The following is a 51,511-nucleotide window of genomic DNA, read 5'->3' on the forward strand; positions in this document are numbered from 1 at the left end:
AAACTTATAAGCAGGAGTACCCAGTGTTCAGTACTCCAGGAGTACTAGAAATTTTTCCGATTCAACGAGCAAAGATAAGACTGAGCTGAAGCTTGAAATATTCAATCATTTGCTTGGTTGTGACTAGAGTAAAACAATGCATAGGGTGGAATGCTAAGATATGTTTATTGTACCTTAGCACTAAAAGTTAGAGAACAAATTCTTGTTCACTTAAATCAGGACAATAACATCTTTAGTTATTTATTTATTTTTTGGTGAATGAAAAAACGAATCATTGTCCAAAGAAACAAGTGTCTTTGTTACTGAGTATTCCAGGACAACAATATCTTTAGTTGGGGAAAAATATACTAGTATATTCCAGGCATATATAGTTCGAACTTTGAATTTTATCCCCAAAAAAAAAAAAAAAAAAAAAAAAAATGAAAAAAAGAAAAAAAAAAGTTCGAACTTTGAAGATGATCAAATATTTGAGCTAATCTTTGGTTTTCATGAAAATATTTAATTTTGATAATTTCCTCGCGACTCTCAGCTTAGAAAGTTGTTAGTTTTGATTGATTTACCAAAAAGTTGTAGCTTTAGTTGCTTATGGGAGCTTTGATGAGAACATAATCTGTGTGGAATGCTCCGAAGACGTGCTGGAATAAGTCTGTCAAATTGGCTTTTTCTTGCAAACTGCAATATAGTTCAGGACCTTGTGTGCCCTTTTTTTTTTTTTTTTTTCAAAATTTTTCAATCAAGATTAAAATATGGCTGTTGCTACTGCAATAAACCACATATAGGCAAATTTTTTATTTAGTTATTTATTTATTTTAAGAGAGGGAACAAAATTAATTCGTTAAACATTTGTTTGTTTGTTTTTTTTTTGAACATTAAAAAAGAGATTTACCAAACATTTTAAAGTTTTTTATTTTCAATTTTCAAACTATTATTTTAAAAATAAAAAATAAAAAAATTATTTTTTATTTATTTCATGAAAATAAAAGATGTTTAATTAATGGTGTTTGAAAGTAGTTTTTAAACTAAAAACAGAAAATAACAAATATTGTTTTAATGTTTTTTAAATTTTATTTTTTAATTTATTTTTTAAAATTATTTTTGAAAATTGATGGTTAAATTATTTTATTTTTATTTTGAAAATAGTTTTCTATTTTATACAATAAAAAACTGTTCTAATATTAATTGACTAAGCATGCATAATTCTTTATTAATATAATATATAATTTTAGATTAGATTGAGTTTATATTTTCAATTCAATAATTAATTCAATAAATTTTGATATGTTAAATCCAATATAAATAATATATAAAATTCAATCCAAATTATTAAAAATCATTTGGATCGGTCGGTTTAAGTTGGATTTTTCCCATCCCATTTCTCAAACAAAGATGGGCCTAATGAAAGTACAAATATCTTCTCTCCAAAAACCTCCCACCCCATTCTCAAACAAAGTTGGGCCGAATGATAGGACAGGTATCCTCTCTCCAAAAACCCTAACCCTAACCCACAGCACTACTAAACTCCTCATCTACCACTGCTTTCTCATTCTAGCTGACATTGCTACTGTGCTTGTCATTGTTTTCTTACTCTAGCTGACCCCGTCGCTCTCACTGGTTTCTCACACTCCATTACGGTCCGTTTGAAAAATATCAAAATTGAGAAGTAAAATGATTTTTGAAATTTAATTTTTTAGGATTTAATTTCCTCATAATTAATTTTTCTCTTGGTTTATTTAGTAAGTAATAGAAAATTGGGATTTACAAATAATTAAATTTAAGATTATATAATAAATTAAGAGTAAATATATATTTTAAAAAAATTTCAAAACTAATTTATCTGGAATCTCAAAATGACACCTATATATGTGGAAACAACTTTCTCACATATTTTTCTACATTGGTGGAAATCTAATTTTTTGGTCCCATATTTTTTCACCTTGCAATAAACATCCAAACAAAAGAAAGTTATCGCTTTTTTAAGAAAATTAGATTTTCACTAACTTTACCTCTATTCAAACATGCCGTAAGAGCTTCATTTTTTTTATTATTCTCTCATTTTCCTTATCTTTTTTCCCTTAAATTTTCCTCATTTTCTTTTGTGTTTTAGCATTATATACATATCTTCTGAATTCTCGTATTTCTTTCTATTTTGTTATTTTGCCATTTTGCCCTAAGAACGCAACCACTCCCCCGACAGGTTCGAAGCCCGAAGAATCATCAGGTCAGAACAATTATGTTATCTTACTGACTATTTTGTTCTTTTCATACTTTATTTATTTCCGTTATTTACGTAATTTTGATTGATTGTCTTGTTTTTGAAACAAAATCAAAACAATACTTAGAAATTTAGAAATTTGCGATATAACGAAGTTAAATTATTTCAATTAGGATGAACAAAGTTTTGACTCTCTCTCTTTTTTATTTTTTATTTTGTTTAGCATAGTGGAAACTCCTTGTTTTGTTAAATGTTTATATGAAAACCTTATTAAAGCTGTCGTATATATTGCGGTATTTTCCTTCCATTCTCCATGCTTAGAATGCTAAATATTTAGACCAGGAAAGTTTTAAAGTGTTTTCCTTCTATTCTCCATACTTAGAATGCTAAATATTTAGGCCACGACAGTTTTGAAAATGTAATAGAAAGCAATGACACTCAAACTATGGCTTCTATTACAATTTAAAATTTTAAAGTATTCAGCCTTCTAATATATTTTGCCATGCATACTCCTTTTGACTGCAAGCAACACTGTATATTATACTAGATTTTTTCCTATGCATGACTTTTTTAGCTGTCGGAGTTCAAACTACAAGATGATATCAAGCTGCTCTTGATTTCTAAGTTAACTTTTTGATGCGTAACTATACTTCTGTTATCACTGTGCAAGCCTTATTGTCCTTAAATTTATGCAGCAGTATGATCAATTTTGGGTACATGGAAAAAATGCTGACCTGGTCTGTGCTTGGCTTATTTATATATGAGAATTGATCTAACTGACATAAGTTTGAAGTAATAATAGCCTTAAACTTAGGTCCTCAAAAAGCAAAACCAGCTAGGAGTATGGAGAGAGAAAGAGAGAGAGAGAGAGATTTGTTCTAAAGAGCAACTAATTGAAGAAGCAATGTTAATCATTTGTTTTCAAATGAAAGTTGAGTTTTTAAATACTTGCATAACAACAAATTGTAGATCAAAATTTTTTGTTTTCCTTTCGGGGCTTTATTGATGGATTTTTAGACATGACATTGATTTTTCGAATATTGAATTAATTTTCGGGCTTTCTTTTTATTTTATTTATTTATTTATTTTTTTGGTTTTCTGTTTTGTTTTATTTTCTTCATAAATTAGATTTTGGATGTTCTTCTTATAACATGCAATAATGGGATGCCTCTAAGTTTTGGGACAGGGACAGGACAATTGTTTGTTTAATTTGGTATTTAGATTTAATAATCATGTTTAGAATGTCTTATGAGTATTATTATAGTGTGAGGTTTGATTTATCAGGAACATACAACAGTGAACCTATACAAGAATAAATGGAAGGACAATTGCCTGAACCAGAAAATGTAAGTAAAAATGGTTTCATTCCCTGTCTGCTATTTCTTCCTTTAATTCCGTATCCCCCTTTCCCTTTTTCTAGTACTTGGAATTCTTAGTGTTTGATGTTCCCTAGGTTTTTTTGGTCTTTGTTGTTTTTTTATTTATTATTATTATTTTTTCCTCTGAATACATTTTAGGTCTGTATACAATTGTGAATTGTCATGTTGGTAGATCAACTTTTTTCTGAGTCTAGCACCTTTGGCATGTAAATATGGTTCATTAGGTCTATCCTTGCGCATTATGCAAGAGATTTGTCTGGCAAAGGGGTATGTGACTTGCAATTTCTGTAAATCATTGTGTTGGTAGATAAATTTTTTTCTCTAGCACCTTTGGCATGTAAATATTTCTCATTGGATCTATCATTGTGCAGTGTGCATGAGATACGTCAGGAAAAAAGTGGTGTGTTAATTGCAATTTGTGTGAAGAGTGACGTAGTCACCCGTAATTTTATGCAGCTATATAAATATGTATAAATATGTATGTATTCTTTTTTTCCTTCTATAATATGCATTCGAGTGATATTTTCAGAAAATGCTTATCTACCAGCAGTGCAAGTTAAAAGAAGTAGCACTGTGATGAATGTTGATCAGTACTCACGTTTTTAGCTAGCCTAGAGGAGGAAGTGGACAAGACTGAGCAAGTCTGAAGGTGCGGAGTCAAGAATGCAGCTTCAACGCTTTATAATGTTGTTCAAAAATTGTCTAAGGTTACAGTAAAAATGGTTGAGATGGGATTTTCAGAGGTAGAAAATGAGATATTGCTGTTAAATGTTATGAAGATGTTAAAAGGATTTAGGATTTGACAATATGGATAACTCCTACAATTCAAATGAAAGAGAAGAAAGATAGGAGAAAAAAGTACAGTAGCTAGGTTTTAGAGGAGATAAAATGAGTATTTATTTCTTTTTAGTTAATAGACGTCGTGTGTTGGCTAGCCAATGTGCAAAATTGGCCTCAGTCTATTAAAGAAAGAAAGAAACATTCAAAATCTCTCCTCTAAAGTCTAGCTACTGCGCTTTTTCTTCCTATCTTCTTTCTCTTTCATTTTGCCTCCAGAGGAAATTGTAAAAGCTGTCCATGTTGTCAAATCTTGAATCCTCCAATACCTTCATAACATTTAATAGATCAATATTTATGTGCTCATTTTCTACTTTTTGAAAATCCTAGCTCAATCATTTTTATTGTAAGCTTAGAAGACTCTGAAGCTGCTTTTGACTCCCTCCTTCAGATGTGCTGCAGCCTTGGCCACCCCTCCTTCAGGCTAGCTACGACCAGTGTTGAAGCTGCCTTCTTGACTCCCTCATTCAGATGTGCTGCTGCCTTGCCCACCACCTCTTTCAGGCTAGCTACAACCTTGTCCACTCCCTCATTTTGCATCCAAAAGGGTTCTAAGAAATATGGATCCCACTGCGATTATAGCCCAAAAAGAAAAAGTTTATTCAAACACAATATTCTTTTTGATATAATAAGAAATTAATGATATTGGATTAATTTGTAAAATAATTTTAATACCTTTTGATAATTTTACCATCCACATTAAAAATATATATATATATATATGCCTCATAATGATGGGGACTACCATATAAGCTGAATAGACTTGCTGTATATATATATATTGTCCTTGTGAATGAAATAAGTTCAAGCTCACAATTATATTTCCACCTAATCCAAATAAATAAAATAAATAAAAACATATGCTTATGGTCTCGTGCATGGGAAGAAATAGTAGTATAATACTTTTTCTTTTTCCTAAACAGTAGTATAGTACCAGATAGAGAGAAAAACCTAAATTCAATCTTTGTTCTTTTTTATAATTTAGGTACACATTAAAGTTGCAGCCGCTAAAAAAAAGGGTTATTTTATTTGCAGAGGTTCAATTTAATTTAAAATTAATTCACAAGGTTTTAAGAAATAAGAAATTCATCTGCAGTTTTCATCAGAATTAATGGTTTGTCATTCTCTCTTATATAACTATTTCAATTAATATCCTTCATAATTGGTTTTGGTAAAAAACTGTTAATTATTATACTATTTATTTATCTATTTATTTTAAGTAAAATTTTATTTGCATTTTACTCATCCTATTCATTCTCCAAAAGCAAAACACATTATTTTAGAAAAAAATAAAAATAGAATAAAAAACATACATTTTGATTAATAAATTGTTCAGATAGTAAAAACTAATAGGCAAATGCAACAAAAAACAAGTTAGAATAATAATAATAACAATAATAAAGCTCAAAATAGATAAATGAAGAGGATAGTTTCAATGGTTGAACATCCGTATCTACATCTATGCTATAAAAGCATGAGTTCGAATAATAGGGATAACAGATAAAGTATGCAAGTATCTTTCATTAAAATTTTTAAAAACAAGTATCCTAGATAGTTTAATCATTCATGATATATATTTCGTCTTTCATTTTCCTTTAATTTGTCGATTATTCGCCTATGGAGATGTATGAATCTGTGGGTTTACATATCTTTATAGATCCTATTAATGGATTAATGAAAATGTGCATCTTGCTCTTGGTTTTAACCCTAATTAGATAAACCGATAACGTAACAGTACCGAATAATTATCCAATTCCATAGCTTCTTGCAATCATGCAAACAAAAGACAAAATTTTAAAAAATTAATTATGAATGAACATCCTCAAATACAATTCAATAGTATGAACAAAAGAATTAACCCAATCTAAATGGGCATTAATTTAAAATATTGATACAAAGAAAAAAAAATACTTGTATTGCTTATCAAAATGAGAGTAACTATTTGCAAATTGGATAATTTAAGACTCAGACCTTAATCCTCAAACACATAATTTCATTTTGGGCTTTATTTACATAACGAAAAAGTTAGTGGCAATTTAATTTTTTTGAAAAAAGGATGATTTTCTTTTATTTGAATATATATTTTTAGATGAGAAAGATTCTCTTCTATTTGGATATCTATTTTGAGCTGGAAAGAATGACCTTAAGGAATTAGATTTCTGCCTATTTGGAAAAATATGTGGGAGAAGTTATTCCCATCTATTAATATGTCATTTTATGAATAGCATAAAAAATAGTTTTAGAATCTTTTTAATTTAGAAATTTGTCCTTAATTTGTTTTATAACATTAAATTTAATTACTTTTGAGTCTCAACTTTTCTATTTCTCACTTAACATAATAAGAAAAAATTGATTTTCATGAACTAATTTCTAGAAAACTAATTACCAGAAAATTAAATCTCAAAAATTAGTCTTCTTCTAAACTTTAATAATTACCAAACGGGCCTTGATGTTTTTAAGGGCATATTACAAAACAGTTATTCATTTTGCAAATTGGAAAGTAACTAAAAATGCATTCAATACCTTTATTTGAAATTCAAGATTTGAGAAAAAAAAAAGTTGAAAACAATCTCTAAAATATGATAAATTTAGAAAAGGTCCAAAAGGCATTTTACATGAATTTGAATTTGAAAATTTTTGAAAACAAATGTATAAAAGTGTATAGATAATATTTATTATTTTAAATATAAAAATATTTATTTTATAACGATAGTATACCATATTTGACATACGTTAGATATAAATATAGATAATGATTACCAGTTTCAAAAATAAATATTTTCATTACCATATAAATAGATATATTATTTACATTTACCAAACATAATTTTTTATCATTTTCATTCTCATAATTTTTTTGAATATATTACCAAATATGTTTTTAAATTCTAAAAATAAAAAAATTGAATTTACCATTTTTATTTTGCAAGATTGATTCATAAAAATTGTTTTCCTAAAAAAGTTTTCAAAAACAAAAAAGATTGGTACACATTTTATTTTCTTCAAGATCTAATGAGTTTTTTCAAGATCCAAACAACATAAAACTAAAAAAAAGGTCGATGAACATGAGTTAAAAAAAAAGAAAAAAAGAAAAACATTGGAAGGAAGGAGGCCCAAGGAGAAGAGAATGACTAAAAGAGAAAGGCAACAAGATGGACAAAAGGAGTTTCTTTGCTATCTTCAATGGTAAAATCTTGTTTCTGCAATTCCTGTATAAAAAAAAAAGAAAAATAAGCCAAAGCAAAATTAAGTTAAACTTAATTAGATGAAGTTAAATTGTCTTTTGAAAGAGGTCAAATTGAATGTTCTATGTTAACAAGCTGTTTGTTATTTTTGGAGTAGAGATTGTAAGAACAAGTGAACAGAAAAAAGAAAGGGAAAAGAAAAAAAAAAAAAAAAAAGAGTTTGCAAGGTTTATAGGGAAGAAAAAGGGAAATGGAAAAACAAAAGAGAAATTATTCAGTATAACGGATCTACATCAACTGTGGACTCGTCTAACAATAAAACATGATTTTATTATATTTGACATATCATTTTTGAATTTTAATATAATTAAAATCCAAAATAATTAGTCAGTTTGTCAATAAATCGATCCCCTTGATATAAGCTTATTATTATATTTAGACTTTGCTTGATATTGCTATAGCTTCTAAAATTAAAAAAATCTACTTCAGCTGTGCTGCAGAAAGTCAGCTGCAGAAATATTTGATAAATTGTTATATTACAAAATATTTAACACAATTTTTTTCATCATAATTGCAGTAAATGTTGATAAAAAATATAGTAAATGAAAATAAAATAAAATAAAAAATGTTGATCATAGCATTATCCAGTAGAACATGAATAAATCTAGGATAAAAAATTATATTAATTAACTTTTTAATAAGGAATAAAATTGATATTTTAATTATGAATAGTTAGAGAAGCTAAAATAAGAATATAAAAAGCTAGTCTTTTGTTGCTTCTCAAAAATAACTACAAAAGAATATAGATATTTACAAACCCGAAATTTTTTAATTTTACGAAACACTTAAGATAGTTTTAGATTATTTGATAATAAATTTTTGTGCTCTAAAATCAATCCCAGAGGGAGCTTTAGTTTCCTTCTGAAAAATAATTATGCTATTTATTTATTTCTTCTTTTTTGAAAGAATTATTTATTTATTTCTTAATCAATCTTATACAAAACAATTACAAATATTATTTTCTATTAATTTTTTAGAGGCCAAAATATAAAAACATATTATAATAAAAAAAATCATCATTACAAATATGAATATCATTACAAAAGGTATAACCTCTGTATTGATGATAAATTTTGTAACTTATGTAGCATCCCATTTATTTTTATTTATTTTTTGATATTAACTATTTTTAACCTCTTTATTGGTATAAGCATATAAACATGACTATTGTTGTAAGAGAAATATAAACAAGAATTGAGACTATTATTTGCTTTCTTGAATTCTTCTTACTAATATTCTAGTGTTCTTATTTTATAATTTTATTCTTAAATTTGCAATACGTTATTAGCAAAAAGTTCTACCAATTACAAGTTATGGCAAAAAACACAAAGCTTAAGTTTACTGCACTTCACATTAGGAGGATGAATATAAATGGGTTTTCATAAGAAAACGAAATTCGAGGAATGAAATTGTGAGATGTAACACCCCGTATCAAGGTATATAAGGAAAATTTTACGTTTTGACCAAGTTTAATTAGAGTTGATAGGGGTTGACCAAATGGATTCTATAGTTTACTTTTTGTTGCGAGGGGAATTTCACTTTGACCGAGGCACCTTGGCGAATACATATTGATCGGAGTTTGTAGACTATTATTATACCATAATTGGAGCTGAGATAAAAAAAGTTATGATCATAACAAAGTACTGTCCAGACTGATTAAGTGATCTCGAGTTTAACTTTTTATTTGTATGGATTTTAGCTTTGGCATTTATAGTACGCATCTATATGAGTCTGTGGACTAGTGTCATACTTAATTTGAACTTATGGTCAAAAAGTTATGAGCATATAAAGTTTTAATTATTTTTCCAAGAATGGTTTTACTAATATATTTTTAACGCATGTGTAAAATTTGGGATATTTGACCTTCACAGACACATGCCACGTGTTAGTGTTCTAGCGAATCCTGTGAGTGCATAATGGCACCAGAGGTGGCTTTTAATTGGCCCACATAGCATAGAGAAAGGGGACGGAGAAAAAAAAAGAGAAGAAGGAGAGAGAGAGATAGAAAGGGCTTTTCCAACCGCCCTTAAATTATTCCATCTTCAATAGTTGTTCAGCCATGCATGCTATCTGATCATGAAGACCACCTCAAACCTGGTCGGTAGGCAAAAAAGCCTGGTGCGATTGTGGTAACGTGCTGAGATCGGTCTAATTTTAGTGGCTATAGCCATTGGCTTTGCTGGCTTTTTTCTCTTTCCAACCACCATCTTGCTTCACCATTGTCACCATCATCTTGCTCACTTAAAAGCCAACCCTTCCCTAAATTTTCATGGCCTATGGATAGCCGATGCCCTGGCACCAAAGGCTTTTTTTGACAAGGACAGTTTCTCATTAGTTTACCAAATACTTTTTTTGACAACAACAATGTCTCATTAGTTTTCTCAGCTCTGGCAAGTTCCTGGCTGACCCACCACCTTTTTCCAATAATTTCTTGAAGCTAAATATGAGGATCGTATGGCTCAATTTGAGTTAGTTTGTAAGATTCGAGATCATTAAATTGATCGAATTTTCCCGAAGAGCTCCTAGCCACTGCTGGCTAGGTTTTTGATTCCTAAGACTCAATTTGCTATCCTTGTATCCTAAGCTTCGTTTTGGTATATAAGTTGCCAGTTTTGGTCAAGGTTTGTGTTAAATCCTTAGGCAAATTTTGTGTAGAATACCCAATAAGAATATTACTTTAATAGATATTGTATTTTAGTCGGTATTTAGTCACCAGTGTAAACTGAGAGACAAATATTGTGGAGAATCTGGAGTGATTCATATTATACAATTATACAATTATAATAGGAATAATAATTATAGTACACTTGATTAATTAAAAATAAATAAGTAAATAATTATAATTAATTGAAAATAATATTTTCTCTCAAAACTGCACTATTCACTCCATTAGAAAAGTTTCCCTTTTAAAACATTTTTGCAAAATCCAATATTTTATGTTCCAAAAATCAAGGAATAATTAATTTAATAAAATAATTTAAAATACTTGCATAACATAAAAGTGAAATTCAATATATAATTCGTAAAATTTGATTTAATAAATCAAGATAAACAGTGTCAAAAATATAATTTAAATAATTACAAACAATCATGTAAAATAAGTGGTAAAAAATATTATAAAATTCATTTTGAAATATTCAACCAATCTATATAATAAAAATATGGCAAGATACATTTTAAAAACATTGTTTTAAAATAAGTGACATAAAATATGAATAATTATATTTTAGAAAATACTAATTGGAAATAGGTGATAAAACAAATTAAATACATTTAATTTAAACGCTGCTTTAAAACTTTAGGATTTGAAATTTATATCAGAAAAATAATACTTGACGCACCACACTATATACCAGTGATGCCCTACGATACCCAGCATCCCGAGCACCGTCCGGCGGGAGGTTAAAGAGAGAAACTTGCATATGGTCGCTTCAACGTCCCAACAGTACCGCTACTTAAACCGTCAACCCGGCTATGGAAGGGGGTGGCTTATGGCCAATATCAAACTTGCCTGCCCTCGGTCCGATGGCAACTCACGGGAGATATTATAATTTGCGCGTCCATTCACATACACAGTACAGAACACCAGTACTGTATGAGTGCGTTTAAAATAAATAACCATATTATTTAAAAAAAAAATAATTTTTCCAAAACTCACTGTGGGAATCATATCATTATTCAAATTCACAATCCCATATTTTTTTTTAATCCTCATCATAAATCTATCACTTTAAAATCCATCCATTTAAATATAACAATTTTCAACACTATGAAAACCTGATCCATAAATAATCAAACGTGTCAATACGGATTTGGAACTCAATACTTTAATACAATTATTTTTCTCAAAATCTTAAAATCAATTTATATCAAAATCACATAAATTTCATATTTGCTTAAATCCACATAGGTACATTTATTATACGCAATAAATTCCATAATCTAAATTTAACAATAATCGATCATAATTTAAATCCATAACTTCTTTAAAACCATATGATTTCCATGCAATATATGCTTAAATCAATAAACTTTTGGCATTATAAATTCAAAAATAATTTAATAACAATTTAAAACATAATTTATTTAAAAACCCAAAATATTTATAATACACAAATAATTTAATTTCCTTCAATTTTGCCATAAAATTTCAATTAGAAATTTACTAAACAATTAACACATGAAATAAAATTTCTAAATATATAATCAACACAAAATATATACAATTTACCAACCCAAAATAATTTTGAAGGTGGGTCACTCACCTCAAGTACGTGTATCAATCAAGATCCTCTGTAGGATCAACTGCACTACCCACACGTGCACCTAAAATACCCACAATACACAAAACTAATTCTTTTAATATTTTAATCGGGTAACTCCCAAATGGATACCCTGGGAGCGAACACAAACGACAACCAAAATTTATGAGTAATATACCGAATCAAAGCTTGTGAAATGAGGATTATGAATCTGGTCTCACTTTCCGGAGATCGGACCCGAGGTGGCCGGAATCTCGTCGGAAAGATATGAGATTTTGGATCCTCAGATCTCACAAACCGCCGCGAGTTAAAGGAAACCGACATCAAATGTGGGTTCAGAGGGTCAAAACTAGTGGGAGAGGATGGATGGTGTAACTGGGAACTCGCTGGAAAGTCGATTTTCCGAAGAGCCGCCGTGGTCACCGGAACCCGTCACCTCTGGCGGCGCGTCCGGTGGCCACTGATCGTGATTTTTGAAGGAAAGGTAGATCGGGAAATGGGTGACTCAACGGAACCGGCGGTGAGGTAAACAGAGGTCTGGTTTGGGAGAAATCGGCCGGAAAAGGAAACAGGCCGCTCGCCGGAAAACACCCCGATCCTGCCGGTTTTGATGGGTGGGTCATGGTGGTTAGGGGCATGTACTATTCTGGTGGCTGGAAATAGGTGAACGGCGGTTGGCCGGTCCTTCTCCTTTTTCTTTCTCTTTCTCTCTCCTCCCTCCCCTTCTCAACCAGTCCACTTTTTTGACACATGACATCACTGTTCATACACATACAGATCCATGAATAGTAAATGCTGTTTCGGAAAAACTTCACAGGTCCATAACTTTCAAAACACATGTCCAAATTGGACGTGCCGCTAGTCTATAAACTCATATTGATGAGTACTTCACAACCATGAATGAGTCAAAGCTCAACTTTGCACGAACAAAAAGTCAACTCCGGCACCCCTTGGATAGTTTGCACCTCAACTTGTTTTGCTCATAACTTTCGAACGGTAGTTCCGATTTCAATGTGCTACTAGTCTACAAACTCGGGACGATATGTACTTTGAAATGATGCTTCGGTCAACGAAAAATTCCATCCAGAACAAAAAGTCAAAATTTTGACCATCTCGATCAACAGTTAACTTCGGTCAACGTACAAAAATTCCGACGTATTTTGGGACTGGATGTTACACTTAAACTTTCTTAAAACCTATTTCAGTTCATATTAGGAAAGATAATTAAAAGAAATAATAAATATCTCATTTTGTTTTTTATTATATTACACTAATTAAATAAATAAAACCTAAAAAAACCTTTTTTTCTAACCCAAAAATTCATCCAACCCTAATACCTATGTACAAATGGATTATTTAGTTCTAAAACTAGCTCCTATCCAAAATCAAGTAAAATCATCATCCTAAACATATGGTTCATCATAACTTTCTTTAGAAAACTTCAAAAATGGATCTGTAAAATTCTATAAAAAGTTGACTTCCGAGGCTTTCTTTATATAACTTATAGGTTCTGTAATTTCTCCTCCAGCCTTGTAAAGAAAATTGGAAAATTAACTCATTTGTATAGGCTTAACCCAACTCTATTCTTAGTGCTTACTTGGCTGCTAAATTATCAACTACCTATCAAATTTTGTTATTTGTACACTCTTTTCCACATCAAGAAATCTAATTTCTAAACACAACAATAAATATATAAAATGATTAAAAGACAATTATACCTCTACTATGTGTCAAATAGATAAGGGTAAAACTATCTTTTCACACAATCACATACAAAAACCCTTTTTTAATAAGTCATACCATAAGTATTCAAATAAACAATAAGATATTTTATTTTTAAAATCTAATTAATATCAATGGAAGTCTTTCATTTTTCATTAAGTGAATTTCATTTTATTAAATCCTACTTTTTTAGGCAGTAGAAGAACCTTTAAATTGTTTTTCTCTCATAAATTTTATACAATCACTTTATATTAATTAGGCTTTTGCATAATTAATTTATTTATACTTTTTTTTTAATTTCCTCATAAATATTCTAATTTTTAAAGTGGCATATCCATATCATTCAAAGATACGGTCTTGGAAAAAATACCCTACAAAACTAGAGGGGAGTTTATGTAATTACCCATAATATAAACATAAAGACGTATATAATTAAAAAAAAAAAAGAAAAAAAAAGAGATGAAAAGATATTTATAAAATCTAAAAGGAATTTGGAAAATTATTATTATAAAATATGTTATTTTATTTCTAAGTTGTATTTTTATATTTTTATATTTATTATTTTGAAATGAAGTATTATAAAATTTTCTAATATGTATTTTTTGTAAGATTTTGCTTTTATCCATTGCAAGTTCAAATTTTTTTATTGGTTTTATTTATTTATTTTTGTAGGATCTACTATATTTTTATTTTTATTTTGAAAGATTATTGTTTGCAAATTTTTAGTTCTTTTACTAACTTGTTAAAAAAATAATAATAATCCTCCTTAATAATTTTTTTTCGTTTTACACATTAAACTATATAAAATTACATTTTAAATCTTCTTTTTTTAAGTTTTATGCGCCAATATTGATAATTTTGTTAAAAAGTTAACAAACAAAAGAAAAAAAAAAAAAACAATACAAGACAAAATGAACTGTAAGATGCACAAAACTATTAAAAAAAATAATAACAATAATAAAAAAATAAGTTTAAAGTATAAAACACCTTATTTTATATAATTTAAAATCTATTAGTGTCAATATCCTATCAAACTATTTTGTCTTTAATTTTGTACAAAGTATGAGCTATGTGTCATTACGCTGTAGTACGATTGTGATGAACATGTTTATGTAACTTAACACGTATGTATAAATTATTTCTATATTCTTATAATATCTATAATTTCAAAGTGTGACAGCTTTATGATTTATTTAGTCTAATTAATTATTTCTTGAAAGGTACATTCATTGCTTCCGAAGTTCTATTTTTTTTTTTTTTCTCCTACCATTGTTGGATGTACAGCTTAATTTTGCTGGTCATAAACCACTTACTCTCGATTAAGATATATATATATATATATATATATATATATATTTATATTTTTTAAAATCTGATTAGGAAGTAATATTTTGACTCGTTTTTGAATTTCAATCCAATACTCATTTTTCCATTTAGAATCGCACTCCCTCACCACCACTGCTCTTAATTGTCTTTTTTCTTTCGTTGCTCTTAATTGTCTTTTGAAAAAAAAAGAATTAAAAATATAACGATTTGAACTCAGAATTATTAGCTCTGAGATAACCACAGCTGATCAGCAGCTACGACACAGAATTTAAAATTATATATCTTGCTTTAATATTATATATATATATATATATATATATATATATATATATTTGTCTTTTTAATTGTTGCTTTGAATTTCAATATATTTAGATGGTTTTGTTCAACTCGAACTTCGACAATTTCACGATTATCACATTTTTGTTGCTTTTTTAATAAATCATTTGGCTTTCGGTCTCGTGTTTGTTTGGCAGCTGATCAAAGATATAATTGATCATCAATATGAGTGCTGCATAGTAGTCACACTCATTAATGTGACACACAACTGAAACATTCAAAAAAAAAAAAAAAAAAAAGGGTAAAGAAAAAAAACCCAAAAAAGAAAAGAAAAGGGAAAGAGAGAGAAAGGCAATCACCGTACGGCACAAGCAGCTTAACAAAATGACATGCAAAATTGCTATTCACATCAAATGGTGAAAATTTATTATTAAACTCCAATTTTATATTTATTTTAGACATTAATGAAAACATGTTCAAACTTTTTTGTTTGTTTGTTTTGGTGAATGAAAAACATGTACAAAGTTTATTTACTAAAGAGAGTAATTAGCGAGAGCTGCACTTTGTATTTAGGCTATCTTTACAAGATTGATTAAAAATATAAAAATAAAAATTGAAGTACTTCTTACTTAGGGGTTGTTATTGTCTTAATTTAATAGTCATCAAGCTATTACTTATAACGTGGTTAATTATAAACACAATGAAAGGTTTTTTTTTTTTTTTTTCCTCTATTTTACTTTGATCAAACCTTCGTTTATTTATTTTTTATTTTTTCTTCTAGTGAATTCAATACGAACTGTAACTTCAAAATAAAATATGTTCAGTACATATATGTATATTTATAAGAAAGGAATCCAACAGGTGCCCCCCAAAAAAAAAAAAAAAAAAAGAGGAAAGGAATCCAACAGGTGGAGATAGATTTTTTCAGTAATAATACTATACTAATGTTAAAAATATCAAATAATATATGTATTGAATATTATGTGTTAATATTTTATTATTATAATTTTAATATAATTTAATTATGAACAAGTAAATCTTTACAATTATATATATTTTGGTACCTATTGTTATTTTTTAGTCAAAGAGTTACACATGATCCTCATATATATATATATATATATAGTCAGGTATACATAATCAAGTTAAAATAAAGCTTTTAATGTGAGATTTTTATTTTTCAAACCTTAAATTTCATCCATAGTTGACATTTAAAATGATAGTTATTAAATATAGTTATTAAATCTTGAACATCAAAAACATATTTCAATTTAATAAAATAAAGTAAACTTTATTTAAAATTGACTATATATATATATATATTAAAAATTCATATGCATTTTTGGACAATTGCAAAATACATCCAAAAATGAAACTCAATTGAAATCTATAAAAAGAAAATAACAGTTCTTTTTTTCTTTTTTGCTAAAGTAATTGGTGTGCGTTTGTGTGTGTATCATTCAAATATTTACACAGTTTTTCTGTATAGATATTAATAAAGATGATGAATTTTGTAAAAATCATCACCTAATATTTCACAGATACCTATAAAAAATACGGTGTCTTTTTTGATATCACATAAAAAATTTATATACATGTGTATATATATATATGCCTATATATATATATATATAACCAAAAAATTTATTTATTTATTTATTTTTTGCTGAATCATCTTAATACAAAAGTTAAGATAAAATTTAAACTGAATATGATTGTGGGATAGAATTTAGGTACAAAAAATTAGGAATTTTCAGCAGAAATTTCGTAGTCCTTAATAAAAGTCAAACCAATTCCAGAAAGCTCTATCCAGGTAATAAAGATTATTATTTGGATAAAATTTGAGTGTGAACTAAAAACAAACAGTTTAAACACGCTCTGTGTATGAATACGGTTAACGGAACAGTTAAAGAGTAAAGGGCAAGTAGGTGAGTTTGGCGGCACGGTCAGCAAAAGAATTGGTCGGTTTAATGACGTGGAAAACAGACAGCAACCGATCTGCGTGAAATTGATGATGAGCAACTGACTGAGACGGCGTCAAACACTTCCGCTTTTTTACGGTCTACGTTTTCGCATACTTTGCTCCACGTCTTGGTTTTTTATACGGATTACGGACGTGGAATTTGACCATTTCACCCTTCTAGATATTTTTATTAATTTTGCTGATTAAGTCGCTATATTTATTTATTTATTTTAAATAACCCACTTGCTCCAACCGTGTTTGCACTGTTTGTTTTTTTTTGCTAGTTGGTCCTCTTTTATTAAGTGTCATTGTCCAATCCTCCTGAGCTTTGTTGGTGATTAAGAATATGAATATCACCACTATAATTTTCAGCTGTGTTTGACTTTTTGTTGTTTAATTATAATTATTAGAAAAAAAAAATGTTGAAATTAATTAGGATATTATATTTAAGGTGGGGAATTTTGCTTTCATGTTTTGGTACAGTGTATCTGTGTACTACTACTTGATCATGTATAATCTAAATTTAACAATACAAATAAATATAAATATATTATAAAAATATTGATTGAAGATTGAAGCATTAAGCATGTTTCAGACAAAATCCATTATGGTACTAAGGTAAAAAATAAAGTAAAATGGTAATATTTCATGCTAGCTAAAAATGTTCGCCATTTACATTATTAAAATGTTTTGGATTTAATAAATTTTATTAGTTTGAATAACTTTAATTAAGAAGCTTATAGCTGTTTGATTGTCAATTAAAAAATTATTATAAATATTGAATTAAGTATTTAATAGTATAATTGTAAAAATACTTTGACTTAAATGTGCAAGAGATTATTTTTTTTACGCAAAATTTTTTTATCAATACTTTTTTGACATCTATCAAAATTAATAATACTAAAATTAATGTGGTAAATATTATTGTTTATAAGATATATTATTTTCATATTATTTGTTATATTTTTATGTTCTTATGTTTAGTTCTTTAAATATATACAAAATAAAAATAAAAAAAATATTTAAGAAAGTAAAATATTACAAAATGGTAAATAAAAAAGTTTCATTAATGATTCTTTGAGTTCCTACATAAACTAAGAGTAAAGTTTATCACAAAAAAACCTAAGAAAAAAACAAATTTTTTAAGTCGATAAATACGTATAAAAGGAAAAAAAGTGCTTATTAACTAAAACTTTTTTTTTTTTCAGAAGTTATTTTGGTCTGAAAAACGCTTTACCAAACGGATAAAAATGTACAGTTTTTGCGTTCAATCATTCAGTAATTAAAAAAAAAAAAAAATGATTTCGTTGGAGGTAGAATCGTGCACGCAAATTATGGCTATCGATTGAAATATGAGAATGTGACTAGAGTCATTCGACCCGACCAAATTTAAATGTATGTTTCTTATTTTATTACTATTATTATTTTTGAATATTATTTTTCAACATGAATTTATGATTTTGCATATGTATGAATCTGATAATTAAATCAGCCCAACACTATCAATTTCATTAAAGTGGTGCAAATGCAACCATCATTTTCATGTAGAAAATCAAGGTGATTTGGAAAATAGACATATCAGTATCGAAAAGATATCTTTTTTTTCTTTCTAAAAAAACTATATAAGTTTCTACACAAACAAAATAATGGATTCAGACGTATACTTGCTTCCAGAGACTGAGATAAGCCGTCCAATTAATTTTTGTGGTCCTTTTCTCATTTTCAATTACTCGTTTGACATCCAAAATTTTTCCTTTTTTATTTCACACACAAGAAGAATGATGGTGATTCATAATGGTCATTTATTATTTTATCATTTATTATTTTATATATCTAATGCTTGGATAAACATCAGCTATTGCCCACTGGATTCATCATCATCTTTGGAAAAAAAAAAAAAAAAAAGAAAAGAAATTAAAACCAGCCCACATGCTTTTAATCTAACCCCAATACCAAACCATTCTATAAATATATATATTTTTTTTCTATATGCATTATATTATTATAGGAAACAAGATTTTATCTTAAAATATTGCCTATAAACCCATCTTCTATGACTTGGACAAGAAGTTGAATGGAAATTGTTTGTTTTTGTTCTAGACGTTTAAAAGGTCAACTGATAAGTGGTAAAAACGTAAGTAACAAATAATTAGTTATAGGGATAATTTCTCCAACACCTTTCAAGATTTGCTTTTGCTTCAACGGATTGTATAGCTAATTTTAAATTCTTAAAGTATGAGTATGATAACAAAAATAATAAAGTAGATGAAGATCATTTGAAATTTATTATTCCAATAAAATGATAAATGTTTTTAATTAATTTTTTTATTGAAATATATGGAATCGAATTCATAATTATTATTCAATAAAACAATATATGTAACACTGGATTATTTCTAACGACAGCTGATAACTAAAATTTACTAATTTATTTTAAAATTCACCTATATAAGTTGTATAAAATTTTCAATTATTAATGCATAACCACATCATTTGTCATCACTTAATAAATAATTAGGTACCGTCCTCATATTATTCATTAAAAAGAAGAAAAGGGAGAATGGAATTCACATAAAATAAAATCTATAAAACACTAAATTAATACATAAAATTGCAATGAAAATGATGGTACGGCATGGTATCAAAAGGCCGAAAAGTAAGAACTATGGGAAACAAGCAAAACAAGAGAAAGAGTGACAAGAAACGGTGGGAGAAATTTGTTTGGTCAAAATGGTGACCCACTTGGAAAATATGGTTGTCCAACCTGGGGCTGGATATTTATTTTGTATTTTCACACATTCAAAAAAAAAAAAAAAATTAGTTACAAAAATATAGTGAAAACCAGGTTGTTTCTTAACAGTCGCGGGTAGAAAAAGTAATAATAATAATAAATACATAGTAATACTCATCCAATTCCGATATCAATACCCATCCCAATCTACACGTTGGACATGCGCAGAGACAGACAGGGAGAGTACAAAGTCAACGGTCCACCCAAAAACCCTTCCTTGTTTTCTCTGTTTCATATAAATACCCACCATTTCTACATCAAACATATTTTAGCTTCGCAACCAAGAAAAGCACAACTTTGAATTTTATAAATAAAAGGAGGACAAGGAGAATAAAAGAAAGAACAAGTTTTTGTTTTCAATAGCAGTGTTTTCAATAGCAGAAAACTTTCAAAGGAAAAATGAAGCTAGTTTGGTCCCCTGAAACAGCATCAAAAGCCTACATCGATACCGTGAAATCTGTAAGCAATACATAATTTTTTTTTTTTCAATATATAATTCCGATTCAAGGTTGAAATTTTTTGGGTTTTTCAATCTGATTGCTGATCTGCTATGTGGTTTTTTTTTTTTTTTTTTTTTTTTTCTGCAGTGCGAGATTTTTCATGAATCTGGTGTTGCAGAGCTTGCTTCAGCCATGGCAGCCGGTTGGAATGCCAAGTTCATTGTTGAAACATGGTCACAAGGAGGACCTCTTGCTATGAGCACTGGGTTAGCCGTAGCGAGCCACCACACAAATGGACGCCATGCGTGCATAGTCCCAGATGAGAGATCAAGGTTGGAATACGAAACGGCCATGAAAGAGGCAGGGATGTCGCCGGAAGTGATTGTTGGTGAGCCGGAAGATGTAATGGATAAGGTCGCCGGAATAGATTTCTTGGTGGTGGATTGCAAGAGAAAGGACTTCGCTAGGGTGTTGAGGTTGGCTAAGCTAAGCAATAGAGGTGCTGTTTTGGTTTGCAAGAATGCTAGCTCAAAAACTGCTTTTGGGTTCAGATGGAGAAGTGTCGTCGACGATGGCGGCTCTCGGAGACTGGTACGGTCGGTGTTTTTGCCGGTGGGGAAGGGATTGGATATTGCACATGTTGGAAGCAACGGAGGGAGTTCGAGTTCTGGCAAAGGGGAAGGGAAATGGATCAGACATGTTGATCGACAATCAGGAGAAGAACATGTTATTAGAAAGTAGTCTCACAAAGAATGAAATTTTAGAAGGAAAAAAAAATAGTTCCATGTACAGAATTTTTATTAGATTAATGGTTTTTTTCTTGCTTTTGCAGACCCATTTGTTAAAAAACTCCACCCCAAAAATCAAAAAACTTTCTGATTGTTAACCAATGGAATTAGGATATACTTTTTCTTTTAGGCATGTAATCCAAGGGGCAGAGGAAAGAAAGAAAGATCATATTAATTGTTAGATATTATTATATTTTTACCCAATTTCTTTCTCTATCAGAGCTATCTTTCGTTTTCTTTCATATTAATTGTTAGATATTATTATATTTTTACGCAATTTCTTTCTCTGTCAGAGCTATCTTCCGTTTTCTTTTTGTTGGGAAGTAGTTGGGCGAAATTGGTATTATCTGCGAAGATATTCAACCATATTTTTCCAAAAGTCAATAAAAATGTCATGGTTGATACACAATCGCTGTTATGATACATATCAAAACAAACTCGTTCAATTCTTTGGAGAATTCCCATTTTGCGAAATCCTGAGCTATAAATCCAATTCACATTAGTATACAAAAGTTTTTTACAAGCCTCAAAATAATCTGAGACATTGTTAGAGAAAATAATTACAAGACGCCAAAAGTAGGGCTGTATATATTCTTTCATGATCATGTCACCGAGTGATATACATAGTTCATCCAGATCAGACTGCTCAAGGGATTGGTTTCCAATATGGTCCGCCACTAGGTGTTTTTTCTTTTCTCTATTATCGGATGTAAAGCTTTCCCAGTTCCACACAAGTAATATTTGTGAATTAGCGATCAAAAAGCAACATTTTGAGACAATGACTTAACTGTTGATATCAACTTGCACATGTTTCTATCGAAACACTAACACCTTATAACGTAGTAGGTCAATCCCAACTGTCTCTACTTCTTCGAAATGCTTTTTTGTCTGAAAGCACCTTCTTGCTTTTTAGGCGTCTCTGTTCCCCAATAGCAGCCCTTTTCAAAACACAAATGGCAATAAAAACCAATTTAGAGTTCTTTTAGCACCAAAAACGAAGTCAAAATAGGAAACATATATCCAAGGCTTATACAATAGGAAAACACCTATATAAGGCTTACTGTTGGCAAGACTAATAAACAATTGAAGGACAAAAGTTGTGAAGGGATCTCACATCTTTTGGATTTTTTTCTTTTGCTCTTCTGAAGGGGGAGGTGGGACATAAGATGCAGCATCAATGATTGCCTGTTCCATTAATATATTCAGTCAAAAAAGAAAGAAGGAAATGACTGGAAAAACTTAATCAGGTCTCAAAATAGTGATACAGTCTTGAATACTAGCTTGAAAATAGCCAAATTCTACTCCATGGTGTGCCAAACTTTGTCCATTTGAATCAAGTGCTAAAAACCACTACTTTTCGTAGAGATACTTATTGTTGCACAATAACATAAGATAAAGAATCTGACTTATTAGTACCTGGAGTTTTCCCAGAGCATCCTCAATATTACCTCTGAAGAAGAACAGTAGAATTAAACCAGATGCTTAAAAAACAAAGCAGAATGGACAACATGAAGGAGAAGAGGAAAGACGTTAACTTTTGTGTTCTAGTCTTTGTTGAAGAAATCACAAGCTCCCCATCCTTGTTTATCCGGTTCTTCTCCTGCTCATAACCATGGACAATGTAAAATTGCAAAGAGACAAAACAAACAGATAAATAAATTTTTTTATAGACCAATCAAAAAAAATAAAATACAGCAGCAAAAATCACGATTAAAAATTCCACCAAACTAAATAGTTTAATATGTTTACAGTCATATTAAGTGAGAGAAAGAAAAAGGAAGGGTGTGATGGGAGGATTTTTAAGACCCATACTTTACGACCTTAATCAACCTTGCACTCACGCATATAGCGTGCAACATGTCCTTGGCTACAAGACCAACACATGAGATGCAACAGAACAGTTTCAGGCTATCACCAAGAGAGTCAAAGAAATCTCCTGAGACTATTATATTTATGTCCACAAATTGTTCAATCAAGGTATTCCTAAAATTCGTAAAATGGAATGAGGTATCAATTATCAAGGAGCAGCAATTTACTCATGTTCAACTGTTGTCACGCCTACATGTAGTTGCTGCTATACTCATGAGGTTCATCCTACATTTGAGTATATCAACAATAAGTAGGGATAAAGATGGATAATGGCCACCTCCCTGCGCAATTTTTTATTTTATTTTATTTCTTTGTTAAGAAGAAAAGAATGATAAGAGTTGCAGAAACAAACCATTTGCATAATCCTCTCCCTGATTCTGTCACCCAGCCAATAAGCACTTTTGATATTGAAGCGCATATCCACCTTAGTGTTTACTGCACTCAATAATGAAAACAAGAAATAAAAAGTGAACACCTAGTATTGGAAGAACTTAATTAGAAAGAAAGAAAAAACAGATCAACAGGAAATAACAGATAGGTAAACAGACCTTTGTTGACATTCTGACCACCAGGACCACCGCTTCGAGCAAAATTTACAGTTACATGATCTGAACAAGATCAAATATAAGTACATTCGATGCAAATACAGAGACTAAGAAGGGCTATTATAAGAGAATTAGACTAGGAGAAAGTCCCACAAGGACTAGATCCTACAAACCAAAATCCAACCAATTAAAAGAAAATGAAGGAAGGAAAACAACCGGACGAAAAGTAAACAAACACGAACACCAATAATGGAAAAGCAGAGAATTTAAGAAAACAAGCATCCAGGTTATTAAATTAATCAACCAACGAATTTAAAACAGTTCCATACTAAGCCCATCAACAAATGCATTTAAAGATGAAAGATTACGCTTGGCATGAACTGGATTTGAAGACAAAAGGTTAATACTATTTACTTGACCTGATCCAAAGGACTTTGCCAAAGTTAAAGACAGTAATCAACCAACGATTTGAACTGATTACTCATTGCAAACTACAACCCACAGGAGACCACAATTCTCAATTTTTTACCTCCGTTTTGCTCTGATATTGAAACCACTATTTGGAGATTTACCAGTTACAACTGAAGTTGAAACTGAATTGCTTGAAAACAAACATAATCAAATCAGCAACTTCGCTCACTCGGCCCCCCAAAGAAAATCTCTAGCAAAGCTAATGGCTTAAGAACATGGCCATGTTACTCAAAATTCACTTGCTCTACAGTTTGACACCCAGAACCAAGAGACAAAGACTCCAAACATATAAAAGAAAAAAAAAAAAAAATTATAAACGTGGGTTTTCTTATCCTTCTATATGACTTTCCTACATTTTCTCAGGAACCAAACAGAGCAGGGTAGGATAGACATTTAAGCATACCCAACGTGATTTTTGGGGGAGGCTCGTTATCAGCCGAGAGTGCTCGTTCCTCCGCTTCTTGCAATAGCTGCTGGACCTGAGAGAGCCGTGCCGATACCTTCTTGCCGCCGCCGTCGCCGGAAGCGGCGCACCGGACTCGGCCCAGACTGATTTCACGCTGCGAAACTCGGCGAGGCACATTGGAGAGAACCAGAGACGTACGTAGATGACATTCGGAGATAAGAAAGGGAAACGACGACGACGGCGGTTGAAGGATCCTATTGACGATTACGTTCGTGGTGATTCTGAGAACCGCCATTTCTCGTTTTTGCGAAAGGTAAAATGCCCTAAAGGCTAAAGCGATGAACTTTGAATTTTTTATTTTATTTTATATTTTTTAAGTTCTTTAGTTTTGGGTTCTGAGTCCTGAGTTTTTCTGAGTCTGAAACATAGAACGAAATTTTTGAAATTTTCGGGGTTTATAAAATTTGGATTTTTTTTTTTTTGGTGGGGGTTTTTATGGTTCTAGATTACCTATGAGTCTTGTGGAGTAGCTTTATTGGGCTCTGCACGATTTTACACGTGGTGTAATCACATTCTTGCGATAACCCAAGCTTGTTCAATGGACTTGTTGTCATACAAAAAATAAAATAAAATAATAGAATTTACATTTATACTTTATTTTAAATTTATCGAAAGATGTTTTCCTGAACCATATCATAGCGTTAATTTTTTTTATTTTTTTATTTTCAATAAATTATCTGAATTAATGAGATAAAATTATTTATTTTACTTTTTTGAACTATTATATTTTTTATATTTTACAATTTAAACTTTTTAAAAAATATTAAATTATCATTTGAATTATTATTTTTTTGTCATTTTAATGAAATTCTTCAAATTTTTTTCAAATAAATTTGACAAAATTATATTATAAATATTAATTAAAAATAAAATAAAACAAAACAGGTTCAATACAGTTACATTAGTTGTGATATAATTAATTTTACAAAATTCATCTTTTAAAATAGCAAAATAATATATTACTTTTTAAAATTTAGATGGTAAATTAAAAGAATAAAATTTATTTAACGCAATTCGTTTATTATTTTGAAATTAAACCAATGAAAATAGTAATATAGATAAATTTATTTATTATTTTTAACCCAAAAAAATTGATTTAAATAAAATAGCGTGCACAACTCCATTATTCATCTTAGTGATGCTGTTCCTTCAACTCTTGCTCTTACTGGTGTTTCTTATTACCAATCCCTCGAACACACACAAACGGGGTTCAATAAAAGACCCTTTTGAACAAAATAAATCAGATATTGATTCTGATTTGAAACTAACAAAAGTTTTCAATTGACATGGCCAAAACCTATTCACAAACTTATAACCTTTTATTGAGGTTTTCCCCGATCTCTTTCAACGTTCAAAGCCTTTGCAAATGAAGCATAAATAGCAAATCTAGGCTAGGCTTTTTAGATCTATCAAGAACATGAAATGCGAAATTTTAGAATGAAAACTATTCGGATCAGATTAAAATTCCCTTCTTCTGTCAGAACAGTAATCAGGGACCATAAGCTACTGGCAAGTACAACAGTGCTACCAGCCAGTTTGTATTACATTTACCACACCATGTCTAATGCTCAATAACCGGTAATTGTATACTACTAAACCTGAAGAATATTAAGCCCCGTAATAGTAATGGAGTTAAAATAAGGGAAATACAGAGACACAAAAAATGAGCTCTCTCCCTTCTATTCTGTAGCTCTCCCACGAGAATAGCCACTCCTTCCATTGACATCAGACTTCATCCTACTCTGATGCTGTGTGCGAGAAGAACCAGCCCTATCTCTAGTGTCTGCTATCACCCTTCCAGAATGCTGTGATTGTTCTGTGGAAGGTAATGCCCAACCTCCCTGAGCCTGTGGATTATATCCACTGCTGCTTCCTCCTAAAAAATTAGTCAAATGAAATAAAAACAATACGTCAGCATCTTCCCCCAGTAAATGCATAGGTCCAAAATAGCATTTTCGTGTAGAATTGCTCACACACTCCAGTTGAGAGTGAATATTAAAAGCCATGCCAGAAAACAGAACAGATACCACCAATACTAGATATCAATGTGCACCAGTAGCCCAACATGACACATATCAGGGTGCATTTGAAAACACTGCTTCACAAATACACACTAACATAACAACTGAATCCTAATTCCTCATTTCCTGACCACCCATTTACGGATCTTCACGTACTGAGTATGCTATATGTTCTTTTACTGCACAGTTAACTGGCCTTTATTGATTGCTAAAAAGGCTCACATTATGAATTACACAAGCAATAGTATATTAAACAAAATGAATGTTAAATGTTACCAAGGAAAGTAACATCTTGGAGTTGGATAACAAAACAACTCACCAGCATTTTCATAACCACCAAGGTTACCAGTCCAACCAGGCAAATATTTTTGAGCATTTCCCTTCCAAGTTTCTTCAAAATGACCAAGCTCATCTATAATTTACACATGCCAAAATTCAAGTCAATAATTGTATGCACATAATACACCTTGTAAGAACCTAATACCAAATACGCATTGGAGCAAGGTTTCTGTACCTTCATTAAGATTGTGCAGTGTTTGCCTTGTATCCACCTTACCATCTGAATTAAGCTTCCTAGTAACAGAATGGCCCTACAAACAAATTCTCGCAGTTAGTAAATACTAAATGACACTGTTATTCAAGAAGAAATAATTGTCCAAAATTCTGCCAAAACATAGAAGACACAAAAAAAGCCCAACAGCAGAGTCACTATTGTCGCTACCAGAATTAACATCTAAATAAGCTACCTTATTACGGAGTCCCCTAGATACACAGTGAGAGGCTTGTCTAGTGGCAGTATCAGCTTCTTTGCTTTCTTCAAATGTCAACTATTCATACAAAAAGGGCAAGCAAAAATAAGAACAAACCACAGAAAAAACCACTGCACGTTTTAATCTTCCATAATTACTTACTCCATCACTTCCTGTCCTCCTTGTATTGGATGAAGTATAATAAGTTCCATTAGCACCCCCATAAGAGACAGTGGAGCTCTGAAAGGTGAAGCTACGAGTTTGAGGCTGTGACTGCATGTCACTGGAGCGGTTGTACTCATTTCGGTACAGCAATTGCTCATTCTTCCTCCCTGCAATAAGAAAAATTGACGTCCGATACTTTGTAAGACGAAACCCATTAAAAAACAACAAAAGAATAGAAAAACTAGATATCATCCAATTAAGGAGACACACTTCACCTTCAATTTCATCATCAGGGACTTCAATATAGGGTTCATTGCTAGTTCTAGCATGCTTTTTAGGATTTTCTCTCTTCTCCTTATCATCTTCATTTTCATCGTCAGAGTTCAATTCCTCAATGATTGGTCCCCTTGATCTTTTAGGCTCCGGAGGTTGTTGCTCAAGAAAACCAGACGGATGCATTTCTGCAAAAGGATTCATACCAATACTCGGACCAAAGAAGCTAGAGTCAAACATGCCTCCAAATGGACGAGTAAAGAAAGGATCATCAAATGGATCCCCCCTTCCTCCAAAGAAGTTAGACATTAAACTTCCACGACCTCCAAAGCCACCAAAGCCCCCAAACCCAGCAAAAGGGTCACCAAATTCAGAAAAAGGATTTCTACCACCTCTGCCTCCCTGCATTTTTTACGTTCTACAAACCCTGAAAGTTTATTTAACAAATAATCTTAATCCTCAAGTATAATATCTTCTGCAACCATGAATTCAAAGGATTTTAAAAAATGAAAAATAAAATCATACAAAACACCGTAATAACAAAAACTGAAACAAACGAAAAAACAAGAACAAAAATCGACGACCATTTCAGATGAAAATCGAAACTCAAGCTCGGATTATAAACAAATCGCAATTTCTTTTTTTCTAGGAAAAACAAAATTACACAAAAATGGATTACCAAATTCGTCAGAAAAAAGAAACGAACAAAAACAAGCTTATTCCATCGGCAATCGAAGAAAAATCATCAAATTGAGCAAGAATAAAAAATAAAATAAAAAAGAAGAAGTTAAAAAATAATAATAATAATAATAATATTAACAAGCATCAATAAACGAGAGAGTTAATTAGGTAGTACCTTGAAGAAATTCTTGAAAAGGAAACTGGCAGAGAGAGAAAGGGAAATAATCAGCACGAAAAGCCCACCCCCTATATAAGTAATTCTTCGATGGGAAAAGGATTTCCGATCCGATTACCGAATATATTGCTGCGTGTTATTCTTATTATTATTTTTTAATTTGACTAGAAATATGGTACGTAACCTTAACCGACTAATACAACATATCGGGGAGAGAGAGAGAGAGAGAGAGAGAGAGATAGTTCAACTCGTGGAACGTTCTAGGACAGTCAAGAGAAATCTCGCGAGATATTAATCATCGGCCTAACCATACGCGTCGAAAGGGTTAGGGCTTGGTTTGTGTTTCTGGTTGCAAGCCCAATAAAATAAGACCCAACTCCAGTTTCATTGTTTGTGACGCTTTTTGGGACAAAGGGCTTTCTTTTTTAATGGAGAAAATCTCACCTACTAGCTCTACTGCCTAATTGATTTAATGTCGACTGTTAAAATCTTACAATAATTTAATATGATGTGCTAAATTTATCATATTAATTAAAAAATTGATAGTTCATCATTTAAAATTAAATTTCATTTTCTTAAATAAATAAAAAAAATTGATATCATTGTCCTTCAAATTTTATCAGAATTGACATTTTACACTTAAAATTTTGTTCTCTGACAATTTATATTTTAAATTCACAATATCCTTACACTGTTGATCTTTCTGTCAAATATTTAAAGGAAATAAATCTGCAAAGTGTGATTTTTATATGGTTTAGAATGCAAATTCCAAAATTTCAAATAAAACTAGTGAGAAATTAAAAAAAATTAAAAAAAGGATTATTATTTTTTAATAGTTTAAAACTTTAAAAGTTGCAAATGTAATTTTTCAAAAATAAAATAAAAATCTTTACATATAATAAATATTCTAAAAAAAATAAAAGAATAATAGAAAACTTCCATAGGTTATTCTAAAAATACAAATGTAATTTTTCAAAAATTAAAAATAATAACTTGTGCATAGTTGAGAGATTAAGAAAAAACATAAGGACCTATAAATTATGTTCTTTAAAAATATATTTTATAAAAATAATTTTTGAACTTTTCTTTTATATTTTATAAATACTTTATCACTTTCTTTTATAGGTTTTTATTTTTTTAATCTCTAAAATATGCACAATGTATTAGTTTAATTTTTGAAAAGTTATATTATCATTTTTATAAAAATCTATGGAAATCCTTTATACATATTCAATTTTTTTTATTGATTTTCATTTTTTTTAGAATATTTATTATATATAAAATATTTTTATTTTTATTTTTATTTTTGAAAGATTACATTTGCAATTTTTTAAAAGTTTTTTACTAATTTATTAAGAATATAATAATCCTCTTTTTAATTATTTATTATTTTTCATTACTTTTTATTTAAAAATTTTTGCAATTTGCACCATAAACTATATAAAAACTGCATTTTGCACCCTTATTTCCTTAAAGTATTTGATAAAATGACCAATGATACAAGAATGTTGTAAGTTCAAAGTGCAAATTACCAGAAAAAATTCTTTAAGGTGCAAAGTGTTAATCCCAATAAAATTCGAGATGCAATAGTATCAATTTCTCTAAAAATAGACTGTGAGATGATCTTTTTTTAAACCATGGCCAGCAACCACAATTGGTGGGAGAATGCCGGACTGCTATGAGATCCATGGAAGACCTTCAGGGTAACAAGATTTCAACGGTGGCCACTGACCACTTTCTTTTAATATATATTTATTTTTTGTTTTATTTCCTACTTTTTTGTGTAAACCTCCACACTCATAGATAGCTTGGTAGCGGCCAAAGGATAACCGTTAGCGGCGACAATGCTCATGTCTCCAATGGATGTGTTCGGAGAAGAGATTTAAAATCTAAAAAGAAAATTGAAGATAATTTTCATAACAAATAAAAAAAAAAAATAGAGGCCAGCATCAATTGCCGGCATTAGCCAAATGTTTGTAGTGGACCATCGTAGTAGAATGGTGATGGTTTTCAAGTGGTAATGGTTGCAAATTGTTATATGATATTTTAAGAAAACCTTATATCAAGATTGAAAAGGAAGAAGAGATGAAAGGTCAAGGATATTTTAGTAAATTAAAATTAAATAGATATATTTATTGCAATGTATGAATGGGAAAAATAACATGGAAAACTTTAAAAACTTCTTTTTAAATTATTTGGGGAGGGTATCAAGTGAGCTGGTACCACCATTTCATAAAATATTTTCACTTTTTAAATTATTTTTTTTCAATTTACATAAATTTTTGAAAATATCTTATTTTTATTGAAGATAAAATATTTTAGTTTAAAATTGTAAAACATTTGAGTGTTTAAATATTTAGGAGATTTCAACCGAACAATATTAAAATATATTCAACAAAGACTATCCAAGTGCTAATAGATGAGTTAATAAAAAACTTGAAATTTGACCAATAGGGTATATAGGTTCAAGTCTCACTCTTGCTTAAGATTTATTTATTTTCATTATTATTTTATCTCATCTCACACCGATCTCTCTCTTTTTCTCTTTTCCCCCCCTAACTCTCACCAATCTCTTTCCTCTATCTTTCTCTACCTCCCTCCTTTCTCTCTGTAGCTCTCAAACTCTACCCTGGGCTTGTGTAGGTAAATTGCAGTTTGCGGGCCATGACTTAAATCACCATAAAATATGGCAAATAATTGTTTTATAAAAGTTTCACTATAAATGTGGAATAGCTATAAGAAATCTCTTATTGAAACCTCAAGAGCTTATTTTACAACCATGCATTATCTTGTTCATAATATAGCATCATAGAGATCTTACATAACTTTATAAAAATCCCTGTTTTTGTCCTATTAAATCATCCATTCCAACAAGTAAGATCATTAATAAAGAATGCAATTTTTGAACCAATGGTATATTCTGAATAGGGAAAGGAAAATCAATTTTCAATTTCAAAAAGTGCCAATACCATAGAAAGAGTGTATAATTTTTTTTTAAAAAAAAAAAACAAAAAAGAAGACAAAAAGGAAGAAAGATATACACTTTCTGATAGCTTTACACATTTTGGACCATCAAAAATCATGGTTTAAAAGCTATACACTTTTCCAATGACTTTTCACATCTTTCATCGTCGGAAATCACTATACCTATGGAAAATTGCAATTTACAACGATTTACTCCATTTCTAGTGCTTGCCAACAATAAAAAAGTCATCTCCTCCAAAATTTCACATTGTCATTTTTACAAAATAATCAATCATTTCCTTAACATTTCCAATAAAAACATAAAAGAAAAATCATTAAATCGAACTAAATATAATACTAACAGCATATCCAATGGTGTTCTTTATTTTAAAAAACACAATCTTCAAAGTAAAAATATTTTGGAAAATATTAGAATATAAAAAAATGAGATTTTTTATTCAATTCCAATGCCACTCTTTCTCATCATTCTTTATTTTTAATAATTATGATTCACTTTTCTTTTCGGTTTTTTTTCTGCCTTCATGGCTTACCTCTCTTTTTATTTTTTTCTTTTTAAATTAAACAAAACAAAGTGAAATTTTATTGTAAATAATTATTGCTTTTAGGATTCACTAGTAATTATTTAGTTGACCATGGATTGATTTTATGAATAATTGTAATTAATTGTAATTGATATTTCTTATTTATTTTATATAAGTTTATATCTTTATCTACCTCCTAGATGAAGAAGAATAGTAACACATAGAAATATTATTTGAAATTTCTCTTACTTTCTGCATGGTATCAGAGCATTTGATTCTAAAGAAGTTCTTAAACAAATCGAAGTTTGAACTTTTAAATTCTCATCATGAATCAAAGTTTCAATTCTGAAGTTTTTATTCTGAATTGAAGTTCTTTTTCTAAAGTCCATATCTCAATATCATATTCGTGGCAGATTCATTCAGAACGTTCAATCTTAGAGAACGTTCTGATATGAATCAAACACAAATTTTGAATTTCTTACCTTGAATATTATATCTTTTTATTTCGTATCTTGAATCCCAAATCAACCCATGAACTGAATTTTGAATCCCAAATTGAATCATTGAACAATTGCTAAAAGTTTGGCAATAATGGTGATTAGAGTTTACTAGAATCATCATCTAAATCGTATAGAAATGGAAGTTATCAATGAATTGGAAAATCTAGCAGAGCACCATCCAGAGGAGAACCAACCAGTGGAATGGCATCCTGTATAGCCCCATCAATAACCTACTATGTTCTTATTATAATCAAATAGTTCATTTGAAACAAAGGTGTTAGAGATAATTAGTTATCTTGATTGGTAGGACTTCAGCAAGAATCCTTGAAAGTAGATTGCAAGATAAACCGCTATAGTACTACTTAGTTTATGGAAAATGACAAACATCTAGGCATGGTAGATAAGGTATCTATTTTTTTTATTTTTTATTTTTTTTTTGCAAACTCTAAGAATAGTACATGAATTATTGATATAGGTGCATCTGATCATATGGCTAATGACTCAAGTCCGTTATAATTTATTTTGTCTTTTTCTCAGTCTATCATATCCACAATAATGGTAATACATCTCCTATTACTGGAGAGGCTCAATCATTTTGCATGAGAAACTTACTTTAGTTATTGTCCTTGTTGTTCCATCTCATGAGTATAATCAATTATCTGTTAGCCAAATTACCTCTACTCCAGCATGTACTATGACTTTTTGGCCTTTATATTGTATTTTACAAGATATTTGAACTTAGAAGATTCTTGATTATGGAGTTAGACAAGGTAAACTCTACTATTTGGATCTGGCAAAAACTAAGAAACTAAAAGTGTGTCAAGTAAATTTGCCTAATGAAGTGAACAAAACTCAAGAAATTATTTGGTTATGGCATCGGAGATTAAGACATTTGTCTTTTTGCTATCTTCAAAAGTTGCAACCTCATATGTTTTTGGATGTAGGTGATTTGGATTTTCAATTTGAAGTTTGTGAAATGTCTAAAAGCCACTGGATTTCTTATTTGCCAAGCCTAATAAATGTGCAAAACCTTTTATGGTCATTCACTCTAATGTTTGGGGTTCTATAAAAATCCCTACTTTTTCTCAAGCTCGTTATTTTGCCTTTTTATTAATGAATGTACCAAGATGACTTGGATATCTCTTTTTTTTTTTTTTAAAAAAAAGTGAATTATGTACAACATTTCAAGAATTTCACAATATGGTTACTACTCAGTACCAAAACTTATTTGAGTCTTTCAGTTCGACTATGGCAGAGTGTTCATGGATGCATCCTTGGGCAAGTTCTTAAGCAATCATGGGATTTGTCACCAAATCTCCTTTACCTATACTCCAAAGTAGGATGAATTGGATAAAAGGAAGAATCGACAAATATTAGAGGTTGTCCATGCTTCTCTTTTTGGCATGAACATGCTTCCTTATTATTGGGGAGAGGTGGTAAAATATACTGTATATCTCATTAACCAAACACATAGAGTAATTAATTTTCAAATTCCACAATAGAATATGCAATCCTTACTTTTCATTCCTCATCTATCAATTCTTAAACCCTAAATTTTTGGCTTTACTATATATGTTCACATTCCCAAATATCAATGATCAAATTGGACCCATGTGCTAGAAAGTGTATTCTTGTTGGGTATTCTGATTTTCAAAAGGGATGTAGATGTTATGATCCTCAAACTTGAAAGTTACTTGTAACATTGGATGTTTCTTTTCATGAATCAGAGCCTTACTACTTAGAGGGAGGTTTTAAATCTTCTCTTTAAGGAAATAGTTATAATGAAGAGAACATACTAAAATGTGGAGATGAGTTTATGGAGTTATAAGAATTAAGCGAAAGGTTGCAAAGCATTAACAATAAATTTGGAAGTCCCAAATCTGGTGGTGTTCCGTTGAATGAAATAGTTGGCATAGAATATGAAGGTATTGAACATGGAGATATATCGTTAAATGAATCTAGTGTTAATAGTGAATCTAGAGGTTCCAAGTCGGGCGATGTACTACTGAATGATCTGGTATTAATGAAGGTAAAAGTTTCAAATTTGATGTTTCTGATGAATATTATGTTCCTGACATCTAAATCTAATTTTTCTGATTTGTCTGACTAAGTGGTAGAGTTACACTTATCTACACCAGAAATTGAAGATTCTATCTAGAATGTTCTTCCTTAGATAATTTCAAATCCCAATTTAGTGAATTTGATAATTCATCTATACTCGTAGAAGACATAGAACCCGGTACCCCGCAAAGGACAAATAAAGGAGTATCAAAGAGAAAATATGAACCTAACCTAAAACCAAGACTAAATATCCAATTAGTAACCATATGTGGGCCTATTCCTAGTAATGTGTGCGATGCATTAGCTGAAATTGGAAAAAAGGCAATGACTGAAGAAATAGAGGCTCTCTTAAAGAATGCAACTTAGAAACTTGTGCCATTGCTCTAAGGAAAAAGGATAGTTGGATGTAGGTGAGTGTTCACCAAAAAGCTTAAAGTGAATGGTAGCATTGACAAATATGAAGTAAGGTTAGTTACAAAAGGATATACATAGAAATATGGGGTAGATTAACAAGAGATGTTTGCTCCAATAGTCAAAATAATACAATCCAGATTCTTATATCCATAGCAACTAATAGAGACTAGTCCATGAAACAGTCTAATGTAAAAAGCATTTTTCTTAATGGGGATTTAGAAGAGGAAGTATATATGAGTTTGCCACCCCGAAGTAAATGTGAACCCTTAGGTAATGATAAAGTTTGTAAGTTGAAAAACTCTCTATATGGATTGAAACAGTCACCAAGAGCTTGGTTTGGGACATTCTTAAAGAAAATGAAGGCATTTGATCATAACAAAGTAGTTCATATCATATTTTATTTATAAAACATAAAGCTGGAAAGGTAACAACTTTAATTGTATATGTGGATGATATGGCTTCAACACGTAATGATCTAGATAAAATAAAGGCATTATAAGAGTATATGGCTACCAAATTTGAAATTAATGATCTTGCTTATTTAAAATACTTCTTAAGGATCAAAATTTCAAGATCAAAACATGAAGTTTCCTTGTCAGAAAGAAAATATGTGCTAGATTTTTTGATTGAAACTAGGATGCTAGATTGCAAGCATGTAAAGATGCCAATAAAGATAAATAAAAAACTTGGAGAATATCGAGATTAGATTCCTACGAGTAGGGGTTGTTATCAACAGCTAGTTGGAATGCACAAGGTTGGATATAGCTTATGTAGTAAGCATAGTAAGCCAATTTATGCATGTGCCAAGTGAAGAATATATAAACGTTATGTACCAAATCCTAATGTATTTGAAGAGTACTCCAAAAAAAATTTGCTATTTTCCAAAAGTGATACTTTGGATTTTGTAGGATACACGGACTCTAACATGGTAGGAGATCAAATTAATAAAAGGTTTACATCTGGATACTTCATGTTCGTAGGAAGAAATTTAATCACACAGAAGCAGAATTTCAAGGTATGACTCACAATGCATGTGAATCCCTTTGGATAAAGAATATTTTGAAGGATTTGGGTTTTAAGTATTGAACCTATGGATTTGCATTGTGATAATAAAGCAACTATTGAAATTGCATACAATCCAATACAACATAATCGTACTAAATATGTGGAAGTTGATCATAACCTCATCAAGGAAAATTTGGATTGGAAAATCATTTAGTTTCCATCTATTAAGTTGGAAGACCAATTAGTGATGTACTTACAAAGGTTCTATCTAATACTTTAATTGACAAGTTGGACAAGATAAATATCTATGCTTTGATTTAAGGGGGAGTGTCAGCATGAGATATCAATAATTATTCTAAATAATTATCCGTTTTAGGATTGATTAGTAGTTATTTATAGTCAACTATAAATTTCAACTAAAGGATAAGATTTTTTTTTATCCAATTCCAATGGTAATATACATAATAACTATTTGGTTTGCACTTCCCTATAAACAATTATGATTTACTCTCTCTTTCTCTCTCTCTCTCCCCCCTCCTTACACTGAAGAAGTGTCTAAAAAATAAATAAAATATGAAATTATAATTAGTAAATTAATTAAAATTATGCCTATAAAATTGAAAATCTATAAATAAGTTCATTAATTGATTTATATAGAGAGTGAGGTTTGCTCCCTACATTTGGAGAGCCTAGCCTCACTTTTTATTTTATTTTATTATTATTTTATTTTTTTTAATTTAAATAACTCATTGGAGTTATAAAAATGAGATATGACTCTTTAAAAAAGAAAAAAAATGGAGCTTTTAAAGAACCTATTAAAGATGTTCTAAGATGTTCTTAGAGCATATTCAAGGAGACTCTCTAAAATAAAAAACATATTCTCCATAATAAAGAGCATCTCTTTAAATGAATAGTGAATTTTTAAAACATCCTCCAAAAACACTCATTATTTGTACACTTTATTTTTATTTTTTTTATAAATATTTAGGTTACATTTGGTATATGAAATAATTATTCTTAATGGAAGAGTAATAGTCATTCCAAGGAATAAAATATAAAGAAAAGGAATTACTGATCCTTTTCATTTGTTTGGTTATATCAATGAACTAGATTTAATGATTAGAAAAAAAATTTTTTTTTCAATATTTATTTATATTTATGCTTATGCTTTTCATATTTTATTTTAAAATTTTGTTTTATTTAATTAAATATATAATTTATTATTTTTAAATTTAAGTTATTTTATATATTTTTATTTTGTGTTATTTTTAAAATATTTTTTATTTACATATTTTAAATAGAAATACACCACATTTATGATTCCTAAGAATTATCAATTTTATGCTTACCATACTTGCATTACAAAAAAAGGTTAACCATATCTGGGTCAATGAATGACTTTTCCTTAACTTTTGATAAGGAATATATATTCCTTACAATTGGGGAAGAGTTAATCCCTTCGGATCATATATTCCTTGAAATAAAAAATTAACCAAACATTCGTTTATTTAATCCTATGGAATAGTTATTCCATTTCTTATCCTATTCCTACCTACTAAATATGCCCATATTGCTTTACTTGTAATTTATCTTATTCTTTTTTATATGAATTAACTATTAAATATTATAATAGTGGCGTTGGAATATTTTTGCATTAAATTAAATCAATATAATATCAAAATAAAGAGTAAGTTTTTGTTCTCCAAATGTAGAAACAAAATCTACTATTTATTTTAATATTATATTGATTTTATTTAATGCACTACATAGTCCAATACCAATTTTTATATTAACAAATTAAAATAAAAAGTCCATTAGTTCTCGTTTTTAAGGTTTGACTTTTTAAAATAAAGAATATGACAAACTTGAAGCGTTTTTTGAAGATGCTCTTAGTATCTATATCTATGATTTAGCAAAAGAAAAAAAAATAGTATATACATCTAGGTAAGGTTTGGGACACCAAATAAAGGAGGTTAATAGGAGAGGATTGGATAGTGTTATCCCTATCAAGTATTTGGTTCTACATATCCTGGAGGATAAGGTAATCCAATCCCATCTTTATCCTTATCATATGTTTAGTTCTACATTACCTGGAAAGTAAGATAATTATGTCCAACCTTTAATCCCTCACTCATCATGATTCCTAAACACATTATCTTGGGGATTTCACAAAGCGGACAAGGATAAGCTTTGTTGTATGCTTGCCTTTGTTCGAGTATGGTGGAGCTTCATTCTCAACCAATGAAGAAAATATCATCGGTACCGTCGAAATATTGACAACAATATTGGATTTCGCCCAAAATTGACACGGACATTTGGGGGGGGATATCCCTTTGGGTTGTTGTGGAAATGTCAAGGCTACTAATAAATGTCTACAATGTCGATAGAAATGACGATTTTAATATGGATTTTTGTGGAAATATTGAGGAAGTTTCAATTGTGGATGGAAATTGAGTTGTCAGTTTGCCTTACCTGTGCTTTTGTTTTGTTACTGCAAAAAGGGCAGTGAGAATTGTTCTCAGCCATGGAACCACCACTTTGATGGAATCACCTTCCTCGAGCACAATCAACACCATGAAGCATTCCACCCATTGATCAATTATTTAAGTTTTCCTTAAAAAAATTAAAGTAAGGAATTCATATTTTATAGTGAACTATTTTTATTTTTAAATTAAAAATAAATAATATCCTTCTTGTCATGTATATTTGCATTGATCTCCATGCCTAAATTAAGAAGAAGAAGAAGACGAAGATGAAGATATATATGAGGCGATTGTTAGTTTGATTAAAAACTAAAAGAGTACTAAGTATGTATATATATGTAGAATAAGGCTACAGTGCGGATGGTTCGCATGCGAATAGGTATCCATAGGTATTGATCATAGTTTTTAAAAAAATCGTCATCAATACTCATACACAGAGAAAGTATTGACAATGGTTTTTTCAAAAACCATCATCAATACTCAGGGCGTGTTTGTTTCACCGGATTGGACAGGATTGTGTCCCAATCCGGTGTTTGGAAGGAACAAATGAAGGAGCGGATAAGTTAGCCGCTACAGTGAAATAATCCCCCGAGAGGGGGATTAAGCTAACCCGTCCTTCCCCCTGGGTCAAATTTCTGTCCGGAGCTCATCGAAGGCGTTGGTGGTGTCTCTCGCGTGCCTCTGCCCAGATCAAGCTCTGTGTTCTTCTTCTTGAATCTGTGAGTTTGCCTTCTTCTTTCTCTTCTCATTGTTTGTCTGCTTCTTCTTCTTCATGTTTCAGTTTATTTCTTTTTTATTAGATCTGCATATTCCTCTTTTCTGATCTGCCAGAAAAGACTTTTTATTTTTCTTTTTCTTCTTCTCTGTTCTCGTTCTTCTTCTTCTTCATCTACATTGTTCTTCTTCTTCTTCGTTCTTCTCTTCGATCTGGCATTGTTTTGTTTTTTTTTTTTTTCCATTTTATTTCTTCTTCTTCTTCAATCTGGGAGTACAGATGTGTAGACAAAATTTCTTATTCTTCGTTCTGGCATTTGTTTTTTTTTTTTTTTGCCATTTTATTTCTTCTTACTAGAATCGATGTCTATTGAATTTTTTTTACTTTATGGCTGGAACTTTTCATGTTCTCTCCATTTTTGTTTTTGGAGGGGCGAATAGAAGAGGATGACATCAATGGATTTGTCCTATACAATGGATTTGTGTATTCTTCCTAAAACTACTCTTTATCTCTGACAGGATCGCATCATAGCTCGTCTCCAACAACCATATTCACTAGATTGCATTCCAGTGGAGGCAGAGTATCAGGTTGGTTTACACCAGATTAAGCATTGTAAAATCTCATAAGTCATAGGAAATTTTACTTGTTAATATTATTTCAAAAGAGAATCAGTTTATTGTGCTGTGAATATCTGTCGTATTATCTAATATAATCAGTTTATGGACTTGAGAAGTTACTCAGATTATGACTTTATCAAAGGAATGATGATAGATTAATATTTCATCTAGGTCTATTGAGAGCTATTCATAATTATCTGTTGATCTTAGAATAAAAGTTGTTTATTATCTCACTGAATGGAAAATCAGTATTCAGCTTTTTTTGTTAATAATTTTACACTGAGTGTTTTATCTGTTCTCAATTCTTGAAATGCTGAATGTTGATGCTCGTTCTTACTAAATCCCATGCTCTGAATAGCAGTAGTGTTATCTAATATAATCAGATTATGGTAGATTATGGACTTGAGAAGTTAACTTAGATTATAACATGCGAGAGGAATGATGACAGATTAATATTTCATCTAGATCTATTGAGAGTTATTCACAAATCATAATTATCTATTAATCTGAGAACAATAGTAGTTTATTCATATAATAAATGTTTTGGTGGGTGCTTTAATAGACATTTCTAGGATATGCATCTGTGGTTGGGAAGATGCAGTGGCTATGGTAGGTTGGTGACTAAGGTGGGCCATAGCCGTGGTTGCTAACTTGTCTATCATTCTCTTTTGAAAAACTGGATTCTTCAATTGACATGGCCTTGGACAGAATAGTTACTTATGGAATCACATGGGCTTGTATCCTTCCTAGTTGGTGTCTTTTGGTTGTAGGTTGGTGACTAAGGTGGGCCAGTCACAATCTCTCCCCTCGGCTTAACTATTTTCTGCTGCAATATTAATATACTATTCTTCTATACTACTCCACTCTCTGACGAAATATGAAAACAAATTCTACAAAGAACTTGATATAATAAATACTGCTTTTTATTGGCTTATGAATTGATCAAGCTGATCACAAACACTTGAAGACATATAAGTTGTGAAAATTGAATTGGCGATATTATTGCGTGTAATTGATTGCCGGTACTACTAGTCCTTGTATATACAGATGTAGGATTGAATTTGGGAAGTTGAAATTGTCACATCACATGCTATGTATGGAATTGAAATTTTCATGTTTACTTTTGAGTGATTTGGAAAAAAAAAAAAAAAAAAGATATATTCATTTCCATATTTTACTGATCACCATTTATATTTCAATAAGAAATTAAATCTTTTAATCGCCAGCTAGCGCATGAGAATTTTTATGATTTTTTTTATTAATTAAATGTATGGTTTTTGTAAATTAATTTAATTTCACTCAATAGTTGGAGTACTTTGAAAGTTTAGAGATTGGTGCTAATTAATGTATGGTTTTTATCTTTTTTAAAACATAAAATATAAATAGGTTTTTTAAATTAAAAATAAATATTTTTTGAAACAAGGACAAAGTAATCTATTTGAAATCAAGTAAAGAAATACTTAAATAGTTTATGGAGAACTAAATTCAAACAGATGTGACCCTTAGACATGTAACTGCACCAATCCAGATAATAGGGGTGGTGACTCTAGGCGTACATGGACTCAACGAGAGGAAGAAGCTTTACTGATTATCTTAGATGAAGCTGTAGCTAGTGGGCAACGTTGTGATACAGGGTCATTTAAGCCTGGCACACTTACTATGATTGAGAGGCGACTATCTGATCTGTGTCCTAATTCGAGACTACGAGCCAATCCACATATTGAGTCGAAGATGAGAAAGTGGAAGAAGCAATATGGTATAATATATGACATGTTGAACAAAAGTGGATTTGGATGGAATGACTCTCTTAAATGCGTGGAGGTTGACAGTGAAGAAGTTTGGCAAGCATATGTGCAGGTTTTGAATATTATTTGAAAATATATGTTAATTTCAATTTTAGTTTGTTATCTAGCATTTATTTTTTCTTAGCTAAAGTTGGCTTTTTGTATTTTAGAGTGCCCCAAGTGCAAAAGGTTGGAGAGGAAAATCTTTTCCTATTTATGAGAAGCTTGCTAATATTTTTGGGAAGGATCGGGCAACCGGACATGGAGCACAAACTCCAATTGATATGATCAATGAAATAAATCTAGACACTGCAGATGAACCAATTGATAATGTCGATTCTCCAATGTCTGTGAATCGAGGAGGTAGTGAACCATCTACACAAGTCCAAGCAAGAGGTAAACGAAAATCTAGATCGAAGGACGATGACATTGTAGCCGGGTTAGGCAATGCAGCAGAGAAATTATTTGATAAATTGGCTGCAAAGTTGGAAAAATCCGAGGCTTATTATCCACAATATTTAGCTATGGAGCTTGACAGGTTAGGATTTGAGGCCAGTGATAACCTCAAAATCTCTAAGGCAATGAGATCGGATCCATCGAATATAGAAGTTTTTAAGGTTATTAAAACGGATGCGGGGAAGATTGCATATGCTCGTGACTTTTTGGATAACTAATTTAGTAAAGTAGTGGACTACATATTTCTGTTTATGTATGGGAGGATGATAATTATGAACAATTAGGTTTGAAACTTATGAACTTGTTGTATGGTGGTGGATGTTTGTTTCTAAATTTGCATGTAAGGATAATTTTATGATTATGTGTTATGTTTTAGAATATTCATATGCGCGTGATTGAGTTGATTTATTGATTTTTTAATTGTATTACTATATTATATTATAATGTATTCTTATATGCAGGAATATTAAATGGCAAGGAGAAGAGTTTATGTTGTGTTTAAAGGTAGAGAACCAGGGATATATAATTCTTGGCCTGAATGTCATCAACAAGTGCAAGGATTTAGAGATAATTTATATCAAGCATATAATACAACCCAAGAAGCTGAAATTGCATATGTTGAGTATGTAGAACAACGGATGCGGAATCGTAATGACGCAAATCTAATACGAAATACCACCGCACATACACATGCTCAATTGAACAATGAATGGCGTAATGGTTTTATAGTAGGTTTTTTATTTGGATTGCTATCAACAAGTGTATTTACTTATTTGTTTTATAAGTAAATTATCCTTGTAAAATCCAATATATTTATATTTATGTAGTACTTGTTATTTGAATTGCTACATGTGAAATCTATATACATATACGTATAATTTGGATATGGATATTCTTATATTATCAACAACTTATTAATTACATATACTGTTAATTATTTCTTTATTTGTGGATAATTGTTATTTATGATTTACCATACTAAAATATTATTTTTATTGGTTTTGGAAACAATATATTTATGTAATTTATGGGTTGAAAAAATATTCAATTGTCTTATGCATACCATTAAAATATATTTATTTTTAATTAATTGTTATTTATGGCATACTTTGTCTTAAGTTAATTTTAAGCTATTTCTAAAGTTACATATTAATATTATTTGTGGATGTATACAACAAATTTTGTATATTTTGCATGTATATATAAATATATAAATGTACAACTTTAATTAGATGTAATAATTTTTTTTAATATAAATTTAACTTTTAAAATTTTTATTTTTTTAAATTAAAAATATAATTACAAAATAGTCCTATCCAGTTCGATTTGGCACCAAACATGGTACAATTAGTCCATCATTCAGTCTGGAACTATGCCAAACATAGTACTGCACTAATTATCCTGTCCGATCCTATCCGATCCTGTCCGATCCGGACCTATCCGGCGTACCAAACACCCCCTCAAGGTTACCATACAAATTGTCCGCATCGTAGCATATCCTTATATATGTATGTATATATATAATTAATTATATGAATGATATATAAAGAGGGCTTTGAAAGTTGACAGTGGTGGCAGACAAAAGCGAGTCCATACTTTTTAGCATTCATGGTTTCACTTTCCACCAATCTGTGGCTCTATTTTCTTTATAACTCACTTTCTCTCTCTTTCTAAATTATGTTTAGGATAATATTACTTAAAAAATTACATATATATATATATATATATATATATATATATATATATATATTGGTAGAGAAGAAGGAAAAAGTTAAATGTAAGGTCCTGACCAGAGACCACAACCAACCTAGAATGGAGACATTAAAGTATGTTCAACTCTTACTCTAACCATGCTACCCACACTTGGTACATAGATGAGCCACATGATTAACTTCTTCTCACTGATTCAGCTTCATGAGAAAATAAATAGTAGATCCAGTATTCATCTACATTAATGGATTATTGATCTTTTGCCAGTTTAAAGCTTTTAGACAATCCACTGGTGGCTTATATTGTTCCACTTTTCTTTCGTGTATTTAAACAAATCTTTCCTTCAATTATGAACTTAGGATGGCATGGTGATTTCCATAGGTGATGGTGAGAAGAGATTGGATGTTGAAGAAGAAAGAAGAGGAAAATGTGGATCAGTAGTAGCTAGGTTTATGAGGACTAAGGAAATTGGCTTTGGTTTGAATGGTTTTTAGGGAAATGAAAAATAGAGCAGAGTAAGAATGGAAGAAGGAAAGTACTATGGAGAGAAAGTGATTTTGAAAATTTGAAAAAAAAAAAAGAAAAGAAAAAAGGAAGATGATGAAGACTTTGTTTTCACGGAAGGTGATTAGTTTTCAATATTCTTTTATTTTTTTATTTCGCTTTTCAGTGGATTCAAGCTTCTTCAAGTGGTCCAAACTCAAAGTCCTAGTTTTGTACAGTTTTTTGACCTTTAAAGATAAGTATTTTAATATTTAATAATACATAAACTTTGCTTACTATTTAGTATAAAATTAATTGTATGTATAAGGTATGGATCATAAAATTGATTTAGATATAATTAATTTTGCTTTACAAAGTAATATATTATGTAATTATTAATATTGATATTTACTAGTATTTTAACATTTATATAATGAGTGAATGGCATAAAATTTATAAAAGGTACATAAATATATTTTAACTCATTTAGGTGAAACAGAAATTTACATTATATAAGGGATTCTATAAAATATAAAAATCCAATTAAAAATAATTACTATGATATATATATATATATATATATATTATACATATAGGGGAGCAGCCATAAAATTGTATTAGGGGGACCAAGCCATTACTTGTACATCATAAAATATTTTAGGTTCAAATCATTTTTTGCACCTTATAAATCATTATTTAACCACAGTCAATAGTATAATAATTACACAAAAACGTTAATTGAGTTTTAAAATAATTTTTGTGCAATTTTTAAATGAAAACCTTTCTATTTTTTATTGATTATAAAAATAGAAGCAATATTTTTTTAAAAAAATGTGTATCGCTAATTAGAAAATATAGAAGGCACCTACAAAGTTAAATATTGAAAGAAAAATAAAAATCAAATTAAAAAAACTGAACTAATAAAAAAATATAAAACAAACAAATGCAAATTAAAAAAGTACAAAAATATTTTAAAAAATACTAATAAATTTGTTTTCTTTTTTTAATAGTTGTCATTTAAGTACATAATTTAACTACAAATAGAAATTGATATATATATATATATATATATATATTTAAATTAATAAAATCTCAAATTTAGTTTATAATTTTACAACAAATACAAATATCATGGATAAGTTAAGGGGCCACTATCCATTTAAATAAATTAAATTAGTTATTTTAACTTAATCTCTTAAAAACTAATAGATAAGCTCACAAAAAATTCAAAAAGCTAGGGGACCATGATTCCACCAGGCTCTAAGGTGGTTCCACCACAATGTATATTGACAAATTTAAATATATGATTCTACTACGATTCTGTACCATTATGTTTTATATTACAAACTCACTAAGACTAACTTTGATTGTTGTAATAATGTAGGCGTAATAATGTAGGCTTTTTTAATATGTTTTTAAGAATTTTTTTAATTTCTATTAATATTTGAATGATTATATGGATGAGTTATTAATAGTAGGAATGTAGTTCTTAGTATGGATAATCATAATAGTATAGACCCCTTTTTTTAATTAGTATGTTAACTTGGATTTTTTTGATATCAATCATCATCATCATCATTATTATTATGTGTGCAACTCCTATTTGTTGTTTTTATTACAAATATTTTGTTTATTGAACTTATTATTATTGCCAAATATTAGTTTTTTGAATTATTATTATTATTACTATCATCATCATCATTATTATTATTATTATTATTATGAGAAACTTATTTAATAGTTATTGATGATTATTGAGAGAAAAAATGGAAAGTGGTAGTGGAAGATCAAATCTAGTTTGGTCATATTGTATTCCAATAAAAAGTAACAAGTATGATACAATTTGCAAATATTATAACTATAAAATACAAAGCGGTGGATTAACAAGATCAAAGTATAATTTGTTATATTCTAATTAAAAGAATAGTATCAAAAATACTCAAATGTATCTCCAAAAATGAAGAAAGAGATTTATAATTTTTTAAAGAAAAAAAATGAAAAATTAAAAAAAAAAAAAAAAGAGGCAATGAGAGAAGATATTCTTCAAGACTTGCGAAATGATTTAGTTTTACCTCAAAATAATTATGATGATGATGATGATGATGATGTAAGTATATACCCAGTTGATATACATCTTGATAAATAAGACTCATATAGAGCTGCAGTACATACATATAAACAAGAAAAATGAGAAAAAGAACGAAGGACAAAACCTTTTAACTCAAGAGTCAAGGGTCAGGATATTCTAAAGAAGGTGATAGATAACCACATTCCCAGTTTCGTTGTGCAAAAAGTTTAAAATAGCCCACTCATAGACAACAATCTCAATATTTTCTTCCAATTGCACCTTTATTATGTAAATCATTCGGTGCAAAACAAAAAAAAATATATAAAAGATGCGTTGACGAAAGATACTGTCAAAGAAACATTGGAAATATTAATAGCAAAGTTCTTTATTTATGATAGTGTTTCACCTGCAAAGGCAAAATCTCACCATTTTAAAAAATTATCATTGATGTTTAACAACAGACATGGGAGTTGGAATTCCATCTCTGTACAAAATTAATATATATATATATATATATATGGAGTGCAAAGATATGCAAAAATATATTGAAAAATTTAAAGAAAAATATAAGATATATGGTTGTACAATTCTGCATGATAGATGAATAGGACAAACTAAACTGTTCATATTGAATTTTATGATTTATTGTAAAGGGGTCATTAGTGTTTCTTAAGCTAGGTGATATATTAGATAAAATCAAAGACTATAAGTGCATACATAAACTATTGGAGAATGTTAAAGTGGGCAGGAGCATTATTTGCAAATAGTTATGGACAACGGTTCTGCATATGAAAAGGTTGGGAAAAAATTGATGAAAATGTACAGCTTGAATTGAATACCATATGCTAATACTTCATTGATCTTATATTTGAAGATATAGGAAAGTATAAAAATATTATAAGGGTCATTCAATGTGTAAGAATGGTAACCAATTATATTTATATGTTTATAATCATAATTGGTTACTTTCCTTATGCAAGATATTGTAAAAAAGACATAGTGCGCTCCAAAAAAAAAACAAGATTTTCTATGAATCACATTACTTCAAATAGTCTCCTTAAAAAGAAATGTGTATTTGCAAATAGTCATGGACAATAGTTTTGCATTTGTAAAAGCTAAAAAAAAAATTGATGAAAAAGTACAACTTGCATTGGATACCATATGCTAAACACTTTATTAATCTTATATTTGAAGATATGTGAAAGTACAAGAGTATTGTAAGAATCATTTAACATGTAAAAATGATAATCAATTATATTTATACATTTATAATCATAATTGACTACTTTTTTTAATATAGGACATATATATATAAATGAGACATATTGCAGCCGGAAAAAACGAAATTTGCCATGAATCACATTGCTTTAATAGTCTCTTTGAGAAAAAAAAATCCATTCTAAAATAAGTCTTTACCAAAAATGTATGGGTTAAGTACCAATTGAGTTAAACAAAACGGGCAAAAAAGTAGAGAAACTTGTCATTCACAATTGCTTTGGGATTCTATTGCTTATGTTGTTAATATATATAAGCCATTATATATTGTTCTACAAATTGTTAATACTTTAAAGATGCATGAAAAATGTTTAATAATCGTGCAGCAATTGCATCCTGGATAGAAATGGTGTATGGTATACACCTTTGAATATATTTTATCGATAGTTATAGAAAAGTCATATGCTAAATAATAAAGTTTGACTTATAATGTTGAATTATACAACTAAATGGTGAACAATATACAAGAATAGTACTCCAACATTTAGAAAACTAAAAATTTGTATTTTGTCCAAATTGCATCATCATATGTATAAGAGCATAATTGAAGTACATTTGCTTTGATGCACACAAAACAAAAAAATAAGCTGGCATATGAAAATTTTCTAAAACTTGTTTTTTCCTACTATAATATAAAATGAGGGATTCATGATATGGAATTAGCAAATCAACCACAAAGAAGATTCAAATCATTTAGGTCTTCTTGAAATTGGAACTAAATCTAGTGAAGATAAATATATTCCGATTATCCAATGGGTTAAGAATTCACACTTAAATGATGGATTACATTTGCAATGCATCCTTCATAATTAGGGTAATTGTTGACTACGTTATTGTTGAAGAAGTTATGAGTAGTGATAGTGGGGGATTAATTCATGAAGTAGTGACAAGATCTTCAACTAGGCAATTTAATCTTAATTTAGAAACATCTGGTGATGGTTATGCTCAACCAAATGAGTATGAGGATGAAAATAATGATGATGATGTTGTTGTTGATGATGATGACGATGATGATGGTGATGATTATGATGATGATAATGATGACGAAAGTAATAATTATGGTAGTCATGGAGGAGGAGGGTATAATATAGGTAGAGATAGGGATGGAACATATAATCAAAAATCAAGTCAACAACTATTAAGCTCATTTACTGATGAAGATCAATACAAAGGATTTTGATAATGGAGCTCGAACAACAAGAATTGGTTCAATAAGGACTATGAAATTTTCATGATAAATCAACTTGAGAAAACTTATCTTTCTAACTCTTTTGATGCAATGAGTTTAAATACATAAGTTAGTTTTCAATATAAAAACTCTAACTATATATCAAATTGGTCAAATGGAATCACATAATTCTCACAATGATTATGGTATTGATGTCTTTAGTTATCTCATATCTCAAATCGAATACTATAGACAACCTTGGGTAAATCCTCATTACCCTTTAATTTGACAATTGGATGAAATTGATGTAGAAAGATAAATTTGGCATATCTACAATTATATGGAAAATTTCTATAATATGCTGTGTTGGAATACCTATTGTTATAACACCAAACATCTGGATATAATAATCAATTTAAGGCACCAAAAAAATTCTTTTTTAGTATTAATAATGTATCATAAATCATATTTAAAAATTTCATGTATTTTAATATTATTTATCAAATTTTTATATTTTGGTGCTAACAAATATTATATTTTCTTTATTTACAATAATTTTAGCATTTATGTTCTACTTTATTATCACTATATTCTAATTATGGTAATATTTTTACATTATTTTATTATATTAAAATTTAACATGCAAAATTTTATATTCTAAATTAAATTTTTACAGTTTTCATAATTTTGTAGAGATTTCGATCAACATTTCAATAAAATCGTACCATTGACATTTTTATCATATTGATGTTTTTATCATCATTCTCAACAACCTCCGTAAAATAAAATAAAATAAAATGAAAATAAAATAAATAAATAAAAAGAATAGACTTTACTTCATCCAAAATAACCATCTTCTCCGTCAACCATCTTCGATGAAACGATCATACTTCATCCCCTAAGTGTTGAAGCTACGATTTCAATTTTTTTTCTCTTTTCAAATTTTATAGTTCCATCTTGAGAGAACGAGTACTAATATAGTAAACAGGTTGTTGAAATACCACTGATCCCAAAAGATTAAGTTGATGAAGGATGGACTTTCATTTGATTTATATGTTTTTCTAACACTCCCCCTCAAATGTAGGTCCATCTTTTTTGGGCTTCTTTTTGGGTCCTTACATTTGTCAAATGTAGGTCCGCCTTTTTTGGGCTTCTTTTTGGGTCGTTACATTTGTTTTTTATTTTTTTATTTTTTATTTTTTTTATTTTGGATGGAGTTGTTGAGTTTCGAATTCAGGACCTCTTGGATCTCCGGCTCTGATACTATGTTGAAATACCACTGATCCCAAAAGCTTAAGCTATGGGAGGTGGGCTTTCATTTCATTTATATTTTTCTCTATCATTCCCCCTCAAATGTATTTGAGGCCTACCTCTTTTGGGCTTTTATGGGTCCTTACATTTGTTTTTTTATTTTTTTTTATTTTGAGTGGAGTTGTTAAGTTTCGAACTCAGGATCTCTTGGATCTCCGGCTCTGATCTGATACCACACCTCTTTTGGGCTTTTATGGGTCTTTACATTTGTTTTTTTTATATTTTGAGTGGAGTTGTTAAGTTTTGAACTCAGGATCTCTTGGATCTCGGGTTCTGATACGTGGAGTTGTTAAGTTTTGAACTTAGGATCTCTTGGATCTCCGACTCTGATACTAAGTTAAAATACCACTGATCCCGAAAGTTTAAGCTGATGGGAGATGGACTTTCATTTCATTTATATTTTTTTCTCTAACACTCTCTCTTAAATGTAGGTCTGTCTTTTTTGGGCTTTTTTTTTTATACTTACATTTTTTTTTTTTTTGGTGGAGTTGTTGAGTCTCGAACTCATGACCTCTTGGATCTCTGGCTCTGATACCATGTTGAAATATCACTGATTCTGGAATCTTAAGCCAACGAGAGATGAGTTTTTATTTCATTTATATTTTTTTCTCTAACACATCTGGAACAGAGATTTAAATCAAATGAAATTGTGAAGTCAAGCAAACTCTCATGAAATCTGTGAGGGCTTTGTTCTAATATGGGAATAGAGGAAATCCAACAAAATTGTGGAGCCAAGCAAAATCAAATTTCAATATAGCAAACAAGAACTGAAGAACATGAATCATCCTCTTCAAAGAAGTGGGTAAACAAAATCGCTTAAATTTTTTTTTTCTTTTTTTTCATAACAAAGGTTAGATTTATTTTATTTTATTTTTTTGGGTGGCACGAGGAGAATACAGAACGTGAGCTAGCAAATCTGATATTGGAGGATTTCCAGAAGGATATATATATATATATATATATATATATATATATATATATATATATACACAGAAAGATATATTAAATTAATAATCATAAAAATTTATTATTAAATTAATAAATTCATCAACAACTAGTATCAGATTATGGATATATTAATAGAATATATTTATGAACAACGTATTAAATTAATTATATACATTTAAAATTTTTGGAATTTTTTTGCTTGCTATTAATTTGAAAGACAATTACAAGAAATTTAAATTATCTTTTAAATTGTTTAATAATTTCAAAGTTTTATATATTAGTTATTGTCCAATCCAAGACTGCCCCAAGCATAAGATATCAACACCAAATACATGATAGTATTAATAATAT

General features: G+C 29.6%; 4 protein-coding genes and 1 long non-coding RNA gene across 8 annotated transcripts; 3 read left to right on the plus strand and 2 right to left on the minus strand.

The window, feature by feature from the left end:
- The first annotated feature begins 2,065 nt into the window (after nt 1-2,065).
- LOC125419141 (uncharacterized) lies at nt 2,066-4,016 on the plus strand. The gene is made up of 3 exons (XR_007238154.1): nt 2,066-2,218; nt 3,497-3,558; nt 3,963-4,016. It is a non-coding gene; the product is annotated as an uncharacterized LOC125419141 (long non-coding RNA).
- A 16,256-nt stretch (nt 4,017-20,272) lies between these two features.
- On the plus strand, nt 20,273-21,445 carry LOC107430240 (uncharacterized). The gene is made up of 2 exons (XM_048464337.2): nt 20,273-20,472; nt 20,601-21,445. Exons 1-2 carry the CDS (start codon nt 20,413-20,415, stop codon nt 21,192-21,194), a joined length of 654 nt encoding a protein of 217 aa, XP_048320294.2. The 5' UTR covers nt 20,273-20,412; the 3' UTR covers nt 21,195-21,445.
- Nucleotides 21,446-21,718: 273 nt separating this feature from the next.
- On the minus strand, nt 21,719-25,014 carry LOC107430246 (uncharacterized). Of its 2 annotated transcripts, none has more exons than XM_016041067.4 (7): nt 24,530-25,014; nt 23,659-23,718; nt 23,463-23,545; nt 22,777-22,841; nt 22,658-22,691; nt 22,303-22,426; nt 21,719-22,179 (listed from the first exon to the last, which is right to left on the minus strand). In XM_016041067.4, the coding sequence occupies exons 1-6, from the start codon at nt 24,825-24,827 to the stop codon at nt 22,352-22,354; spliced, it is 615 nt and encodes a 204-aa protein (XP_015896553.3). In that variant the 5' UTR covers nt 24,828-25,014; the 3' UTR covers nt 21,719-22,179; nt 22,303-22,351. The 2 variants fall into 2 exon arrangements, with proteins under 2 accessions (XP_015896553.3, XP_015896552.3); XM_016041066.4 differs by having other exon boundaries at nt 22,356-22,426; nt 24,530-25,012.
- A 1,008-nt stretch (nt 25,015-26,022) lies between these two features.
- Nucleotides 26,023-28,865, minus strand: LOC107430250 (uncharacterized). 3 transcript variants are annotated; one of them, XM_048464354.2, is made up of 7 exons: nt 28,657-28,849; nt 27,803-28,227; nt 27,525-27,694; nt 27,360-27,440; nt 27,128-27,203; nt 26,933-27,025; nt 26,023-26,468 (listed from the first exon to the last, which is right to left on the minus strand). In XM_048464354.2, exons 2-7 carry the CDS (start codon nt 28,206-28,208, stop codon nt 26,272-26,274), a joined length of 1,023 nt encoding a protein of 340 aa, XP_048320311.2. In that variant the 5' UTR covers nt 28,209-28,227; nt 28,657-28,849; the 3' UTR covers nt 26,023-26,271. The 3 variants fall into 3 exon arrangements, with proteins under 3 accessions (XP_048320311.2, XP_048320309.2, XP_048320308.2); XM_048464352.2 differs by having other exon boundaries at nt 27,525-28,275; nt 28,657-28,865; XM_048464351.2 differs by having other exon boundaries at nt 27,525-28,227; nt 28,657-28,862.
- Nucleotides 28,866-32,798: 3,933 nt separating this feature from the next.
- On the plus strand, nt 32,799-42,617 carry LOC112489173 (uncharacterized). The gene is made up of 4 exons (XM_060817932.1): nt 32,799-32,873; nt 39,859-39,927; nt 41,464-41,814; nt 41,912-42,617. The coding sequence occupies exons 1-4, from the start codon at nt 32,799-32,801 to the stop codon at nt 42,413-42,415; spliced, it is 999 nt and encodes a 332-aa protein (XP_060673915.1). The 3' UTR covers nt 42,416-42,617.
- The last annotated feature ends 8,894 nt before the right edge of the window (nt 42,618-51,511 follow it).

The sequence above is a fragment of the Ziziphus jujuba genome, chromosome 6, assembly GCF_031755915.1.
Source record: "Ziziphus jujuba cultivar Dongzao chromosome 6, ASM3175591v1".
Taxonomy (NCBI): Eukaryota; Viridiplantae; Streptophyta; class Magnoliopsida; order Rosales; family Rhamnaceae; genus Ziziphus; species Ziziphus jujuba.

Bases quoted from the DNA above. Each gene is read 5' to 3' on its own strand.
- LOC112489173 (XM_060817932.1), top strand. From the start codon at position 32,799: ATGGAAGTTATCAATGAATTGGAAAATCTAGCAGAGCACCATCCAGAG. The intron at 32,874-39,858 runs GTATAGCCCCAT...TATCTCTGACAG, and splicing joins AACCAGTGGAATGGCATCCT to GATCGCATCATAGCTCGTCT. The intron at 39,928-41,463 runs GTTGGTTTACAC...TGTGACCCTTAG, and splicing joins CAGTGGAGGCAGAGTATCAG to ACATGTAACTGCACCAATCC.
- LOC107430240 (XM_048464337.2), top strand. From the start codon at position 20,413: ATGAAGCTAGTTTGGTCCCCTGAAACAGCATCAAAAGCCTACATCGAT. The intron at 20,473-20,600 runs GTAAGCAATACA...TTTTTTCTGCAG, and splicing joins ACATCGATACCGTGAAATCT to TGCGAGATTTTTCATGAATC.
- LOC107430246 (XM_016041066.4), bottom strand. From the start codon at position 24,827: ATGGCGGTTCTCAGAATCACCACGAACGTAATCGTCAATAGGATCCTT. The intron at 23,546-23,658 runs GTCTGTTTACCT...TATTGAGTGCAG, and splicing joins TGGTCAGAATGTCAACAAAG to TAAACACTAAGGTGGATATG. The intron at 22,692-22,776 runs GTTAACGTCTTT...GTTCTTCTTCAG, and splicing joins ACAAAGACTAGAACACAAAA to AGGTAATATTGAGGATGCTC.
- LOC107430250 (XM_048464352.2), bottom strand. From the start codon at position 28,208: ATGCAGGGAGGCAGAGGTGGTAGAAATCCTTTTTCTGAATTTGGTGAC. The intron at 27,441-27,524 runs GTAAGTAATTAT...TTGTATGAATAG, and splicing joins GGAGGACAGGAAGTGATGGA to TTGACATTTGAAGAAAGCAA. The intron at 27,026-27,127 runs GTACAGAAACCT...TGTAAATTATAG, and splicing joins ACTGCACAATCTTAATGAAG to ATGAGCTTGGTCATTTTGAA.